Here is a 56,713-nt window from a genome sequence, read left to right as displayed (position 1 = left end):
AGCCATCGACTTTTTTTTTGTTTTGTTTGTTTTTGAGCTATGACGTCATCGGCAATTTTTTTAAATGGCAACCCATATTTTTTTCCACGGATTTCGATAGAGCACATTTTTCTGAGTACGAATATGTCAAAAACGTATGACCTTCAAAATGGAAGTTTTCGAGATATTCGGTTCCAAAGTTTCAAGAATGCATTATACAAGCGATGACAAAGTACTAATCATTTATCAAGGAAGCTCTGAAAAAATTACAGTTTTGATAGTTGTCAGAATTTTGAAGTTTGTCCTCGCAAGTTTGTGTTTTATTTTAAGTTAATTAATCATTATTCTATCAGAATTCATTTTATTTGAAAATGGTTCGTCGTTTGAGTGAAAGGGAAAGAATCGAAATTTTGATGATGATCGGTTACGGGGACAGAGCTCGCACACAAGTAGAAGTTTGCCGTTTATTTAATAACAAATATCCAAACAGAGAACCAATTACACAGTCCACGGTTAGTAAAATAGAGCAAAAGTTTTTAGAAATGGGTCATGCGAGAGATCGCCCTAGAACGGGTCGTCCACCAGTACAAGAAGATGTTAAATTGAATGTTCTACTAGAGCTTCAAGAAAATCCCCATTTACCCACCCGCCAAGTGGCGGCAAACAACGGAATAGTTCAAAGCTCCGTCTTAAAATATTTGAAATTGTACAAATGGCATCCGTATAAAGTGGTTTTGGTCCAACAATTAAACGAAGATGATCCTGACCGTAGGTTACAGTTTTGTGAAACCATGTTGCAACGCCTGATTGATGACGACGGATTCTTATGCAATATTGTTTTTTCTGATGAGGCTACCTTTTATCTCGACAGCACAGTAAACCGGCAAAACTGTAGATATCGGTCTCCTGAAAATCCACACTGGAAAATGGAAACTCGTAGTCAGTTTCCACAAAAAATTAACGTTTGGGCTGGCCTTGTCGGTAACCGCATTTTGGGTCCATTTTTCATTGAAGGAGCATTAACAGGTGAAAAATATTTTGAATTTTTAAGAGACGATTTAGTCCCTGCACTTGCGGTGCTTTACCCAAATGACGTAAATCCCAATCTGCCCAATACCACGATATGGTACCAACAAGGCGGTGCACCTCCTCATTTTGCAGTGATCGTTCGCGACTATTTAAACCAAATATTTGCTAACCGTTGGATTGGTCGAAGAGGAACTATCGAATGGCCCCCTAGATCTCCGGATCTCACTCCCCTAGACTACTTTTATGGGGCTATTTAAAGAGCAAAGTCTACTTCAATAGACCAAATACCATTGAAGAATTAAAGGACAGAATTTGCAATGAAATTCGAGCCATTCAACCAGATATTCTTCATAAGGTTCTGCAGGAGTTTCAGTGGCGAATGGGATATTGCCAAGAAGTGAATGGAGGTCATTTTGAAAATTCCCTTTGATTTTCTTGTTTACTTTAATTATTTATCATTTATACAGAAACCTTTTTTCATTTGTTAAAATTGTTACTGATTATTACTTAAAAAATTAAACAAATTGCTACTAAAATCTCTTAAATGTTCGATAAGCTATTAAAAAACTTGACCCACTCGATACCTTGTATATGGTACATCCTTGAAACTTTGGAACCTAATAGACAGTTTAAGTTATGTATCCGACATAACGTATACGTAGAATTTGACCGTTGCGCATGCTCAAATTAGTATCAAGATCATCTACAATCAACTTAAACTGTCTATTATCTCGAAAACTTCCATCTTGAAGGTCATACGTTTTTGACATATTCGTAGTCAGAAAAATGTGATCTATCGAAATCCGTGGAAAAAAATATGGGTTGCCATTTAAAAAAATTTCCGATGACGTCATAGCTCAAAAACAAACAAAACAAAAAAAAAGTCGATGGCTGAAAAAAGTGACATTTTATAAACTAAAGTTGACGTATCCGAGGATTTCCTATCAAAACCCTTCAATAACGATTTATCGAATTTATTCCAAACTTTACGAGCTCAGTGTATTTTGCATGGTTTATACATAATACATTTTTGAACGCGTACACATCTCTACCAAAATTTGACCTATTCTTCGGGTTAAAGACACACATTGTCCGCTCTCTACTCATAACTAGGCTTAGTGCACGAGCAGAGTCTAACAGAGCTGGCGCGGGGGTCGGTGGCCTTCACAGTTGACTCGCGTTTTAAACTGTTCAGTTATTTATGGAACCTTGTAGTAGTGGGTGTCGAGTCGATACCTTTCTTTTTTACGTCTGTTGTAAATTGTATTAGTTGGGAAGAAAAGTGAAGTAAAATGCAAAACGAGAAAAAAATAGACCGGAATGTGGTTTGACAGTGATCCCGAAGGTTACAAGGACATATATATTAAAGGAAATGACCTGTTTTGTACTGTGTGTGAACGCATTATAAATTCTTTTTACAAAACTAAAGTGACAAGACATTTGAAGAGCCGTACATGCCTTGTCCAGCGCTGAAGACTGTATTTTTCTATGAACTTACAGACGTCTTTCTTTAAAGTAATACCCCATTAAACAAACTAGAGAATCGCAAGTTCTGTAATTCCGTAAATTGGAATCACATGGACTATCCCCAAATGAACAATTTGAGATAATGGATGATGTACAAAAAAACATATACGATGCCAATAATATACGCCCAGTCAGTAGTATGATAAAAGAAAAAATGTAAAGATTGTTGAAAAAAAAATCCAGGATAGACCATTTTGGAAAACATATGTAAAGTTTTATCTGATACATATCAGGAATTACCAGCAAATATAAAGGAGTTACCAGCAAATATATTAATATATAGTTCATGCCTCTCATACTGTCCGTTGTCAACAGTAGACTTTGAACAGTCATTTTCCCTACACAAGGTGATAAACATCGCCTAAAAAAAACTTAGAAAAGCACGGAGTAATATGTTTTAACTCCTTCCAATATGCCACGGAAGCCTTGTCTCAACACTAAGGTTTATCGGGAAGATGGTGCCATTTAAATTTATATAGGTATTTTATCCTCTACTTAGCCTTGCTCTTTGGTAATAGTACCTACTATGTTGCGGTCCTATTAAGTCTACTGGTGACAGATGAATAAATACAGGCACTTCAATAAAAATGTTTTACGCGTTATGAAATTTCACGAGACTCGAGTTTTGTCAGTGTAATAAATAATAAAGTGATTAGAATCAGAAATAAAAACTGGCTCTTGATAATAAAAATTAAATTATTGCCTTGTGGAGAAATTTGTAACAGAAAATTCCTTTAAGAAAATGATTGGAAATTAGCACCATTTTCAGTAGTATGTACATAAATATATAGCACTCATTTTAGAATTCTCCCATTTTGTAACTTTTGACTTTATCAAACTTTAATCGCATTGACTATTCTAATTTGAAAAGCGTTAATTTAAAAGAATTCAATGAGAAACTATAAGAAATACAAAAAATCAGAAGAGAAAAAACTTCAATGTAAAGTTAGGTAAGTAACTGATGTTGAAAGATCAGCCACAAGAAAAATAACCATATCAGCTTAGGGGTGTAGTTTATTTTTCTCATTTGGCAAGTTCCTGTTCTATTCAAACGTTTTCAAATTTCTATATACCTATAGCACTTAAGAATTGTATTAAAATGAGAAAAAAACAGAAGATTGCATAATAAATTTCTATACAAAATTCTTACTATTTCAAATTGCCAGCATATTAAAATAATAATTTTTAGTATGGTTCTTGTAGACTATTATTAAACTAATATTTTTATACACTACCTGTATTATTCGTACATCATTATTTACTTCCAAGTCGTCCATTAAATATCTTTCATCATCAACTACTCAATGGAAACATTATATACATATTTAATGTAATTACTAGCACGTTAGTCCTCTTATAATTGTGCAATCATTGACGCAATTGCTGTTCACTAGCTATAACAATCAGAACTGTAAGAAACACAGGGAGCTACCGCTGCACTAATAAACGCTTAATGCGATATTTGCAACATTAGGCAAATGACGTAGTAGAAATTCGAATCTATACAGGGTGTTGAGTTACTAACCGTCTAAAGGTGCCCAATAGATTCTATAATGCAATTTAATTTGATATGGAGAGTACTACCGCAAGTCTTCTTCATCATCATCAGATATATTTATACATTCGGTGTCTCCTTATAAAAAATAAATGTTACGCAATGTGTTAAACGGAAATAATATGTTTAAAACTTTCAATGAATTTTAATGGATTTCAATTATTGTCTACTGCAATTATCATTACAAACAATCCAGTAAAATTTAATTCCACATCGATTTGCTAAATTTCTTGGCATACCTATCAATAATATTTTAACCATTTAAGCCAATTTCTATTCGAAAGTAACAACACTGAGAGGTAAGTCGAAGAAAATCGTGGAAATATTTAATGAAACACATTTAATCCCAAATTTAGCAAGAAGGTGACTATAAGATTTCTAATGGACCTTTTTATTATAGTAGTGACATTACATACGCCAAATAATAGGCAATCCCATAGTACACATTGTCGTGAAGAATTTCCCAATATTTTTACTAGATAAGTGCCAAAAAAATGTCTTCTTTATCATGACCTTAAATATCGCCATAGTCTGGCAATATTTGAAATATTTCAGAAGTTTCAAACCCCAAGTGACAAACTAAAAGAATTATAGAATTTATATATTCAAATTTTTAGAACAATATTGACTTTTATAGTAATTAGTATATTAAAATTACATCAATGTTATTGAGCATGCGCATTCAAGATAATTTCATGTACCTAAGCGTAAGCGAAGTAGCCTCGCAACAGGATATCATTTAAGAAAAGTTTGGTATTGATTAAGAGATAATAAACCACTTGAAGAAAAAAACACTCTATAAACACACAGTACAACACCAAGAAAAACAATAACGATACTTAGTAGAACTAGAAAATGCCAAGATTAAACAAAAGAAGAGAAAATACGCTAATGATGACAGCGCGCGCCGCGCGCCGTTATTCCATGGCTAGAAATTGGCCTCAATGGTTTGGGATCGAGGGGGATTATCCCCCTTTATCCTGCCTCATCTCGTGTAGGCCTAGACAGCCTTCGTAGATGGGGCCCATCCGTCGTCTACCCCGACCGCAAATGTTGCCGGTGTAGGCGCTTTGTGGGACCTCCTTTTGTTCTGTCTGGGCCCCGCCGGTTAGGGCCCTTTCTTCTGACGCTCTTCTTGCTTCGCCGGCTCGCCTGTGAATGATGACAGCGATGACATATCATCAAGATCTCACCTGCGTATGAGGCTATTCTTTCCGAACATGCGCATTAGGAATAACACGGCTAATGTTAAATTTTTACTTTATTTAAATTTAGGAATATTCTTTTATATAATTTTTGTCACTTTTAAGCACATTAATGTATCTATTTTACGAAATACGTGTTGGTTGTTCTTAAATACTTCCAAATCCTTGTAAAAATAAATTAATTTGAAGTTGTTCAATTTTATAGTATTTATGTAAATAGTATACAAGGGTCAGATTTGGTCTGTACAATTTCAACTATGACAATTTGTTGCGGGTTGCCTAAATATGTGATGTCACACTAAAAGAGTCTATTGAACACTGAATAATAATACTATAATAGGGAAGAAATACTATCTACAAAATAAAAACAATAGATATTTTGAAATGCTAGTAAACTAGAATTCGACGTTTGCTTGCAAAGTTACTAACAAATTTAACAACACTGTTACATGTACAAATAAACTTTGTTACAAGTAACACGTAAACCTTAGTATATTATATAAATATATACTAAGGTTTAAAACTTCCCACCTGGAAAATATCGGAATTAAAAAAAAAACGATACGTTCATTTTCTCCAAGGAGAACAAGTCATGGCGTAAGTTTTGGAGTCTTGGAAGTTACCCTTCAGGCAGAGGCGTAAAATACCCTTAAACTTTAAATGGCACCCTATATTTGTTAAGTGACACCTCATTCTAAAGGTTTTTCAATTCTGCTCACGACGACATATGACTTTTAAATTTTGGTTTGGATATGACAATAAAATCATCACTTAAAGAATAAGACAAAATCAATGAATGAAAGAATGTTATTTTATTAAGTGTTCACAAATTGGTTTTCCTCCGCTTCCATACAATAACAAAATCTTTCCTTCACTTCGGAACGAACATTTCGAAGCATTTCTTTAACAATTTCGAGATAAAAAATCTGTTTTGATATTTCGTTATTTTCGTTTGTCAGTATTACAAAAACTTCATACTCTATCAGTTCAACTTTTTATCTGTTTTACTATAAACGAGACAATATTGTCTCGTTTTGTCTTGTCGAGACAATATCCCGTAAAATTCTTACAAAGTCGATTGAATTTCAATTTTTGAAAATGGTTTATATATTGCTGAAAAAGTGGAAATCATTAGTTTGTTCTACAAGAATAATGACTGCACGGCAAGCAGCACAGATTTTGAATGATAGTCATCTTGATAAAAACACTTCACATCGGTACGTCCTGGATTAATTGCATAAATTTTCGGGAACTGGATCGGTTTCAACAGAAAGCATCAACGTGAACAGGTCAGGTCGTACATATGTAATGAGAGTAATCAGGTTGCTGTCTTGGGCCACATTGCAATGGAACCAAACTTGAGTCTCAGGAAACTTGGAAGTACTTCAGAAATTTCTATACCTAGCTGCCACTGGTTTTTAAAAATTCATAAGTACCTATCACCCATACAAAATTAATTTGGTACAAGAAATTAATGGAGATGATTGTGATCGCCGCTTGCAGTTCTGTGAAGAAATGAGTGGTCGTGCTCGTAGGAATCCAATTTTTTTGAAGTTAATCTGTTTTTTCGATGAATGTACGTTCCAACTGGTTGGTCGAATCAACCGCCATAATTGCCGCCACTGGAGTGATGAAAATCTTCGCATTTTTTCATGAAACTTATACGCAACATCCGAGGAAATTGAATATTTGGGCGAGCGTACTGGTAGATCACCTCGTAGAGCCTTTCATCCTACCGCGAAATCTGGATGGAAACGTGTATCTGAATCTACTGGAAACGAATATCTGCCTGAAGATTGTGGAAGTATTGAAAAATGACAAACTTGACGCTTTGCCAAAAGAGGATGTGTGAATTCAGCAGGATGGTGCTCTACCACATTATGCCGTAGTGGTGCGTGATTTTCTTAATCAGAACTATCTTAATTACTGGATAGGACGCAGAGGTTCAATTGAGCGGCCTCCCAGATCGCGGGATCTAACGCCCTTAGACGCCCTTATGGGGACACTTAAAGTTGAAAATTTCGTCGGCGAATTGTTGAAGAATGTCGTCAGATAACGCCCGAAATGCTTGGAAATGTTCATTCATTGACATTTTGTCTTATTCTTTAACCACCCATAAAAAGCGGGTTATTTTATAATGCTTCGACAGTCGTTTGGTACCTACTGATTTAGGATTTTTGATTGTCGTATCGATACAATTTTCTTCAATTACTTTTGAAGAGAAATGCTTCCAGTTCTGAGAAGTCTCCTAAATGGTCCGTTCATTCGGACTCTCTGCTACACAAACATTTTAATTGCCACAGTTAGTAAACAAAAATAACTTTGTAATATAATTTTTTTTGTAATAATAATTTTAACTGTGTAATATACTCGTAACTTTTAGTAAACAAGCTGACAAGTGATGACGTCATCGATATTTTTCAACTATGGCTCATGCGATAGCTCTTTTAAAGGGTCTTGTAATTCTATTTTCAATCATCAATTAGTTTACGTAACAGAATTTTGTATAGTGCCAAAGAAAATAATTTTAATTCAAAAGAGATACCTATCACATGAGCCACATTTGAATTTAAAAAAACCTGGACGACGTCTTACAGATGTTGTTATCTCGCAGAACTCACTTTTAAAAATAAAAATTAACCTGTTTAAGAATTTCATCCAAAATCACATATTTACGAAATAATGAATTTGTTCGTTTCATTTGCATCATACTGTATAATGAAATATATTTGGGTAAGTACCTACATCTATACAGGGTGATTCATTAACAATGGGAAAGTCGAAAGCTGAAGATACTACACGTGAAATGGTGACCATTGACGCAAACATGCCTTATCCGAAAGTTGATAGTTTCGGAAATACAGGGTGTTGAAAGTTAAAATTTTAAATCGTTTTTTTTGCGATTATTCTGAAAATATGTAGGTTAGAAAATTTGTGGAACTATATTTTTTTATTCGACGAATAAGATGCGTGTTACGACCAATTTTTCCGAAAATTTAGTTAATAATTTTACCCTGTATATTTAACATGAAAGTTGATTCAAAACCTGAATGAGCTATCATTTTTCCATTAATTATGTACTCTTGTTTCATTTCGGTATCTCGATCCGTTTTCGAGAAAAATCGATTTAACGAACACTATGTTTTGATAATATGAGAAATTAAAAGCGAAACAAACCAAGTGTTTCTTCGTGTTATTACAACAATTAACAATAAAACAAATAAAATACGTAATTATGATTTAAAGTAATTGTTCGAAGAATCCACCGTTGACACTGATACACTTTACACGTTTTCTGAGAGATCTTCGAGTTTGAAACAACATATTGGGATTGCGTCTGACTTCGTTGGCAGCGATTTGTATTCTTTGCCACAACTCTTCACACGAGCCAATAGATTCTTTGTAAACTATATCTTTCATTCGAAACCAAATAGAAAAATCAAGAAGATTGAAGTCCGGACTTCTGGATGGCCAAGCAAAAATGCTTACATGGCCAATCCAGCGATTTGGAAAAACTGCATCTAAATATGCACGCACTGGCCAAGAAAAATGCGGTGGAGCTCCGTCGTGCATGAACCACATGTCTTTTCTTAAATAAAGTGGAACTTCTTCAAGCTGTGGAAGCATTTTTACTTGGGCACCCAGAAGTCCGGACTTGAATCCTCATCATTTTTCTATTTGGAAGAATCTATTGGTTCGTGTGAAGAGTTGTGGCAAAAATACAAATCGCTGCCAACGAAGTTAGATGCAATCCCAATATGTTATTTCAAACTCGAAGATCTCTCAGAAAACGTTGTATAAAGTGTGTAAATGTCAACGGTGGATTCTTCGAACACTGACTTTAAATCAATATTACGAATTTCATTTGTTTTGTTGTTAATTGTTGTAATACCACGAAGAAACACTTGGTTTGTTTCGTTTTTAATTTCTCGTATTATTAAAACAGAATGTTCGTTAAATCGATTTTTCTCGAAAACGGATCGAGATACCGAAATGAAACAAGAATAATCAATTAATGGAAAAATGATTGCTCTTTTAGGTTTTGAATCAAGTTTCATGTTAGACATACAGGGTAAAAAGTTATTAACTAAATTGTCGGTAAAATTGGTCGCAAGTGACGCCCTCTATGAGCAATGCTGAAATTACAACACGCATCTTATTCGTCGCCTAAAAAATATAGTTTTACAAATTTTCAAGTTCCTAACCTACATATTTTCAGAATAATCGCAAAAAAACGATTTAAAATTTTAACTTTCAACATCCTGTATTTCCGAAACTATCAACTTTCGGATAAGGCATGTTTGCGTCAATGGTCACCATTTCACGTGTAGTATTTTCAGCTTTCGATTTTCCCATTGTTAATGAATCACCCTGTATATAACATCTTATGTTACACTAAATTGATGCCCCATATCTCAATTATATTTGATCACAGAATAGATGTATCTTACTGGTCGTTTCTAACTTTCTAAGATTATCGCGAAAGTCAATTAATTTTACTTCATTAGATATCATACATTTAATGTAAGTAAGACGATGCAGTATATAGGTACTTGAAAACAATTTTATGTAGTACCACCAAGTCAGTGGTGTCATTTTCATTTTTTGGTCAAGGATTACAAGTAATTGAGATAAAAAAATACACTACAAACGCTGAATTGGATATGACGGTTTTGTACAACCAGGTTTTAATAAAAAGTACTTGTCCCACTCTTAACTTTAATGTTAAAATCATTACACAGGGTACTCTTTAATTGTCTCCCGATTTTTTTTTTTTTTGAAAATAATTTTTTAGAAATCAACCTCGATAGATTTCGAATAGAACGACGACGACAACGACGGCCCACGAAATACTCCTTAATCTAATTAATGCACAAAATTCGCTATTNAACTTCCTCGAAACAAAGCAATCTCATGTAAAGCGCAAGCACAGCAGCAGATTCTAAGAATGCTTGTACTTGCGTTAGCATAAGAAAACTTATAAATATAACTAAAAAACTTAGTCAGTTCAGTTCACAGTAAAATCCAGTCGTTTTAAGTCTTCAACGCTGTAACTCATAATCTATTGTTAAACACTGAAAGTTGTAATCATAATTTAAGTGAAAAATAAAATTTTTTAAAAAGTTAAAAGTGATGTGAGTGATCTAAAATATATATATAATTTTTTTACGATAGTCCTTTGAAATGTCATTATGTATATTTTAAACTTAGAACTAGGGCATCAGGAAATCTAGAAGTATCGTTTCAATCTCAATTTTTTATTTTTTCCTCATTTTTTAAGTTTTTGAAAAATGTTAGTTTTTAGGCCACAATAAAAACAAAAATTTTTAAATCGAACCTACATATTAAAAGTGAGTTTTTATTTTATAACATCGATGTGGTTTGAATATTGTGAACAATTTCTATATTATTATTACATTGCAACACATTTGAAAAATGTGCATAATATTTTTGTTTCTTTTCATATTTTTTGCGAAATTCTGCTAAAATATTTGGAACTAACAACATATTTTCTTTTGTAATTTCTGCGAGCAATACCACAACTAAATTATTTATTTTTTAGAAATTATTCGGAATTCTATAAACTCTCGTATACTTATAATCGAATTTTTCAAAAATAGTTCGTTATCTTTATTCTCTCATAATCTAATTTAGTGAATATTTTTAAAAAATTTAAAAAAGAAAAAAAAGACAGCGTGACAGCTGACAGTTCGAGGTTATTAAAAATGGAACGCTACATGAAAGAACAACTCGTTTTCATTGTCAGCTACAATTCGTAATTTTTGTACAAAATATGGTCGGAATAGTGATTTAACTTTATCAACTGTGAAGAGATTAATTGAAAAATTCAGGGAGACTGGATGAATTAGTGATCGTAAACACTCTGGCAGTCATTGTTCGCGAGAGTGTGTACCATGGTCAAGAATTGGACATTTCGAGAAGCTCTCTACAGCGTAATCTCATGAAAGATTTGCATCTTCACGCTTACAAAGCTCAATTGACTCTAGAACTGAAGCCTATTGACTACGCAGAGTGAAGAGACTTCGTTGAATGGATTATGGAACAACAAGTGGATACCTACTGAACAAAATCATCTACAGCGATGAGACCATATTGATGGTTCCGTTAATCGACAAAATTGTCGCGTTTGGGATCCAGAAAATTCACAAGTGATTGTTGAGAAACAAATGCATTCACAACGTGTCGCTATCGTGACGTGATAATCCAGTTGTTTGTGTCTAAACTGCAAGATTTGGATGTAGACGACAAGTGGTTACGACAAGACGATGCCACAAGCCATGCAGCCCAAGAAACATTTTATTACTACACTGCATTTCCTGGTCGTGTAATTTCCCCTTTTGGTGATCAGGATTGGCCTCCCAGATCATGTTATTTAACGCCGTAAATTTTTTTTCTTTGGGTTTTTTTTAAGTTTAAGCCAACAAGCCCACGATAGTCCACGCCTTGAAGGAGGAAATAGAGTATTTTAGTGTGACGTCACATATTTAGGCAACTCGCAAAAATGTGTCATAGTTGAAATTGTACAGACCGAATTTGACCCTTATGTACTATTTACATAGATACTATAAAAATGAACAACTTCAAATTAATTTATTTTTAAAAGGATTTAGGGGTATTTAAGAACAACCATTGTTAGTACACTAATGTGCTTAAAGCTTACAAAAAACCATATAAAAGAATATTCCTAAATTTATATAAAGTAGAAATTTAACATGCTCGGAAATAATAGCCTCATACGCAGGTGAGCTCTATTTGATATGTTATCACTGTCATCATTAGTGTTTTGTTTAATCTTGGCATTTTTTAGTTATACTAAGTATTGTTATTGTTTTTCTTGGTGTTGCACTGTGTTTATCGAATGTTTTTTTCTTCAAATGATTTATTAATGACGTACTGTTAACCATAACCAAACTTTCCTTGAGTGATATCCTGTTGGGAGGCTACTTCGCTTACATGAAATTATCTTTAATGCGTATGCTCAGTAATATGGAAATATAATTTTAATTTTTTAATTACTATAAAAGTCAATATTGTTCTAAAAAATTTAAATGTATAAAATCTATAATTCTTTTAGTTTGTCACTTGGGGTTTGAAACTTCTTAAATATTTCTAATATTGCCAGAATATCGCAATATTTAAGGTCGTGACAGAGAAGACATTTTTTGGCACTTATGTCCAAAGTACATAAGGTCGAAAATGGATCTAGTCAAAATATTGAGAAATTCTTCATGACACTGTACACTATGGGGTTGCCTATTATTTGGCGTATGTGACGTTACTACTAAAGAGGTCTATTGAGCGTTGTATCAACGAAATTCAGCCGCATTTATGTAAAACGGTCATGCTAAATTTCGACAAAAAAGTGCATATGTACCTGCAAACACATAACATAACTCTATACTGTATGCTTTATGAATCAATAAAAAATTTACAATTTTTAATTAAAAACTTGTGTTTTCTATCAAAATCAATTCTTGCGTCAATTTTGGACCACCCTTTATTACAGATTGGCATAAAGAGGTATTTTAACATTTACGCAATAGTTCCCCAAATAAATATAAGTACATCAAGGCAACACCACATCACATTACTAATTTGACAACATAATTGGCAAACAAATTAATTAAATTCCCTATTTATTTATTATTTCTTGTTATATGATTATTTTTAGTACGAAGCGTGTAGGTACCTACATCCAAGATTAGAATGAGTGAAAGTTTGCAAGCAGATTTCAACAAAGTTCATTTATTACAGAGGCATCAACTAGTTAACGTCTAAAATTTGCATCGGCGGTTAATATTACTGTGATACGGTCTTCAAGATGCAGCTTTTGTTAGGTGTAGTTTTATCGATTTTCATAAAGTTTTCCACAAGTGTCGATGTTCGTAAGTATTCTATAGATTCTACATAGGCATCAATAACTAATGATGTTTTAATTTGTATATATGGGGTATTCAATAAAACGTGTTTAATCAAAATATTTAAAGAATACAACAATATTCTGTGAATATGAAATATTTTCTGAAATAATAATAAATGAAATGTCTCAAGTAATACTTTTATTTATTAGGATATGTGAAACTGATTAATATTTTTTTGTTATTTGAAATATAATAGGCAAAGTAGAGAAGTAGAATAGGCAAAGGGTTTCTTTGGATGGAAATTTTATAAAGCTAAAAAGAAGGATATAATCTTATTTTTAAAAGTGGTACCTTCACTTGTTCTACTGTTTATTTTTTTCCTCTATGTCATTATATTTCCTTTCCCGTAAAACCTTGAACCAAGTTACTTATATTTATTATCTAACACTGTTATAATAAAAATAAGGCAACATGTATAAAAAATGTAATTCACTTTCAACAATGATTAGTTCGTAGTAAATGCCTCCTTTAATACACATAAATACAATTATATAGCTTTTAGACTTGAAATTAACGACAATTAGATCATAATTCATACATTCCCACATTTTAAAACACCGTTTTTTAGTATAGAGTTGTTCTTATTTAAACTAATTTTAAAAAACAGGCAAATAAATTTTGTCACATAATATTAATTATACATATTTTAAATAATATCTAATAGCATAACTCTTGTTGATCCTAAACTGTAACACTTTTGTATTCTACTTTATAACAAATACAGGGTGGTCCGAATTTTATGCAGGAAACTTCGAGGGCAGATAGATCTCTTTAAAATAATATGAATTTGCCTTATAAACATTGGTCTGGAACGGCACCGTTTTAGAGATGGTGTTGAAATTGTCAAAAAAAAAAATAATTTTTTGTTTATACCTCCGGAATCTATTAAACGATCTCAATCAAATTTGGTACATATAATGTATGATAGTAGGCCTTATATTCCTTGAAATATGAGCTTTAAAAGTTCAACCAGTGGTGTACAACTGGACCGGGGTCACCGCCTTTTTTACAAAAAAACTTACGCCACTGCATTTTTTACATGTCATTGTAACTGATTTATATTTTAATGCACAAAATACGTAAAAAAGGTGACTTTAATTTTTTCCCTAAGATTCGCCGTTCTCAAGTTATTCATACTAATACAATCCCCTTGTGGCAGACACTTCTAATGATAATATTACAAGAATATTTTGTTTGTTTAAAAGTAAGTGCAATTTGTAAGCACATCAACAAAATGATTTACAGCCCTTTCTGCACCACCTGTAAGGTAGTGTGCGATAGAAACAAAAAATCATTTTTTTTTTAAAACCTCAACACCCTGTATCTCTAAAACGGGGCCGTTCCAGACCTATGTTTATAAGGCAAACACATATTATATTAAAGAGATCTATCTACACTCGAAGTTTCCTGAATAACTACATACAGAGTGTTTCTATAATAGGGTTCCAAACTTCTGCTGCGTTTATAACTCATTAAAATAAGCCAAAAAGTTCCTATTAACATGTGCCCTAAAACGCACCCTTAGAAAGTTATATGCCCTTAAAAGGGCTCAAACAAAACTGTTTTTTTTTATACTTAAATTTTCAACTCACCAATTTTACTAATTAAACACTGCAAAGCTCAATTGACAGTTTATCAATAACTTAAATTGTTAAGCGTTGTGGCAACGTCAGTCTTTTATTTGCCATGGTAAACAGATTTTTGTAATTTTTGGCCTAATAACTTAAAGAGCAGAGTAATTTTCAAACTCAATTTACTCGAAAACCATTGGAAATATCGATTTGGACAAAGATAATATTTTTTACGTAAAATTGTTAAGATTTTATAAATCTGTAGAGAAAATTGTAAAAAAATTGAAATAAAAAAAATTACGGGCCGAAAACCCCCTTCACCAACCTAAATGGGACGCATATGATTTGCATGTCGAAAAACGGAGTAGCCCATGTTATTTAACGTAAAAAGTTATGTAAGACCCATAAATTTTTTTCTATTTATTTGCGACCGTTTTGTCACAACAGAAAAAAAACAGTTTTGTTTGAGCCCTTTTAAGGGCATATAACTTCCTAAGGGTGCGTTTTAGGGCACATGTTAATAGGAACTCTTTGGCTTATTTTAATGAGTTATAAACGCAGCAGAAGTTTGGAAACACCCTGTATACATTATAACGAAATGATCTTAAATAAATATTAATTTCAATAACGCAATTTAAATGGCAAACATTTTAAGCTAAATATGCGAATAATAGACAAGGCTTAAATAATGTGAATGCACCTAGAATATGAAAGTGAAATTTATTATATACTTCAGTTGTTTAAACTTTCTTTGCATTTAATTATCGATGAACACTCGGCGTAGTATGTTTATGAAAATAAACCAAGTGATTTTGTCAGCAAATAAAATAGTAAGCAAAATATTAATTATGATCTGCTCGGGGACCTATTTGAGAACTGATTTTATAAGATATAAAAAAAATAAATAAAGTAAACATATTTTAAAAGAATAAAATATCGTAATCATGCGATCTACTCCGTTTAAAACTTGGACAAAAGTCACGGCCAAAATTTAAAAAAACTGCATTTACATTCATTGTAAATGTAACGAACGACAGGTGTGTACGCCTGTAAAATATCGGGTTAATATATCGGTTGAAATACGTTACAAACGCTGAAATAGGACAAATATTTGTAATGATTTTAGTGGCTCATTATTATTATACCCGTCACCCTTATAAATATCATCATAAGTGGACTGTGAACCATCTCTTATTTTAAAGAAAATATATATTCTAAATATGTTCAGAAAAAACAGCAAACAGTCTATCATATACTGACTAAAAAAAAAACAAATTTACCGATAAGTGTAAATGAGGGGGGCAGGGGTGTGCACGGCCCAACCTACTCCAGAAAAAAAGATCTAACATACTCATCACTATAGAGCTTGCAGTCCTGAGTCCACCCCAAGTAAAAATTGTAGCTACGCCCATGATAAAGTTTTATATTTATTTATCTTTTGTTAATTTTTGCTTAAGCTAATTCTAGATTTGCTTAAGACATTCAGATTATAAAAGTTTTATCAAAATATGTTATCTTGTTATTCATTGAATTTTATTCCAGATAAATACATCTGGAAGTCTGGTCCGGCTGCATAGGTATTATCAATTTTCCTATTTTTAGCTTTAGAAAAAGGACTTTTTCCCACTATTTCCTAAATATATATTTTTCGAATTGTAACATCTGTAGCCTCTACATACTCTACACAAATTGATAATCAAACTAGTTTACATTTTATTTTATTTTATTTTTTATTTCATATACCGCGCAATTTTGTGCAGTATTAAATTTACTTGGTTGTCCAAACAAAAATCCGCCATGACATTTCAGATTTAGCGCATTGTGCCGTACGGTAATTTCCCATTTATTTACTTGATTTTTTCTTATTGTTGATCCTTTGTGCTAAAAATGGGAACAAAATATAGTATATCCATGCAAGGAGTTGAAAAGAAATAGAAATAGAAATGTAGTAGATATACAGAGTGTTCCAGATAGACATTCAATTAGACGTTTCTGGAAAACTACGCGTACTGGAATTCTGAAAATTTATGTACGAGGGTTTCTCCTAATGTTCTATCGATTGAAAATATTGGCGTCGCCGTGGAACTTCCGGTTCTACCGGAAGTAGACATCAACTCGCTTATTTCAAATGGAATGTACTATTTTTTATTTAATTTTTGGATTCTACATTGGATTTTAAGGTAAGTTTCATAACCTTACTTTATTCTTAAACTCAATAGTTTTTGAAATATTTTGACTTTTTCAAAATTTTTGAAAAAGACATACCTACAGTTAATCAGTTCAATCTCCTCCAATTTTTAAGATACGAAGCTAAAATTTTATATGGTCAATACCAAAACGTGTCCAAATGTCTGGAATATTCGAAAGTTGGTGCATGTTACACAGGGCGTCTAAAAAATACGGACCAATTGTGTCAAATTGAAAGTTTAATAACTCGCTTATTTTAAATAGAACACCCTGTGTTTTATAATGCCAGTAGATGCACCTGTTAATTCTCTTTCCATTGGTATAAGCATTCCCTATACCTAAATCCCACCGATTTTGAGATATTTGAACATAAGTACAGAGACGAATATAATCCGACAGTTAGCTGTAGGTTGGCTGTGGAAAAACATTTAAATGTCACCAAGTGTCATTACTTATTTAGCAGATTTGCTGTCATTGCTGTAAAGCGAGTTTGTCGATTTTCCAAGTGTTTTCAATAACAATGGCACACTCTGGGTACACAGACGACGACTTTTTAAATTTAATTATCATTTACGGGGAGTGTAATAGAATTGTTAGTAGAACATGTCGCGTGTTTGCAGAAAGATATCCAAATAAGCACAGACCAAGTCATGATATGGTCAGAAGACTATTAAAGAATTGTTCTGAGAATGGAAAGTTTCTCCCGAAACATGATAAAAGTAAGACATCAGTGGACAACGAAGAAAATGAAGTAAATGTATTGGCATTTTTCACCGCTTATCCACAGGCGTCAATTAGAGATGCATAATAAATTCACGTCTATCAATAGGAACTATTCACAGAATTCTGAAGAAGCATAAATGGAAGCCATTTTCATTTATGTTAATACACCATTTGCAACCTGACGATTTACCCCGACGTGTAGTCGTCGTGTGTGTACCCAGAGTGTGCCATTGTTATTGAAAACACTTGGAAAATCGACAAACTCGCTTTACAGCAATGACAGCAAATCTGCTAAATAAGTAATGACACTTGGTGACATTTAAATGTTTTTCCACAGCCAACCTACAGCTAACTGTCGGATTATATTCGTCTCTGTACTTATGTTCAAATATCTCAAAATCGGTGGGATTTAGGTATAGGGAATGCTTATACCAATGGAAAGAGAATTAACAGGTGCATCTACTGGCATTATAAAACACAGGGTGTTCTATTTAAAATAAGCGAGTTATTAAACTTTCAATTTGACACAATTGGTCCGTGTTTTTTAGACGCCCTGTGTAACATGCACCAACTTTCGAATATTCCAGATATTTGGACACGTTTTGGTATTGACCATCTAAAATTTCAGCTTCCTATCTTAAAAATTGGAGGAGATAGAACCGATTAAGTGTAGGTATGTTTTTTTCAAAAATTTTGAAAAAGTCAAAATATTTCAAAAACGATTGAGTTTAAGGATAAAGTAAGGTTATGAAACTTACCTTAAAATGCGATGTAGAATCCAAAAATTAAATAAAAAATAGTACATTCCATTTGAAATAAGCGAGTTGACGTCTACTTCCGGTAGAACCGGAAGTTCCACGACGACGCCAATATTTTCAATCGATAGAACATTAGGAGAAACCCTCGTACATAAATTTTCAGAATTCCAGTACGCGTAGTTTTCCAGAAAAGTCTAATTGAAGGTCTATCTGGAACACCCTGTATATATTTTTATTTAGAACACGATGCCATTGTGCCAATAATGCCAATTAAGATACGCATAAATAAAATCTTTTCCAACATTTTATATGCGTGGGATATCTTTAGTTGGTATTAATCCTAGATGTCAACAAAAAATATTTGAACTGAAATAAATAAATAAATAAATAAATAAATAAATAAAATAAAATAAAAATCGACAATTTAAGCTTTATTTTATTATTTTATTTATTATTTTATTCCAAAGAATAATAATTTACTATCTTGTAGATGTTCATTATTAACTTACCATTTTTAAATTCCGAGTTTTATATCTATCTGTAAATACAGTACCTGATTATTCCTTTTTTAATATTTTTTTTGAGAATTTTAAAGAAATATGAAAAGTAAATATGTAATTAGGCACGCTGTTTAGTAACTATTCTTTATATTTACATATTTAATATTGAATTTTACCTAAGGTGACCATTAGCACTGCTTTATGCTAAAATCTCGAATATTTCCGAATATTACCAAATTTCCATTCATGCGGTTTGTGGTAAAAACAAAATATGTTGTTCTTGATTTTCATTTCCATCGGTATCTAAAAAAGGGGACCTTCTCGGAATTCATCTAGAGCCCTAAACATTACGAGTCCGACATCGACTAAACCTTTTTTTAATTAAAATAAAACAAAACATCAGTAAGCAGAAAGAATATTTTTAACTGATATAGTCATAAATTGTTAGTTACAAAAAGGCTCTTAATGCAGATTTTAACTAGCTTTGCACCTCCATTTACCTTATTATCATGCGTAAACTTCTGATGTTGTAAAAGGTCTTTGAAAGGTTGAAACAAATGAGAATCTGAATGATGAGTGATTCCTTGGTTTGTAGAAACTATTTTGAAGAATAAAACACAAACATTTCTGTTTCCCTACGTATTAAGGAATAGGACTAATAGGAGTTCGAATAATCCCAAATTGGTTGATATAGGTACCTACTTATCTATCTAGAAAAATTCGAGGAAAAAAGAGAGACTACAACATGAAAACTATAGAAAAATCAGCCTTAGTAGGTTCTTATTTTGTTACACTAAGATTAGAATAGATATTCAATTTTTAAGAATGAGTCAAGCTAGGTATGTGGTATCAATGAATATATCGAAAAATTTCGAGAACGTTATGTTTCCAGTTCTCATACTTTCTCTTTCGCATAAGTTTATTTAGGTACATGGTCATCACGCGAAAATGTTTGACTGTATCTCCATAAAATATAATATATTTATTAATTTTTTATGAGGAATTTATTTTGTGTCACCAAAAATTTGAGCATCTAGAGATAAATGTCAACTCTAGTTTTTTTACGTAACACCTTTTGCGTGTACTTGATAAATCATTCTCTCAGAACTACGGTGGATAGGTATATGTGTTATAATAGAATATATGGCTCAGTAACAGGCCAGTGCTATATGCCAAATGTATTAAAAATATATTACTGCTAGATCCTATGCACGCAAATAAATCCTTGTCTAAAACATTGCGTCAATGACACCACATCAAACCTCTAATCACAGTAATCCTGCGAAAACTTTCTACAGAATATGTAAAAAAATATACAGGGTGTTCCATAAGAAAATACAGAGTTGAATGCGATGCAATAATTTTGGTAAATGAATTACTGGTAACAAAATATGAATAACGGATTTTTACTTTTTTCTGAAGTCTTTATCTCGATGCATGCATCTTGGTATGTTAAAAGAAATCTCACTTGTTAAATATTAGTTTTGAATGTTAACTCAGCCTAAATAAATTCCTAAATTCAGCATCTGACAGAAAATTTGTAGAAAGTGCTACTCATCAAAACCATCAATACACTACTTATAAACTTTCACTTAAAAAAACTAAACTTTTTTTTGTATGCACGTTTGAAAGGGTAAACCGCGGTTATAATTTAATACATTAAATTTCCTCCTGTTAAGGGAATTCCTCCGATTTTCTCATAAGTCCTTCCGAATTCTATGTGCTTCCCTCAAAATTTCCGTGATTTTAAATTTTCCCCGAATTCCCTTTTTTTTCAATGTAAAGCAAAAATGTACCTAAAAATCGAAGTAATGGTTGAGGAATAAGTAATATCCGTTTTTTTTCAAAATTAAATCTTAAATTTGAAAAAAACGGACATTACTTATTTCACAACTCAATAAAAATGTATTACTTTTGTTCTATTCAAATTTACAATTATTAGAAAAACTCTTTCTGCTACTAACAACGTGTTTGTTATTATTTTAATTAATAATAATTTAATTTCCAATAAATTTTACTAAATTGCTACATTCCTATTAATTTTTATGCACGAATAAACTATTAGAAATTGATTTTTATTCTAAAATGAAATAAAACTTAATCGATATTTTTTTTATTTTACTATTAGTGGGTAGAGAATAAACTGACAATTGATTCAAATCCCAATTCAAATCATAATAACAACAAAAAGTATATACAGGGATCGCCAGAAGTACGGAATAAAATTCATATCTTTTAAATCAGTTAATTTTTTTTAAAACGCCGAAACACGTTAACTGATCTTGATTTTTTCCCATCTTTCGGTTATATAATAATTAATTTTTCTTCAACCCCCTAACCCCCAGCTACCCCTACTTTTTTTTCAAATGGAAACATAAGGCATGAGGGGGCTCGTTGAAAAGCTTATAGAAAACCGAATCCAGCCATACCAAATAAACAAGTTTTATTTTTTCAATAACAAGTTTTTTTTCATTTAGAAATTGAAACAACTAGATAATTTACAAAAATAAACTCAATGTCGCAAATGCTGAAAATGTCCTCCATTCACTATTTGGCATTCTCCAAGACGATAGTAAAAGCTGTCCACAGCATTCTGAATGACTTCAGCTGGTAAATTATGCATCTCCGCCCTAATCTTGTTCTTTAAATTCTCAATATTATCCGGTCTGTCCTGGTAGACTCTTTCTTTCAAATATCCCCAAAGAAAATAATCCAGGGGTGTTAAGTCGGGGGATCTTGGCGGCCATTCAACTGTACCCCGTCTACCAATCCAGCGATTTGGAAACATTTCATCTAAGTATCTTCGAACATCAATACCAAAATGTGGGGGAGCGCCATCTTGTTGGAACCAAATTCTTTCATTCGGTATATCTGGATCAATTTCATGAGGGAAAATCACAGCTAGAGCAGGTATCAGGTCAAATGTTAGGAAATCCAGGTAGCGTGCGGCAGTAAGATTTTCTTCAAAAAAGAATGGGCCCAAGATTCTGTTGTTGATGATACCTGCCCATACATTAACTTTTTGTGGATGCTGCGTATGCGATTCGCATGTCCAGTGTGGATTTTCCTGGGACCAAAAGCGATAGTTGTGCCTGTTAACCACTCCATTTAAATAAAACGTAGCTTCATCCGAAAAAAGTACGTCTCGTTGAAAACCATTATTGTCGTCACACCGTCTCATCATTTCCTCACAAAATTGTAATCGCCTATCATAATCGTCTTCCAAAAGCTCTTGGACAAGACATACCTTATAGGGGTGGTATTTCTCTTGTTTCAGAAACATTCGAATTGCAGTTCGAGAAGCATCGTGATTGCGGGCCAATGAAACAGTTGAAGTATGAGGATTTTCAACAAGTTCTAATGCAATGTCTAATTTCTTTTCTTCATTAAAAGCACGTGCCCGTCCAGTTTTGGGCAAAGTCTGTACTGTACCGTGATCCTCAAATTTGTGAAATATTTTAATAACTGCCCCTTGCGAGATTTGGTGTTCGAGACATTTCGCATTAAATAAGTCGCGCACTTCAACCTGACTTCTTATTTTCTCTCCACATCCAAGCAATATCAAGATTTCGATGCGTTACCTTTCCGACAATACCACTGCGATTCAATAAATAACTTGATTTTGACACAATAGTAACGTGTCGATCTCCAATTTACAACTAAAGCGAAAAATTAACCAGAAAGCCTGGCAAGTAAGTGGTACCAAAAAAACGCAACATAAAAAAAATATATTTTTTGAGTTAGCAGTGATAGGTACAGTTTCAAATTCTTTATTTTATTCTGTGTAAATTCATGGAGGATAACACTGAAGATAATTCAATTTTATTTCACTTGTTAAGTAGGTGTTTTATACAACCCTAAAAAGCTTGCTATTGAAAAAATAAAACTTGTTTATTTGGTATGGCTGGATTCGGTTTTCTATAAGCTTTTCAACGAGCCCCCTCATGCCTTATGTTTCCATTTGAAAAAAAAAAAATAGGGGTAGCTGGGGGTTAGGGGTTGAAGAAAAATTAATTATTATATAACCGAAAGATGGGAAAAAATCTAAATCAGTTAACGTGTTTCGGCGTTTTAAAAAAAATTAACTCATTCAAAAGATATGAATTTTATTCCATACTTCTGGCCATCCCTGTATTTGTATAATACTGTAATTCTTAAATATGTAATATTAAGCAGTCAAATTAGTTTCAGTTCACATTTTCGTAGATGGTAGGTATACTTTTATTTTTATTATAAAATGCCGCGGATGTGTAATTAAAAAAAAGTACTTTCACTTGACTTTCGATAGCTCCCAAGAAAGCTTTCATTGGCCGTTGACATCCACACAGAATATCTACCTGTTCCTAATGTTTACTGACAAATAAAATAAATAAAGATAATGTAAGGAATACAGGTTGAAAGTAAATAAAAGAGAATTTAATTCATATATGTACTTTATTTAAATCAAACGCAATTTCTGTGTGTATAATATTGTTTGTCAAGAACATAAATGGACTGCCTAGTACTATACTTCCCTATTTAGTTCTTGGATGATTAATAATAATACATAGTTCTAGCACAGCTTAATTATTAAGCTGTGGTTCTAGTAAGTGACTTGGCAGCAGTCAAAGACTATGCATATTAATGCTAAAATCGAAGTTTTTTATTACTGTTAATCCCAAATACTACTTTGATCATCTGAGCCTAGCTTGTGTTCGTTTTAATATAAAAAAGTGTGCATATTTGTTTACTCATAATAAATATGGAAAATGTAGACTGAAGAGCTAATTTGAAAAAACAAGGGGAGAAAGAGTGAGATAGAACGTAAACAAATATATTACGTATCACATACTGCCAAGTCAATATAAATAACCACTCATATAATATAATATTTTGACCTAGGTAAGTGAAGAGAAATATTTTTTTGGGATCATTGTCACTGCATAATAAAACTAAATATTTCTTTCCATGGATTATGTTCTCAAATTTTTTGAAAATATAAAAACGAAACCAACCAACATAATATATTCTTTTTATAATCTTCATCCTACTTTAATACCTATCGCATATACAGGGTAATTTACAACTTATCCAACAAAATTTGGGAATAGATGCGTCACAAAAAATGGAGTTAAAAAAATGTTTGTAAAATTCTTGCACTTTCTCTTCACGTGGCCCCAGGTGATTCCGAATAGTGTTTATATTAGTTTTTCAAGTTTCAAAAATGGCTTACATGTATAACAACTCGGAGTTGATGTAGATGGTTTTAATTTATGGTGAAGCAAGCAACATTTGTGTTAATTCGTAGAAACTAGGGCCAAATGTGTTTATACGTGTAACATTATTAAAATTATTTTATTAATTAAAACCACAACTAAATTTTATTAATTAAGAATAACAATAGCGGCAGAAGCAGTTGAATTTGCTGATATAAAATAGGTGTTATAAAATTTTATTTTTTTCCTTGGGAAAGAAATTCTTTCAATTTTTGGTGCGTTCATGCTGCATGCTTTGCCTTGCGCAAGGTCAGGTTTTACAGTGGACCAGTTTCCAGTGGCGTGCAGAAGTGTACTTATTTTTAAATCATTTGTGAACTGCACTTTTCGATTTTTTTTTACAAAATTCTATTTGTAAGGATCCCCTGTACCCTGTAACATTAAAAATTTTTTTTTGGATAAGTTCTGAATCGTCCTGTATATATCTTACACATTGCATTCGATTGTTAAAGTGCTCAGATACCTTGCGCATACCTACCTAGAGTTTTATAAGCTCTTAATTATATTTAAAATAATTATTACCTTAGCTCATAGAGCAATACAAACTTTTTCCAATAGTTTGACGCATGCGCATTCCGATGTAATGCTTACATAGGTTCGAAATTCATTGTTTCGAATCAAATGCCATTGCATCTAACTGTCTTTCGAAAGCATTAAGAACATAGCTGTACCTAAATTATTTTTCATTTACTTTATAGCTATAGAAGTACACAGTTTTTGAATCTTATTCCCCAAATTACAGTCTCATTATCTATATACAGGGTGGTCCAGATTTTAATAGACAAACATTGGGAAGTACTAAACAGCAAAAATTAGCATCACTTTGCTGTATGAACATAGGCTCAGAAAGTCACCGTTTATGAGATACAGGGCGTTGAAATTATCAAAAATAAAACAATTTTTTTAAATATCTTTAAAACCACTTCATCAAATTTATCCAAATTTGGTACACATTCTTTTTCAAATATTTCTCATACTTCTGTATGCACACAGTCCAAATTCAAAAACCAGTGGCGGAGAAACAAAGATATCGTTTTCTTATTTAATGTAAAACTTCTACGCCACTGAATTAATTGGTAATATGAATACATTTTATAACGGCCTGAAACATTCCGGATCAAAAGAGTCTTTTATTTTTGTCGAAAAGTGAATGGTTTACAAGTTATGAGACATATTATCCATACACAACATAGGTACAAAAGCCACCGTTTATGAGATACAGAGCGTTGAAATGATCAAAAATAAAACAAAAAAACTGGAAAACCGCTTCATCAAATTTATCCAAATTGCATACACATTTTTCACTATCATAGCAAACATGTCGAGTTCAACTTTCAAGTAACGCGAACAACAAGTAAAGTTATATGAAAAACAAATAAATTAAATCAATTGCTCGAAGCGTCCATCTCCAAACTCAATGCAGATTTGGCATCTTTTGGTTATAGAATTCACAGCAGCTCTGATTGAAACCGGATTTTGTTTCAAATTAGTGCAGGCCTCATTTAGCCTTTGCACTAGCTAGTCTCTATTTGCTATAGGAACAATATAAACGTCATTTTTGTAGGTTACCCCAAATAAAATAATCTAAAATATTTAGATCAGGTGATCTAGGTGGCCAAGGTATGGGGCCATTCCGACCAATCCATCTGTTTTTGGTAGTTGTTTGTCAGCCATTCACGAACTACTTGGCCAGAATGTGCTGGCGGCCCATCCATTTGAAACCAGGTCCCGATTCGTTGGTCCAAAAGTATGTCCTCAATTAACTGGAAGAGGCTATTGTCCAAAAAATTTAAAATCAGATCGGAATTTAGTCTAGGTGTTTACTTGGATATGTTTCATAACTCGTAAACCATTCACTTTTCGACAAAAATAAAAGAATGTTTTTCCATCCGGAATATTTCAGACCGTTATAAAATGTATTCATATTACCAATGAATTCAGTGGCGTAGAAGTATTACATTAAATAGAGAAACAATATCCTTGTTTCTCCGCCACTGGTTTTTGAATTTGGACTGTATGAATACAGAACCAACAGAATTATTTAAAACAAATGTGTACCAAATTTGGATAAATTTGATGAAGTGGTTTTCCAGATATTTAAAAAAAATTGTTTTATTTTTGTTAATTTCAACGCCCTGTATCTCATAAAAGGTCGCTTTTTGCACCTATGTTCAAAGAGCAGTGATGTTAATTTTTACTGTTTAGTACTTTCTCGAAGTTTTTCTATTAAAATTTGGACCACCCTGTAGATAGATCTATCTATAGAGATAGATGATGGGACAAGAAGAAGAAACAATACCTATACAAGAAAATCATGGATACTAAGCATCCCAAAATCTTAATCTCGAAAAAGTTATTATGTAAAATATTCCTATTTTACAGTAAAATAAACGCCCTGCATAGCTTACTTAAAACACACCTAAAATTCAGTACTATACAAGGTGATTAATTAACAATGGGAAAATCGAAAGCTGAAGATACTACACGTGAAATGGTGACCATTGGCGCAAACATGCCTTATCCGAAAGTTGATAGTTTCGGAAATACAAGGTGTTGAAAGTTGAAATTTTAAATCGTTTTTTGCGATTATTCTGAAAATATGTAGGTTAGGAACTTGAAAATTTGTGAAACTACATTTTTTTAGGCGACGAATAAGATGCGTGTTGTAATTTCAGCATTGCTCGTAGAGGGCGCCACTTACGACCAATTTTACCGAAAATTTAGTTAATAACTTTTTACCCTGTATGTCTAACATGAAACTTGATTGAAAACCTGAAAGAGCAGTCATTTTTCCATTAATTGTGTATTCTTGTTTCATTTCGGTATCTCGATCCGTTTTCGAAAAAAATAGATTTAACGAACACTATGTTTTGATAATACGAGCAATTAAAAGCGAAAGAAACCAAGTGTTTCTTTGTGTTTTTACAACAATTAACAATAAAACAAATGAAATTCGTTATAATGATTTAAAGTCAGTGTTCGAAGAATCCACCGTTGACATTTACACACTTTACGCGACGTTTTCTGAGAGATCTTCGAGTTTGAAACAACATATTGGGATTGCGTTTGACTTCGTTGGCAGCGATTTGTATTCTTTACCACGACTCTTCACACGAACCAACAGATTCTTCCAAATAGAAAAATGAAGAGGATTGAAGTCCGGACTTCTGGGTGGCCAAGTAAAAATGCTTCCACGGCTTGAAGAAGTTCCACTTTGTTTAAGAAGATATGTGGTTCATGCACGACGGAGCTCCACCGCATTTTTCTTGGCCAGTGCGTGCATATTTAGATGCAGTTTTTCCAAATCGCTGGATTGTCCATGTAATCATTTTTGCTTGGCCATCCAGAAGTCCGAACTTGAATCCTCTTGATTTTTCTATTTGGTCTCGAATGAAAGATATAGTTTACAAAGTATCTATTGGCTCGTGTGAAGAGTTACTAAGAGTTATTAAGAGAAAAATACAAATCGCTGCCGACGAAGTCAGACGCAATCCCAATATGTTGTTTCAAATTCGAGGATCTCTCAAAAAACGTGTAAAGTGTATCATTGTCAACGGTGGATTCTTTGAACAATTACTTTAAATCATAATTTCGTATTTTATTTGTTTTATTGTTAATTGTTGTAATAACACGAAGAAACACTTGGTTTGTTTCGCTTTTAATTTCTCATATTATCAAAACATAGTGTTCGTTAAATCGATTTTTCTCGAAAACTGATCGAGATACCGAAATGAAACAAGAGTACATAATTAATGGAAAAATGATAGCTCTTTCAGGTTTTCAATCAAGTTCCATGTTAAATATACAGGGTAAAAAGTTATTAACTAAATTTTCGGTAAAATTGGTTGTAAGTGGCGTCCTCTATGAGCAATGCTGAAATTGCAACACGCATCTTATTCGTTGCCTAAAAAAATATAATTTCACAAATTTTCAACTTCCTAACCTACATATTTTCAGAATAATAAAAAAAAACGATTTAAAATTTTAACTTTCAACACCCTGTAGTTCCGAAACTATTAACTTTCGGATAAGGCATGTTTGCGCCAATGGTCAACATTTCATGTGTAGTATCTTCAGCTTTCGACTTTCCCATTGTTAATGAATCACCCTGTATAATAATATCCATTAATCATATGTAGGCAACTAACAATACCTCCAGTCAATACCAGAAAAAAAAGTAGAAGTACTACGCAAAGCACTTGTTCACTATAATAATAGTCAGTACAAAAATAAGTGGTTTCAAACTGTTTTACTGTAGAGGAGTTTTTATATAACATTCCACTCCATTTATTATTTTTGGCTTCCTATCTAGAAAACAATCAAAAAATATTTTAGCGCAATCTTGCTATATCGAAATATTATAAAACACGATTAAATATAGCTTTACGGAAATATAAAAACCACATAGGTGTTTATTTTAATAGAACACTGTGCATATTTGTCTTTTTGAAATTCCCTGTTTTACAACAATGTATACACGTCTTATATATATTTTTTTAATTTGCGCAATGTTTCATTTATTTACTGATACCTCACAAGGAATATCTTCAAGATTGCCATTGATCTTGTGTATGCCCTTCTTGCTGTTTTTGCTAAACAAATAAATTATTTATAAAAAACATTTTATTATGAAAAGTGTTCTATGGTACTTTCATTCTATTATGGACAGAGTGCATATTATATTTCAAGCAAGTTTTGTTTTATAATGCCTTGCCATCCATCTCATTGATAGTTGTTGGTTAGAAACTTTGATAGTGGAAAAGCATCAATATGCACTGATGACAATTTTTACTTTATCCATTGCGGACTGATATTGTGCAAAGCAAACACATGACGGATCAGAAAAAAGATTAAATCACATAAAAGACAATATACAGGGTGTTCTATATAAATAACGTAGGTTTGATTTATTAGTCAATATTATTTTTTTCTAGGTAGAGGAATAAAAAAATATATGGTGGTTAAACTGTTTTGGAATACAAAAAAAATTAATTGTTCGTAAAAGAATGAACAAACTTTTGGGAATTCATAATTTCATTTGTAATAAAATATAATAAAATCTACGATCTGTACCATCAATATCTTTTTTTTCTCATGTTGCTCTTCAATTTATGATATGTAATTTAGAAACACCCTGTACGACTTTAATTTGAGAACTTAAGTTGATCTATTAGATTAATATTTCTTAAAATACTTGCCATTGGTTGCACATTGCAAAAAAAAACATGAATTTCTTACATACCTACCTTACTTATTCTGTTTAATCGCAAAATGTAAATTTATTTATACTAATTCATGTAATCTTTTTGTACATTGTTCTTATAGAAAAGATTTCTATCAAAATTTTGAGCTAATTGCAAAATATTGTTCCAGCCCCCTATGTAAAGCAGTGCTACGAAGGCGACCCAGAGGTAATAAAATGTTTCATCAGCGCTTTGCATCACCTGAAACCATATTTAGCGAAAGGAATACCAGATATAGCATTACCGTCAGTGGAACCATTCATCATGGAGGAATTATCCTTATCGCTTACCACGGGACCCAACGGATACAAAGTCTCATTGAAAGACATTGATATATTTGGAGCAAGTAACTTTACAATGTCCAAATTAAAGTAAGTGCTCATCATCTCATTTTTTTCGATAATTTATTTACTTTTTGGGTAATTGGTACTTTTACATAAAATTGCATTCTTGTCTATTGTTGTACAATGTCGCGACATAACTTATTCTCAAACAGTGAAATGATTCATATAATATCAGTTTACATCTAAGATATTAAATCTTGTTGAAGACCCAACAAAAACTAGGTATCCGCCTTATGTCTGCCGCAATGTCAAGGTACTGTGTTTAACATTTTACACAAACGTACAATTACACCCGTGCCATTTTACTTCAGTCGACAACATAGTGCCAGGTGAAAACATGCAAGATCTACTCTTTGTAAATAAAATTATATTCAGTAATGAGGGTGAATTTCCAACAACACTAGGCATACTATACAGGGTGGTCCGAATTTTATGCAGGAAACTTCGAGGGTAGATAGATCTCTTTAAAATAATATGTGTTTGCCTTATAAACATAGGTCTGGAACGGCCCCGTTTTAGAGATACAGGGTGTTGAGGTTAAAAAAAAAATCGCACACTACCTCACAGGTGGTGTAGAAAGGAGTGTAAATAATTTTGTTGATGTGCTTACAAATTGCACTTACTTTTAAACATCAACAAATATTCTTGTAATATTATTATTAGAAGTGTCTGCCACAAGGAGATTGTATTGGTATGAATAACTTGAGAACGGCGAATCTTAGGGAAAAAATTAGTCACCTTTTTTACGTATTTTGTGCAGTAAAATATAAATCAGTTACAATGACATGTAAAAAATTCAGTGGCATAGGTTTTTTTCTAAAAAAGGGGGTGACCCCTGTTCAGTTGTACACCACTGGTTGAACCTTTAAAGCTCATATTTTAGGAAATACAAGGCCTACTATCATACATTATCTGTACTAAATTTTATTAAAATGGGTTAATAGATTCTGGAGATATAAGCAAAAAATCAATTTTATTTAACAACTTCAACACCCTGTATCTCTAAAACGAGGCCGTTCCAGACCTATGTTTTTAAGACAAACACATATTATTTTAAAGAGATCTATCTGCCTTCGAAGTTTCCTGCATAAAATTCGGACCACCCTGTATAAGGGCTGTTTGTTTAATTTCCTTTCACATATTTTCAACCATTAATTTGATTCCAAAATCACGCAACCTAAAGAATAGAAATGACACGAGAGGACCTATTTATTGTAAAACTATAATTTTTTATTAAACAGTGGGAAAAGTCTACACACAAATTAAACAACGCAGTTTCAAATAATTTTTTAACCATTACATTTAAAACTTAATAATATTCAGTTTTAAAATGTCATTGTTTTTTGGAAAAAAAAATCTAGTGCTCACTTTGAAAATAAGAAAAAAATCCATCAAACTTGTTTTCTTATGAGGATATGCTGGTAAAATATTGCAGGCGGAAACGTAAATAAAGTTGAATATTAACGACATATAAGAAAAATTAATAGGAAAATAAGACAAAATGCCATGCAATGTTTAGATTTTAAATATTATTAATCTTCTGAGCGTACGACGATTTCAGTGGTACTTTCTACTAACCTGACACTTATTTTAGATTAAGTGAAAATGGAAAACCATTTGAAGCAATAATCAACATCCCTTTTCTACAAATTCATTCGAGATATCAAAGCAGTGGAGTTCTAATTATTTTACCAGCTAGTGGGAACGGAACATTTCACGGAAAATTAGGTGTGTAGAATTACAAGTTCATCGTTCTGACTCAAAATTAATATTTTTTTCACTTCAGATATATTGGTCAAATAATATTTATTTTTTTGACATCAAAAATTATCTGTACCAATTTCAGGAAACCAAAAATGAGGGTAATATACATCATTTCTGCACAGCAAAAAATGTCATATTAGAATTTAAACTTTTAAAATTTAGACCTGTTTGATCAGAAAATAACTGGTGTTGGTGTTATAATTATATAGGTAGTACTTTTCGGATGCATTTTAGAGAATCAATTATATTTTAGATTAGTTAATTTTATTTGAGAAAGCAAATTTAAATTTCATACTAGTCGATTGTATTTTCAGAAACCGTTGACTGTCTTTCAGTTTAGTCGATTTTATTTCAGCCTGGTAATTTGTATTTCAAAATATGTACATATTTATTTCAGAAAAAAATCGTACAAAATTAAATACGATACTTTAAACCAGTATCAAAATAAATTTCATTATTTCATAACGGATACTAATATTAATAGGTGTCTAAAATTCGTTTATTTTTTTTCTGAATTACAAATGATATTTTCTGAAAAACAATTGAGGAGGTACCTAAATAAGTTATAACGCTTTGTTGATGAATTTTACGCCTTTGCAGATGATCTCAAAAAGCGTCAGTGGGGTGTTTGCCATCTTTTCATATATTTAACGAAAATGAAACAAACTTGCCCCGTTTTATTTTTGTATGAAAACGTTATAACTGTCAATCTAAAAAAAGATGCAAAGCTAAAACGAATTTAGCAGACAGTTGAGACATGCTAAACTATGCCTTAATTGCGCCATCTATTAATAGGAAGCCCAACTAAAATGTCAATGTCACCATGTCAATTTTTGTTTTAATGCGGATATATTTCCGTCCGTCATTTTACTCCCCTATAATTTTAAAGGGATATGCCATGCAACTTATTACATCTGCAAATGTGGTTTATTTTTCAATATCGCCCACTTTTCATTTCAAAAGTTTAAAAAATTGTGGGACCATGCCATTAAAAGGAAATTGGTGGGAGCAAAGTGATAAATAATAATGTGTTCCCCCAAAAACAAAAAATGAAGTATATGCGCATTTTTTATAATTTCGATTTACAAAGGCTTTTCAAGTAAAATTTATTAAGATCAAATTGAACCGACACCTTCGTAAATAAAATTGACGTTTTCTGAAATACATATGGAAAAGGTGTAAAAATAATCTAACATTGTTGATGAATTACAAAAATTACAAAATACAACCTCTATTTAAGTGTCGTTTCCATGAATATAGGCAGATACAAATAAGTTTGCGTTTATGACTGATGTAGAGCTGCTAGAAGGAATAAGACGTAAACGCGCGATTTGAGATAGTGGCTACCTGAAGCTTTATCCAGGTTGCACTTGTGGCTGGACCTACCTCAGACGCAAACTTATTTGCACGTTTTTTAATAAAAAAAAAATAGATTATGTATATTTCTTTCAGAGGAAATTAAAGCAACCATCAATGGAAAAGCTAGCATAAACGAGAAAGATAATTTAAAATATTTACATGTAGATACCCTGGATGTAAACATTCTTGTTAAAAATGTGCACTTGTCTGTGAGCAATATTTATAGAAATAATTTAATATTAAGTAAGTATTATTATTATTTTATAGTAGATACATAGTTCAATGTTAGCATATGGACCATCAGTGTGACAAATTATGTAACTAATTTTATCCTAGAAGTAGACAAAATTATACAAAATTTGAGGAGAAAAATATATTTTAAATTAATTTTCAAATATGTCAGGTAGTTTTTTGAATAAGAGTACCTTATCAATTTTTACATATTTTAAATGAGTCGTAATTCTGCGTATGTTGGTATAAATAGCTCTGCATGATAAAATACATAGGTAATACTGTAAAATATAACGGTTAGCCAACCATCTTAGATCTGTAACCCATTCACGTTTTATATACAGGGTGTAGAGTAGACTAACTTTACAAATTACAAATGTCGACTTTTGCTCTGATTTTTCAATGATTCATTTTTATTTTCTTATTTCTATAGTTATATTCCTTAATTCTGGAGATATTTCAAATTCTCAAAAAGAAAAGACAATGAAAAATTTTAAATGGGATACCCTATTCTTGGTGAAATTTAAGGGTCACTTTATTAAATATTCCCTATACCTAGGAGCTATAGATTTTGAGATATTAATTTTTAAAGAAAAAATTTGACAGATGCGAGGGTCCGCGGAGATGCTAGTAACTCTTTTCACGAGAGTGATGTCAAGTGAATTTTTGGTACCTGTAAAGGGCATAGGTAACAGTACGTTATGGTACCAACAAATTAAAACATTTAATAATACGTGTTTCATTTTTGCTGTTTGATAACGTCAAACAGCTATTACTTTGTTAACTTAAATGGAACACCCTATATTTTTTTTACTCTATTATATGTATATTGAAATTTCCTTTCAAGCCATATAATCATTGTTAGGGTTGCCGTTACTATTTTTAGAGATATTTGCAATTTTCTATTTTCTGGACAGTTATTCTCGTATCAGACCTGTTGTCAAATTGGCTATGACTAGCAACACTCCAAAAACAATTGAAATAACATGACATTTGTCAAGTTATTTGTCAAATTATTGTTGTGTCTGAATAGATTTTACCGAAAATTTAGATAAAAATGCCTGGGGATCGTTTAAAATATACTAATGAGGATTATTTTAATTTGTTTGTTATTTATGGAAAATGTGACAAAGTAATTTTAAGAACATGTAGAGAATCTGGTGCTTTTTTCAATGCTTATATGACTTGAAAGGAAATTTCAATCTGCATACGACAGTGTAAACAAATATAGGTTGTTTCATTTAAGTTAACAAATTATAGGTGTTTGTTTAGAGTTATCAAAATGTAACAACAAAAATGAAACACCTCGTATTAAATGTTTTAATTTGTTGGTATACCATAATTTAGCGATACCTATGTCCTTTACAGGTACCAAAAATCCGCTTGATATCACGCTCCTGAAAAGAGTTACTAGCATCTCCACGGACTCTAGAATCTGTCAATTTTTTTTCTTTAAAAATTAATATCTTAAAATCTATAACTCCTAAGTATAGGGAATATTTAATAAAGTGACCCTCAAATTTTATGTAGAATCCGAAAATGCAATAATATATAGGGTGTCCCATTTAAAATAACGAAGTTGATATCGACTTCCGGTATAACCTGAAGAATTCTAGATAGTCAGTTGTGTTCGCCCTAGGGACATTGCCATGTTGCCAAATTTTCAAATTTGTCAGGGCCGTACTTTCCTAGATATCGATCGACGCAGTTCCCGGAGAGACACCCTGTATTGCATATGCGCTTCTACCAACATCGTAACGTAATTATTATTAAATACATAAATTCCTCTCTATACATTTTACTTCACTTAAAAATATGTCGGATACGCTCGTCATCAGCGACGCGACGCGACAATTTAAAAATATTGCAGATAAATAAATCTTCTTTTTTCTTGTTATTTTTTATATACACAGTGAGCACAGCAAATCGTGCTAGCGTACCATTCTGTATAACATAATATTGACTGATTTTAACTTTGTATGATCACAGAATATTCTAATGTTCATAATTTTGAAAATCGCTTACAATTCTGAAAAACCAATGAGTGGATATTTTAAACAATGTGCTTAATGCTGTTGAAGTTACAATTATTTTTAGTTTCAAATTATTGTTTTTATTTATCCATATTTATAGGAAACAATGAAATAACTAAACAGGGCTAGGCTTTTAGACTATTACAGATTTGGCACATCATGTTTTTTGAAAAATTCTCCAAATAATTTGAAACTATCACGTCTGAATTATATTATATTATAACTATATTACCAGACGCACAGTTTGAACCATGTCTATTTGCTAATCTATTAAAAAAAAATCATAAGTCAACCTGTATATTCGATTAATTTAAAAAATGTATTTTTTATACTTTGCTAGATTTGAATTTTTTTATGTATAGGAGCTATTGTACATTGCTATACTAATGAACGACCCTTTGTGTAAATTTGCAAATTTCTTAATTTTCAATTTATTTTTCAGCTCAAGCTATAAATCTATTTCTTCGAGAAAATGGAATGGAAGTTTTTAAAGTGATGCTGCCTCAACTTAAGAAAAAACTTTCTGGACTCTTCATGGGCATATCCAATCAGTTACTAACTAACGTCCCTTTAGATACATTCTATGTACCTCTAGCTCAACAAACAACCTAATTCCATAAAAAATAGTGGCCCTTTGTAAATTATTGCCATACATATAAGTTTTCTATAAAAAAAGTAGACACCAAAATTGTTATATTACGCACCCAATTGTTTTAGAACTAATTAAAAATAAATTTACCTTTTTTATTTTCTATTGAAAATGTAGGAATATAATATATGTACTTTTTAAGAAATTATTTTTTGTATAATTCCAAATGAAAATTATATGACATTTCCGCAACTTCTTTGTACTACCTAACTCTCATTTAAAGATAATTTTTTAGCTTTTGCTCATCTAAAAAAATTACTATTATCTTACTGCATATGTACAGGGTAGGAAAGTACCGATGGTCTATCTGAAGTTACGTGAGAGTGATAAAGTAAGCCATAGAAATCCATGCGATAGAGAAGGATGGCTATAATGAAGGCTTCTCTTTGTCACCGCCCGTTTCGCCCTTCCACAAATAAGATCCACTTCTTATTTGTGGAAGGGCGAAATGGGCGTCGACGATTAGACGCCTTCATTATAGCCATCCTTGTCTATCACATGGATTTCTATGGCTTACTTTATCGCTCTCACGTAACTTCTGATAGACCATCGGTACTTTCCTACACTGTATGTAGTAAGTAGTACTACTTCAATAAGTAATACCGGATTAAAAAAGTTTTAAGACGCAAATGGTTTATACCTATTATTATTTATTTAAAACAATTGTGTTTTTGGGTAGGGCAGATGTTAATTGATCCAATCATTTTAATTGAAAATGGTCGACGAAAAAGGTCATATATAGAGCTTATTAATGTATGAGAAGACATTTTTTATACAGAAAATAACTGTATATGTGCTGTGTAAAAATATTTATATTATACCAGATACCCATTTTTATGACTGAAAATTGAAAATAGTTCTATAGTAATATACCTAATAATTTTGTTAATAATTATTGTAAAAATGTAAATTGTAAAATAAATAGTATTTTAATGATCGTTACTTTCTGCCTATGTTATCTCGTATATTATGTTCTTAAATACAATGCCTTCATAAATGTCTAAGTCCCACGTGACCGCGACTGTTAGGTTACCAAACTTACAATGGAGTCAGTGATTAACACAAAATACCCTAAAAACAGAAGATGAGTCCAGTGGAATATATATTACAATTCNGGAAGGCTAAATACGATGGGGTGCGCCAGGTTCCCCAAAGAGATCGTTTGCGATGCGACATTTTTACCTACCCCCGCACCATTCAGCCCTCGGCACGATGCGTTTCCACCTTGGCTTGGGTAGCTGAGCTGTTTCTTAGTTTTCACTACTCTCCCTCGACCTTTCCGGCTTGGGTGACCCTGCCAGGAGTATAAAACTCCCGCCGGTTTAGCTCTTGGGTTCACTGTAGCTACTTAAGCCCCTCCACCAGCGACAAGGTCATACAGCTCCCAGGAGGGGATAAATGTCTAAGTCCCACGTGACCGCGACTGTTAGGTTACCAAACTTACAATGGAGTCAGTGATTAACACAAAATACCCTAAAAACAGAAGATGAGTCCAGTGGAATATATATTACAATTCTTTAAAACATTGAACTTTAATTTGCAAAATGTGTTTCTTTTTTCAATAGGAAATTACATTTTACAAGCTTTTTTATACGACTGCCTTGCAAAAGGGGGTTTTGCGCACGGAAAACACGCTCTGAAAACGGTATTTTGAACACGCCGTGTGCTAAACATTTTGCACACGGTTATGTTATCTTTGCACACGCGTCTCCAGATTGTGATTTTTGTTTGATGTTGTCACCCAAATTATGCAATGTTTCAAGTTGGCTGAGTTTCATAGCAACCGTCACGGCTCCTTTATTTTGTTGATTAGATACTTCAAAAATTGTTGAATTCCCGAAGTTTGGGTGTGAAAATGTGTGATTCTGAAGAGATTTTACAGAAAGCAAGCGAAATATGTTCGGAACTGCTGCCCACAAAATCCAGAAGCAGGTATGAAGCTGAGTTAAGCCGATTTATGGACTGGCGACTAGCCAAAAATGTCCAAACTTTCTCAGAAAACGCAGTAATGGTGTATTTTGAAGAACTATCTAAGAAATATAAATCTTCGACGTTGTGGACGATTTTTTCGATGCTCAAGTCAACGTTAAGTGCCAATCACAACATAGATCTTGGAAGCTATAAAAAGTTGCAAGCGCTAATCAAACGAAAATCCGAAAACTACGTCCCAAAGAAGTCCCAAATCCTCACAGAAGATGATTTTTGCCGGTTTTTGACGAAAGCATCAGACGACAAATATTTACTTATCAAGGCGGTGGTGGCAGTTGGACTATCTGGGGCATGTCGAAGGGAGGAATTATGTTATCTCAAAATAGAAGACACCAAAGATTTCGGCAGTGCTATGCTGATTAAACTGAAGAATACAAAAACAAAGGTACCAAGGTGTTTTACAATTACAGGAAACCTTTACACTATCTTAAAAAAGTACTGTGCTCTTCGTCCTCCTAATCTGAAGACAGGCAGGTTTTTTTTAAACTATCAAAACGGAAAATGTTCAAGCCAAAACGTTGGCATCAACAAAATTGAAAACATGGCTAAGGAAATCGCCAAGTTTTTGATGCTAGAGAATCCAGAAAGTTACACGGGACATTGTTTTCGGCGTTCATCGGCCACAATTTTAGTCAATTCTGGTTCAAATCTGCTTGCCCTCAAGCGCCATGGAGGGTGGAAATCCAGTAAAGTTGCCAAAGGCTACGTTGATGACTGTTTGAGAAATAAAAAGGAAGTTTCGAAAAAGTGTCACAGAACCAGAACAACGATCGTCTACTGGAATACAACAAGAAAACAACGACCACACGCTGAAAAACTGCACTAAAAACACGACACCAAAAATATTCTCTATTACCGAAAACAAGGTGCACAATAATACTGCTTTTCCCAGCATAACCTTGAAGGAATGTTCAAATGTTGCCATAAATATTAAATATTAGTTTCGTTTGTTAATGCGTTATCAATTTTCTTAATAAAAACTAGTAAAATTAAAAGTAGTATTTAATTTATTTTGTTAATGCGTTGGCAATTTTAGTAATAAAAACGATTTGAATTAAAATTTGATTTTTGTGGTCTCTGTTTGCAGTCGTATAAAAAGTATCGTAAAAAACTCGTTTGAAAACCTCTTTGCACACTCGCCCGACTTGTGGACCTCGCCTTGGTCCACCAATATGTCTCGCTCGTGTGCAAAGAGTCGTTTTCAAACCTTGTTGTTGAATACAGGGTCGGAAAGTCCCCATCGTTCATCGACCGTTACATGAGAGCGATAAAGTAAGTCATAGCAATCCGTGCGATAGAGAAAGATGGCTATAATGAAGGCGTATAATAGTCACCGCCCATTTCGCCCTTCCACAAATAAGAAGTGGATCTTATCGATGAACGATGAACCATGGAGACTTTCCGACCGTGTATACTATTATTAAACTTGCAATGTATGTAATATGTTTGTTCGGGTGGAATCTTGCTATTTAATTTTGAAGCAGATATCCACAATCGATTGAGCTGAAATTTTGTATACATGTTCAGTTTGGATGACAATGCATGGTTAACTGTGTGACGTCATTCTAAATCCAACATGGCGGCACATGCAAGATGGCGGACTAATTATTTTTTTAATGCACTCCTACAATATGAGTATCAAATGAAAGGGCTTGCTAAGAATAACTCGAAAAATAAAGTGACGTCACTCTAAATCCAATATGGCAGACTTTTAAAGTTTAAAACTCAATTTTGCAGCAGATATCTTCAACCGATTGAGTTAAAATTTTGTATACACATTCGGTTTGGATGACAATACATGATTAGCTGTGTGACGTTATTCTAAATCCAACATGGTGGAACGCCCAAGATGGCGGACTAATTATTTCTAATGCTTGCCTACAATATGGGTATCAAATGAAAAGACTTACAGAGAATACTAATGCGAGTTTTAAAAAAATAAGATGTTGAACATAAACTCCGTTATTCAATCCTTCTGAAATGTTGGTGTATACTGAGGTTTTTGGAATCCTCGATTATGATATTGAGATCGAATTGTTCAAGTCTGTAGGAACGGTTAGTTAACTTTGACTTGTGTAATTTGGTGAGATAGGCGTCCATAGCATTGGTTTGCAACCTGTCTAGGAGAAGGATACCTCCAAAATCAAACCCGGAACTGTGTTTCGTAAGGCAAAAGTAAGCTTCAAGTTGAAACAAGTGGCGCATTCCTCCAAGCCCCCAAGTCAAGGTGAGGCCGTGCCGAGGACTGAATGGCATCAAGGTGTACGAGGTTTGTCCGGAAAATACGTATAAAAGTGGAATAATAACTTTATTTTACAATTATTCGGGTATTTCAATATGGTCTCCTTCAAAGTACTCCCCCTGAGACACTTCTGCCAACGCCGTTTCCACTGTTGATAAGATCGCGGAAAGTCTTCAGTTGTGAGGCTCTTCAGTTGCCGTGTCGTTGCTGCCTTGATGGCTTCCACATTCCCCAAGTGCCGCCCCCGAAGCACCGTTTTGCATTTTGGGAACAGGAGGAAGTCGCAAGGGGCTAAATCGGGTGAATAAGGTGGATGTTCTGTCACGGTGATTGAGCTTCGGGCCAAAAAGTCACGCACAACGAGAGACGTGTGAGCACACGAGCTCTGAGACGTCTCAAAGCTTCAACGTAGAAATTTCCGGTCACTGTCTGGCCAGGAGGGACAAATTCCTGATGAACAATGCCCCTAGAATCAAAGAAAACAATCAACACTGTTTTCACATTGGACCTTGATTTTCGCGACTTTTTTGTTCTTGGTTCCCCTGCTTGCTTCCACTCCTTGCTTTGAGATTTCAGCTCCACATCGAATTCATAGAACCAAGACTCGTCTCCAGTGATGACCCGGTTGAGAAAGTCCTGCCTTTCCTCTGCTTCCAACCAATCCTCACAGCAAGCAACCCTCCTTGCTTTCTGTTCTGGAGTCAACAGCTTCGGAACGATTTTCGCACACAATTTTTTCATTTTAAGTTTTTCAGTCAGAATTTCGTGGACGATTGTTTTGGGGATTGACAGATCCTCAGCTATCATTCTAATTGTCAATCGACGGTCTTTAAGAACATAAACCCGAATTCGTTACTTTCAACAGGCAGACGTAAACTCCTACTTACTCGCAGAACGCTCTGGCTCGAACTGAGCGTTGAGGGGATTGCATAACGAGGGGGGACCACCGGGCCACCCCTCCACAACGTCTTGACACGTCGCCCCGATTTTTTTATACGTATTTTCCGGACAAACCTCGTAATATGATTTCGTGAACGTACCGCCTCAGGGCACCGGGGTGAAATTATACCATCAGACATAAACAAGGACAGGAGGGCTACCTAAGGAGTTAGAAATATTCGTTGGGGCCAAGGTGATGTTGCGTTACAATGTACCTAGATGTGTCCAAAGGTCTGGTGAATGGTGCCATTGGCCATATCACAGAAATCATATGGCCCTGCTTCCGGAGAGCACAAATGTATGAAACTGACATACCATCCGGCCGAATAGACTTCGGTAAAGACGGTGTTCACCTTATTCAACCCAAGTCTGTGCAATTTCCAGCAAAATATAGTCACGGCACTGCAGAACGAAGAATGCTGCCAATTATATTATGTTGGGCTTGCACAGTACACCAAATGCAGGGTAGTCCGTCGACCATGCCGTTGCATACTTAGGCTCGAAGCTCTTCACTGCCGGTCAAGCATACGTGGCCTTAAGTAGGGTAAAATCATTAGAAGGTCTCCTTATTGAAGAGCTAGACTGTTCGAAATTAACCGGCAAACGACCTTGCAATAATGATGCGTTGATTGAGATGAACAGACTGAGGGACGTGTCCAGCGATAACTAAAAAGTAAAAAATAAATTAAAAGTAAAAAAACCTTTTTAAAAAACAAGCTTTTATTTAAATGCGCTAAAAAGAAAACAATAAACTTTAACTTTAAAACCTTTACTATCAACTTATAACGTCATTACACAGTTTATATGTTATAAAAGCTTGTCGCGAGATTTAAGTACTCGTATTTACATAGATTGTTTCTTTTTAGCGCATTTAAATAATTCAAACTAAGTAAATACGAGAACTTAAATCTCGCGACAAGCTTTTATAACATATAAATTGTGTAATGACGTTATAAGTTGATAGTAAAAGTTTTAAAGTTAAAGTTTATTTTTTTTCTTTCTAGCGCATTTAAATAAAAGCTTGTTTTTTAAAAAGGTTTTTTTACTTTTAATTTATTACATCCTTACTTACAAAATAATCATATTCCTTAAGATATTTTGAATTTTCATCTAATTCTATTTTAAAAAAGTTTTTTTTGATTGAAAGAGGTTGTCATTTTAAAAAATATAGGTTCTTTAGTAATCCACTTTCATTCAGAGATAATGAAAATGTTGTTAATAAAACACAAACATTTGTCCGTACTTTATTTTTTTCAGTATTTAAATATAAACTACAGACATATTAATTTACCTTACAAAGCTATCATAAACACAAAATTTTTTACTCAGCTAACAAAAATTTATTATATCAATCAAGTTTATAATAGATAATCCCAAACATAAATTTACTCTATGTTTCATGCACTTAAAAATGCGTTCAAATTGAATCGAACTTATAATGTTTCTTCACGTTCAATTGCTGCTTCTAGCTCTTCAAGTATGTGGATGTTTAAATCCTTAGTAACCAATCCAACACCATAAAATTCCTGAAGATATCTTCCGGAAGATAGTTTTTGCTGCAGTATGTGCTGTAACTCCATCTGGAAAGTACCCATGCCGCAGTTTATCGTCATGCATTAATTCCCGGGTTTGTTGTAAAATGTTAGGGTATCTTTTTCCATTTATTACTTCTCGGAAAAAAATGTGCCTATTACACGTCTTCTTGAAACTGCTACTAATACCTATCTTCTGAAGATAACATATTTTCAATAAAATTGTACGGATTTTCTAGAGCCCAAATTCTATAATTCTGACTGTTTACATAACCAGATAAAAATTTACCTATGACTCAGCGTATTAAAAGGTTTGATCTAAGAAATTATCGTCATTTAAATGTTCATTAAACCATCCACAATATCGCACTCGTTAGTTGTGATCAGGAGGACGTAACTCTTGCACAATAGAAACCTTATAGAGATGCATATGCAGCTGCTTCTTTAATGCTTTGTTTAATGCTGCCTCCCCTAGAAATTCGAAAAAAGTACAAAAACTTTCATAAGAAAATATTTTAAATTTTAATTGCTCTACCGTGCACAACATGTACTGTAGGGCAATCGTTTAGCAGCTTAAGAAGAATAATAACCTGGCTGAGAAATACTATGGTTACTGTGGTACAAATCAGTGGCGGCTCGTGACATTGAGAATAGGTGAAGCATATTCATTGATTGACTAAAATGAAAAAAAATTGCAACATTACCGAAAAACTGACGTTAGACTTTATAGAAAATAGAAATATTAGTTCGGCTTGTGGACTTCTGCGAACATTAACGCACACCGTACATGTATGTTCGAAAGAAGCTTTGTGGTTACGACAGCCTTGCGTGACGTTCCCAAAATTGTTAAATCCCTTCTTATTCCACGCGCCCGACTTTACACCGACAATTAAACAGAAAAGTTTTTTTAAATGAACACTTCCACACAACACACAACCACTAATACTCTGAATACCATTAATTCCCAGACTTTCGAGCGTAGGTACACGTTGTCTTCTGACTTCCCCTTTTTTCCATATCGAGAGAATAAGGCACAGGTCTCTCGCAATTTAAAAAATCCTTTTTGTCCTAATTTTCCATCTAGAAAATGGCATTTCCAATAAAATACATGCTGGATAAGAAACATTTCTACAATTATTATACAAAACATATATTAACTAAGAACCGTTATAATCGTGCACTGGGCGACGCGTATCATATGTAGATAGCGGACAATGTGTGTCTTTAACCCGAAGAATAGGTCAAATTTTGGTAGAGATGTGTACGCGTTCAAAAATGTATTGTGTATAAACCATGCAAAATATAATTATTATGTATAGCAAATATATCGTATTATCCTCGCGAAGATTTGTACCCTTTATTTAAAATCCATAAATCATGTGAACAGGTTAAATAACGAGAAAATAATTAAGTTAATTTAGTTCTAAAGAAATGAAATGACACTCGCGCCCATCTCTAGTCCATCCGTCGACATCGGTTGCGTTTATCGAATTCCTATTGGTCAGAATTCAAACTGCAGCCCTGTTATGAATGGAGCGTGAGTTGGACTATTCTATCATGTGCGTCGCCTGAGGCTATTCGTTACATTGACTCCTAATTTCCAATTAAAAGAACGACACTATTTTTAACCGAACTTTATTTAATAAATATGTAGTATACAATTTCTGATTTTCTAAATATTTTATAACTCCTAAAAATGTATGTACCGTGGAATTTTCGTGAATTATCACGTAAATTTCCGATGCATACCCGACACGCCACTGCGTCATGGATAATGTATCTAGGTTTATGAATGACATATCTGTGTTCAAGGTTAAAGACACAAATTGTCCGCTCTCTGCATATAAGCTGTTAAAGAAAGGCAGGTGGCAGGTGATGGGCGATGCTGTTTCAATTTCTGCGTCAGTCGTTCCCCCACGCCGTAGTTTAATCCCGAGTTGGCCGCCTCGTTGCCATGACAACCGCCGTAAACAACGCTACGAAGAGAAGCAGAATACATACTGATTTCAATCTGCGTCACTTGAGTATACTATACGTTATATGGTATGTACGAGGTTGATGTTCGTGCTCAACGAAGGCAATGTTTTTTTAGAAGGCGTTCACCGCGCAACTATTATGTTTACTTCTGCGTATTAAAAAAACAAACACAATACTTTTTCAATATAGAATTATACCTAAATTATAAAATTGATATAATATTAAAAATTTTAAATTGCACAACCAAACGAAAATTTTAGGTGAAGCGGTGCGTCACTTGCGTCACCTGACGAGCCGCCACTGAGTACAAATTGTTTCAATGGCCTAGCAATGATGAGTATACACAGAAAGCTTATTTTTGACAACCATGAAGATTTTATTAATGAAGTGGTCGACAAATTTTCAAAAAATCCGAAATTATGTTTTACCTAATTTTCGTTGATTTTTTTTATTTTTTAATTATTAATTTTTTAAGTTTTTCTTGTATTAACAAGGTTTTATTAAAAATATTTCTAAAAAATTTTATTCACTGTGCCTATTTCTACCTATAATTTATATTTCTCCCATCCTCTTTCTTATCTTGACTCCTGTGGGTCTGAGCATTTTTCTTTGTGCAAAAATACAGTCCAAATGTTCTTCCCACAAGGTTTTTTAACCTTCTTATACTTTTCAAAGAGGTTTTATACAGATCTCCTAGCTTAGACAATGTTATATAATATTCCTACATAACTGGTGTATGAAACCGTTGGCGTTGTTAGAATTTAATTTATAATGCGCGGTGTCAGCATCATGATAAAAAGATGAGAAGGGAAGCTGCCTGAAGTAAACAAGCAAAATATGAAAACAAAAAGATATCTTTGCATCTCCTGTTTTTTACGTGATTAGTCTTTGTCAATGGTGATAATAGGACTGTAAGAATATTTCCTTGAATCATTGCATTAATTAATAAATTCAGTACATAGTATAGTATAGTTATACCTGAAGTTATTAGGCATACCATTTTCAGTTTTTATTTTGGATAATACTGTTTACTATTGTCGTGGTGTAATTCAATACTAGTTGGAGCATATAGTCCATAGAGTAGTGGCTTCCCACAACATCAGCAGTAAGGAGTCTGTTGGGTTAGATATATTTTGCTTACCTAGATTATTGATGGTAGCGAAGAACATTGTATGACATCATTTGATAAGATTATTAAAAAATAATTGCATTTATTTGAATTAGCTTTAATACTTTTAAAATGCAATAAAAAAGCATGTGTAATGGTTTTATTTTTGCTGAAATAATACATTATTTACATTTATAGAGGTTATAAAAACAAAAATGCGTTATTCTAAATACTATTTTAATAATTTACCAAGGTGATATATTTAACTGAATTAAAGTAGAATAAGAAAACTGAAGAAGAGTATGTGTGCTATGATATATATTTATTTTTTGTATTGTTATTATTGTATTATCATTTGAAAGAAATTTTCTCGATTTTACAATTATAGAAATTAAAATTCTATTTTAGACTAAAAAATATTATATTCTAGACAGGACCATTTGTTCCACAATTTATGTCGTCGGCCCCATCTCACAATCGTTTTCTGAATCACATCTCCATTCTGACGGGTTCGGGATACATCCATAGAAAAAATAATATACAAGATAGAACGAAATCTCCCTAAATAATCCACTAAACCATTACCACAGCGCCTCTGGTGATTTGGAAGCCTAACAAATGCATAATGTAGGCAACCGTAGATATGTATATGTACATTTGGTTGCCTAATTTAAGTGCAGTATTTATTGTTGCCCATGGGTATTAATTATTATTAAATATTTTTCCTTTATATTTAAAAGTTTAAATATATATTAAAGTAAAGAAATCTACCTTGTTTAAATTGTCCATACTTTAATATATATATTTAAACTTTTAAATATAAAGGAAAAGCATAAACATACCAGAACCCCATTTGTTTAAAGGAATAAAAAAATATTTTATGAAATACAAAACAATTTATTATATAAACTAGAAATGGTTCATTACAACGGAAAGGACATATTTAATACTAAGACTTACTTATCTAAATTATTCTGAGTAAAAATATGTTATGTACTACCAATTTTCTTATATTTACATAACTTAACAAATTCATAAGATTGTTCCAACAGCTGCAGGCCATTTTCAAATTGTCGGAACTCAAAATGAAGTTATTTTATGGCCAGAGATTAATCATAAAGAATATAATTATGTCCAAGCCATGCAATCTTTATTTATTAATTAATATAATTAACTGATTGAAATAACAATTTTACGAGTACCAAGTAAAATGCAGAGAAACTACTGTTGTTTATCTACTAATATCTCTAGATATTAAATTGTATCAGCTTATATATTAACAAATCCGATAAAAAGTATTATTTCACTTCAAAATGTTAGTACTCATTATTATTAAGATAAAATGTATATTTTAAAAGATCACAACAATCAACTGCGGAAATTGACAATTCACAAACTACCTGCAACCGCAACCGTTGGAACAAACCTTATAAGTATTTTATTTATATGTGATCTTGCATACAAATCTTATAAAATAAAGATTCTATTTTAAGTGTGTACCCTCTTGCAATATAAAAAACATTTTTTATAAAGCTTTGGATATATTATCATTTCTTTTTAAATATTTTTTTCGTTTCATTAAAATATCTATTCCGGATGTGCCGGAAGTGCAACATTTTTATGATATCAGACTTTAGTACTTCTAAAATAAGTTAAAGATACCATATAACTTTGTCCCTTTCTTCGTTTGTTTTCTTTCAAAAGGATTTTATAAATGACAAATTAGCCATTTTAAAGCGCAATTTTCTCGGAAACTGACAAAGATAGGTATAGGACATAATACATATTTTAGTGTTAGTTTCTTCAGCAGAATTGAAAACAAAAATAATATACAAGGAGTTCCATATGAAATAACAAAGTTTATGGCATTTTCGGTCAAATAGGAAGTGGCGGTCAGTTGTTTTTATTAAATTTTGCATCAAATTCAATGATACGCATGCCAAAAATTTTAAATCGATATCTTTTTTCGTGCCTAAGCTAGAGCTTGGGTAGTAATCTAGTGGTCACCCGGTATATGACGTATTTATGGCTGCCTTACCTGAACATAATTTGCAATTTTTTCAAACTTTTCCCCGACAAAATCTTCAAGGCCATCAACCTCATCCAGAAATTGATTATAATGTAAATTAGGCTCAACTGACTTTTCATCAAACATTAGTACACAGAACTTATTGTTGGGTTTAATTTTTTTACTAGCTGAACTTAAAACTTTAAAAACAGCATCATGAATTCCCGAAGAAATGGGAATTCTTGACAACACTTTTTGTAAAGTTACTCTTGAAGGTAAAATAAACAAAGAGGATAGTAATTTGTATGCTGCGTTACTCTGCTTGTAAAGGGCAAGGGCAAGAAATTTATCTTCAATGTCAAATCTTCTACCTTTAGCCTTTTTGCCAAATGATTCAACCTGTCTTTTGAAAAAGTGAACTGCAGGATGGTTAAATTGTTTGGTCAAATTTTGAAAGCATTTTTCTTTTGACCATTTTTCGATAGTTTGGATTTTACGTTGTCAATCCATTTTCCGTTTGGAGAGTATGGAAGCTTTCTTCTCGTAATACAAAGCTTGCTTATACAGAATTCTGGAGATAGGAGACAGTTGTGAACTCTTATGTACACCAACATTTTTCAACAAACCATGTTCTGAAAAAACGGCAAATAAAAACTGATATTACATTAACTCATTAATATTACATACTGCGTGCTACAGGATCATTTAACCTTATTTGAGAATTTTCAGATGTCTGACGGTACTGAATTGCACCCAATTCATTATTTTCATCACCTAAAATAGAAATACAGCTAAATGTGATACTAAAATATGCTTTTTATGAAAATTAAAATACATGAATGTTGACTACTTAAACTCTGTATTCATGAAAATATACTTACCAAAATGTACAAAGGTAGAACTGGTTGATGGACCAGGATTATTTGGTGTTGACATAAATATACGGCCATCAGGTTTAATTTTGCTGTGGTTTAACTATATAACTTTTTATTTGGCAGACAATAATCAAACGTATTAACATATGACAAACGTCAAAAGTACATAAACAAGGGTCAAAATCAAAACAAAATGATACCTGCATTACCTGCGTTTGAAATCACAAAAACTAAATAGCACCATCTTACGATATGGAAGCCGAAGTTACAGTGGAATGTTAGGTATGCAAATGGTATAGGTTGTAGTATATCAGATTTCATTCTATGTTAATATTCCATTTTCTATGGATACATCTCATGTACACTGAAATTCACCAAGCTTACATTTATGATTTTGACAGTCGATTTCGTCGGAATCATCTTCACAGTCATGTTCCCCATCACATCTCCATTGAGGCGGGATACATTTCATGTTTTTACACTGAAATTGACCAAGCCCGCATTTACGACTTTGGCAGTCGATTTCGTCGGAACCATCTCCACAGTCACTAACCCCATCACATCTCAATTGAGGCGGGATACATTTCATGTTTTTACACTAAAATTTACTAATTCCGCATTTACGATCTTGACAACCGATTTCGTCAGAACCGTGGTCACAATCCTCGCGCAAATCGCACTTCCATATCTCAGGTATACATTTCTTATTATTACACTGGAATTGATTAAACTTATCTGCATAATGTTGCATCTGAAAATATAATTAATTAAATAATATTCTAGATGTCTCAGGTATACCAATTATTTTGTTTTTAATTAATACAAAAAAATAAAGAAAAAATTGTTTTAATAGTTCTAAAAGATACTCAAATTGTCTTTAATACTTACACCCAGTTGCTATGTCCAAAATAAAATAATTGATATCGCATTAATTTGATTCAACAATTTTCTTTTTTCTTTTCTTATGATTTGGATTAAGTCAGAAAATATAATAAAAAAACTATTACATTTTGTCTACGTTTCGTCATTTTTGTTACGACATCTTCAGGACGCCAGTTTTAGTCAAAAGCTGAAATGTATTTAATATTTAATAAAAGCAGTTACCCTTAAATTCATAATGACGGTTTATACTCGGACTGACATTATAGGGGTGGAATCCCAAAAATCTAGATTTAGACTACCAACGCAACGGTCCCCTCTCCCAATAATTAGAAAAAGAAAATTGTGATATTGAATTAATGCAATTTCAAATGTACATAGCGACTGGGCTATTAATTTTTAAACGTCACAACGAATCCATTGTCAGTTTCAATAAAGTGGGGTCACCACAGTTCTCTATTATTAAATAATAGTCCAACACAGAAAATATGTTTTTGTTTATTTCTCTGTCGTAAAAACAAATTATCGTATATCAAATCATTAATCAAAAATGTATTACATCCACATACACAGCATTTCAAATTAGAAAATATCTTGGTCAGTTTTTCGAAGAAAAAAACTAAATTTCGGATTTCAATTTTATCGTTTCCCGAATTTATTTGAAGAGTTCATAGAAAACACATTACGAAGGTTATTTTCTCTTTTCTATTCGAATTTAAAATCAGATTTTTCAATGCGATTTTTCATCTTTCGGCAACTATAATCTCTTCATTACCATGAAGCTGAAATATTTTCACACTATTGGAATCCAATTCCAGTCATACACCATTGGACTCTTATTCTATTGAAATATAGGGTGTCCGCAAATTTCACCGACAACGTTTGTCTGCATATTCAGGACGATAAATAAAAACAGTCTACGAAAAAAAAGTTAAATAAAAAATTTTTGGTTTTTGAGTTACAAGCTTTCAAAGTTGTTAAAAATAAAATAATTTAATTAATAACTTCATAACCCTTTTACAGATCGCGTTAAAATTTTGCACATATATTTGGACTATTATGGCGTATTATTTCTTAAAGCTTTAGTCAAATCGATATACTGGGCGATAGTTTTCTCCGGTTACATCTCCCTTTTAAAGGTCAAAACTTTTACAGTGGACGTATTTTTTTAAAATGGGCAGCAATATTGAAAAGGTCGTTTCATTTAAAAAAAATATTGTCCCTTGTAAAAAGCGCCTACAGAAAGCCATTCTTGAGAAAAGTGGCATTATTTGAAGGTCTGTACGTTTCGGATTGCTTAGAAGTGTCATGGATTTAAAACTTTGAGTTCAGTAAGCGATGAAAACAAGATGTTGATTGCTGTGGCTATCAGGTAATGTCATTATTGTCGTGTTTCTTTATGATTCTCATCACTACACAAGCAAATTATGACGTGTCCGCCGTATATCAATACAATTGAATGTATGTAAAATTAATGTTCACAAAACTTTAAAAAAGCAACTTCTTCGGACATTTCATTTAACTCCTGCTCAAGAACTTGGAAATGTAGATCCCAATGCAAGTTTACAATGTTTCCACTGGTTGGTGAATGGCTAAAAAAGGAAAGGTAACCGGAGAAAACCCAGTATATCGATTTGACTAAAGCCATAATAGTCCAAATAAATGTCCCAAATTTTATCGCTATCGATAAAAGGGTTATGAAGTTATTAATTAAATTAGTTTTATTTTTGACAACTTTGAAGGCCTGTAACTCAAAAACAAAAAAGTTTTTATTTAATTTTTTTTCGTAGATCATATTTATTTATCGTCGTGAGTATGCAGACAAATATTGTCGGTGAAATTTGTGGATACCCTGTATAATTGCTGAAAGACGAAGCGTTATATTAAAATTCCATATTCAATTAGAGGAGCCTTCATAATGTTTTTCTATTTTCGTGTAGGTCTTTAAATAAAGCTGGAAAGCGCCAAAATCGAAAGGTGCTTTTTTATTTCTTAAAGTTTTATATGGTAACTTGACAAAGTGACGTCATGTTTTCATAGGAACATAGGAAATAGTGCTTCCAATTCAAGAAATGGGTCTTAGGAAATTATCATGGTATAACTTTAAGTGGGGTTCAATTTTTTAAGGACAATAGTACATGTTCTCTGAATACCAATCTGAAATTCCCTTTTTTATCAAATAAATAGACGAATTATAATTAGTTTTTTAAATCGCATTTTAATTGTTGTGTATGCCGCCACTAAACGACGCAAACCAAGGCATACGGATTTACGTTTATGCTAAGTTATGAAAAATAATTTAGGAAAACAGATTGTCTTTGTATAATTTAGCGCCTTATTATTTTAAACTCACCACTTTTTTTGATATCACTGTGGTCGAAGCGCCGAACATTAAAAAAATTATTTAAAATAAAAATTTTTCATTTATTATTTTTTTTTAATCAACAGTTAGACAGTTTTTGCTTTTCTCCAGCCACGATGTGTTCTTTTAAGGTCGGCATATTTTATAGAACAAAATTGTTTTTAAAAAATTAAAAATTTTCACATGATTTATTAATATTGTATTAGTCAATATTGGCATTTAGATATGTTACTAATAGTTGTAAATAAAACTAATTTATGTTGAAAATAAATTATTTTTACCGTTTTAAAAAACCAACAAACCTAAAAAAGAATGAAAATGTTACTATAATTAAATTGAATACAAACAATAATTATTTGTTTCAAGCAGTGTGTGTATTTAATTTCTGAACATCGGTGTCAGTCATTGTCAGACATTGACCTAGTATACGAAGAAATACAGTATGTGAACAGCTTAAATTTAATCAAAATCGATCCTGTTCGGAGCTCTTACGAAGGGCGACAACAGAGGTTAGCCTCCACGTTTTGTTTACATACTATATCTTTCCTTTAAAAATTTACTACCGTCAATTGTCTTCACACGTAGTACATACGATATGATGGCAAACGCGTTAAAAATAAACTGCCACGTTAATTCGAAGAAACGGGAAGGACCGAATACATCGTCACTGTCTCGTCTGTTACTTTTTATTTTGTTTCAACTTTAATGGTGTATGAGGGGGTGTTCGTATAGTGTGCCAGTTTATTGAACAAAGGGTATAGTATGTGCTAAAATGGACAGAAACTGCGTCCTGTAATACTTTTTTACTTACAGCATGCAGCAAGACTTAGGGCTACGCCCATGAACTATACTAATCTTTAATTGAGCCTTTATCAATTACGAAACCAAACAAACTTTTTTATTAATCTAGAACTATCGGCATTTTGAAATAAAATTACAATAAAAATATATTTATTAAATATTAACTGTACAGGGTGATTCAGTCATAATGTCTTTAATTATAAGGAAAGATAGGTAAAAATTAGTACTTATTGCTTTTCAAAAAGTAGTACGGTAGCACTTTGTTAATAAAGTTCGGATTCGCAGTTTGATTTTGAAGCCAATTGCAGAATTTAATACAACTGGGGAAGTCAACTGTTTCTCTTCAATGTTCGAACGCTCTGTAGTCCGCTGGCGCGTTCCATGTCATAAAGTGTATTGCGAAGTAGGGCGCCGAATTAACGGGAGTTAAGGGGTAATTTGTTTATTTTTAAAAGGCTTAACTTTTTTCGATTTTCTGTCTTTGTTAAGCCTTCCGAATACGTGGTTAAAATTAATGACATTATGACTGAATCACCCTGTATACGGTTTTCACAGAAGTAATGCAGCATATTCCTGGGAAATAATTACATTCAAATATAAAGAAAATATATTCTTAAAATAAGTTACCTACATAATTATTTTATACAGGGTGATTCAGAACTTATCCAAAAAAAAAAATTCTGGATGTACAGGGGACCCTTACAAATACAATTTTGTAAAGAAAAAATCAAAAACTGCAGTTCAAAAATGATTTAAAAATACACTTCTGTACGGCACTGGAAACTGGTCCACTGTAAAACCTGACCTAGCACAATGCGACCGGCATGGCGGTGTGATAAAAACGGACAAAAACTTTTGCAAGGAAAGAAATATGTAAATAGAATTTTATCGCACCTATTTTATATCGGCAAATTCAACTGCTTTTGGCTTTATTAATTAATACAATTAATTTGTGTTTTTAAATAATAAAATCATTTGACATACCCAATGTTACAACAATTGTTCAAAATTTTATCCACCAACGTGTAAACACATTTGGGTCCGTCTTACTCAGTTTCTACGAACTAACACAAATGTTGTCTTGCTTCACCATATCACAAATGCTTCACCATAAATTAAAACGATATCCATGAACTCCGAGTTGCTATACACGCAAATCATTTTTGACACTAACTACCCATTTTTGACAGTAACTACTAAAAAAACTATTGAAGAGATAACAGGTAAATATTATTTCAACGACGATTGCAAAATCCGCTGAGGCCACGTGCCTCTCCATGCGCATTGCGAATAACGTTAGAGATTACAGTTGTCCAGCTATGTAGTCGTTGAATGTACTATAACTTCAATAATTTTTTCTCGGAAACTATAAGGATTATACAAATTTTTTTTACGATATTCACTCCATTTCTCATGCCGCATCTATTCCCAAATTTTTTTGGATAAGTTCTGAATCACCCTGTATAGATAGATAGATAACTATTAGATAGATAGATAGATGGTTTATGATCAATATTACAAAAGCATGTATTTCTGTTACAACATGTTAAAAGCTGAAGTCAATAAAATCAAAAGGAATTAAAAAGTAATTTGAAATGATAAAAGATATACCTATAACAATGTCTTTTGTCCTTAATTATCAGTTTTACTACACTATAAAACAATTAGTCATAAAGAAATTTAGTGTATAAAATTCCCTATATCCAATCGATCTTACATTCATATTCCTATGGTACTTCCTCGTGACTTTCAATCTTGAGTAGGAAAGTCTGAGATCCCCCCAAACTTCGTGTTATTATTAGGTATGAGAATCACCGTAGGTGAATATGTTATTCACGTTTCTGTGTATGAGTAACAAAGTTTCAATTAAATTTATATTAAACTACAAATACAATACAAAATCTATTAAATCTATGTTGTAAGATCATAATTCATTTTACCATAAGTATATCATAATATTGATTATAAGTGATGCTTATTTTTAAAATAAAATATTATATTTGTGGGTAGAAATTAAAATAAATAAGTATATAATTTTCTAGAAATAGGAAAATATTTTCTTGCGTACCTATACACGGCTGGAAAATCCACATGGTCCATCTGCCGTTACATGAGAGTGATAAAGTAAAGTAAAGAGGTCCGTGCGTTAGACAAGGATGGCTATATTGAATATGTTGCATAATCTGAATAGTCACTCCCACTTTTAACCCGGACTATTCAAATTATGAAACGTCTTCACTATAGCCATCCTTGTCCATCGCACCGATTTTTTTACTTTACTTTGTCACTCCATGTACAGGCAGATGGACCACGTGGATTTCTCAGCCGTGTATATGAACGTGCCATGCATTAAAATCAAATGTTTTACCCTTCAACCAAGAAAATATTTTTTTGAATGGCCAAGTCACAGTTGTATCAAATGCATTGATATTGATTTTAATATTCTGAACATAGTCATATACATAGACCATTGTCACTTACTCTTAATATCTTCACCATCTAAGGAACTTTGGTCCCGTACAACAACAAGAGTATCAACTTGAACTGAACCCTTGATATTATTCGCTCTACACGTGTACGTTCCTTGATCTCTGAATTGCATATTTTCACAAATCAACTTTCCAGTACCATTCACACTTGAGATTGCACATTTTGGAGGGATAAAAATATAACTCCCGTTAACTATCCATTCTATAACGGGTGTAGGAACTCCCCCGGCTGCACAGGTTAAATTAAGAGTATCGTTTTGTGGAAGGTGCACCAATGGTGGTGGAAGTTTCGAAATTGCTGGTTTCGCTGCAAACATTAAAATATATTTAAATACAAGAAGACTTCCTATTTAAAGAATTAAAACTTACAGCATCCAACCTCGTCGCTGCCATCGCCACAATCATCACTTGAATCACATCTCCATATCAGCGGTACACATTTCTTATTATCACATTGAAACTCGTCAAGTTCACATACTATTTCATCTGTAAGAAATATAAACACATAATATATGTACACATATATTATAATAACAATATTTAATTATTTAAAGAGGTGTGCAGATAGTATCGTATAATTTTCATCTATGTAGATAAGATACACAGAAACGAAAATTTATTATCTACTCAGATGCAAATAAATCAAAAATTATACTTATGCTTAGTAGCAACAACAAAAATTGGAAGGACTAGAGTGTATATAATTCCAAAGAAAGTATTACCCTGTAGATGATTACGAACAGTATTACCTCTCGGTCCTCAAAAAATATTGAATGTAAAGAATTTCAAACGCAAACGGGTATTTTACCTAAATATAGAGTAAATAAATGAGAATAAAACGAAAAAGCAATAAAACTCTTTCATCTTGTATCTCAAAACACCATTTGATTACGGATATAAGTTAATATGAACCTATTTTCTTATTTTTAGTCAGAAAATCGTCTGTTTTGTCGGTTGAATATTGCAATACCCTGTACTGTTTAAAGAATTATATTTTCAGTTTAAGATAACTTTTAGTATAATACACTATTTCTTATAAATTTAATAATGTATTCAAATCTAAATATAAGTACATACATAGTTAAATGATAAAATATTGTGTCTAGTTGGAATATATGATACACTGTCATTCTTTTATAATGAAAAAACATGTCTAAATGTAGGAATAAAATGTATACTTACTAGTAGAGATGGAAAANAAATAGTTTATTATTTTTAAATTTCAACGCCCTGTATCTCGAAAATGAGCCGCTTTAGGACATATGTTTATTAGGTAAACTGCACTTATTTTTGGATTTTTTACATACCATATCCGTTTGTAACACCTATTCATTAACACCCTGTATATATATATGTATATATCGCACCCCCGCAAGAAAAGTGACAACTGAAAAACTATAAACTTTCCAGGACAAGGAAAAGAAAGATGAAGTTTGTTTGAAATTAAATTATTATTTCACTACTATGCCGAACATATGTTAATAGCAGTATATTACAAACGTTGTCTGCGAAGTTAATAAACAAAAAGATATGAATATTTGTATCTTGCTGTTACATTTACAGCACAAAAACAGAAATTCAAAAAATTTGGACTTGTGTCACTTTTCTTGCGGGGTTGCGATATATATATATATGTATATCAAAAATAAAGCGAAAA

At 32.5% G+C, this 56,713-nt stretch overlaps 2 protein-coding genes across 2 annotated transcripts; one reads left to right on the top strand and one right to left on the bottom strand.

Annotated features, from left to right (window-relative positions):
• Nucleotides 1-13,034: 13,034 nt before the first annotated feature.
• Nucleotides 13,035-35,939, top strand: LOC108913665. Its single transcript, XM_018719251.1, has 5 exons — nucleotides 13,035-13,202; nucleotides 29,606-29,846; nucleotides 31,414-31,547; nucleotides 33,036-33,185; nucleotides 35,649-35,939. Exons 1-5 carry the CDS (start codon nucleotides 13,139-13,141, stop codon nucleotides 35,816-35,818), a joined length of 759 nt encoding a protein of 252 aa, XP_018574767.1. The 5' UTR covers nucleotides 13,035-13,138; the 3' UTR covers nucleotides 35,819-35,939.
• A 19,101-nt stretch (nucleotides 35,940-55,040) lies between these two features.
• On the bottom strand, nucleotides 55,041-55,542 carry LOC111692313 (basement membrane proteoglycan-like; the record flags this gene model as incomplete). Its single annotated transcript, XM_023456244.1, has 2 exons — nucleotides 55,041-55,363; nucleotides 55,426-55,542. Coding segments are annotated over 2 exons (440 nt in total), but the record flags the coding sequence as incomplete, so codon positions are not given.
• Nucleotides 55,543-56,713: the final 1,171 nt, after the last annotated feature.

This window comes from Anoplophora glabripennis, unplaced genomic scaffold (genome assembly GCF_000390285.2).
Source record: "Anoplophora glabripennis isolate ALB-LARVAE unplaced genomic scaffold, Agla_2.0 scaffold1017, whole genome shotgun sequence".
NCBI classification, from domain to species: domain Eukaryota; kingdom Metazoa; phylum Arthropoda; class Insecta; order Coleoptera; family Cerambycidae; genus Anoplophora; species Anoplophora glabripennis.
This window is presented reverse-complemented; position numbering and strand designations above follow the sequence as displayed.

Bases quoted from the DNA above. Each gene is read 5' to 3' on its own strand.
- LOC108913665 (XM_018719251.1), top strand. From the start codon at position 13,139: ATGCAGCTTTTGTTAGGTGTAGTTTTATCGATTTTCATAAAGTTTTCC. The intron at 29,847-31,413 runs GTAAGTGCTCAT...CACTTATTTTAG, and splicing joins TTTACAATGTCCAAATTAAA to ATTAAGTGAAAATGGAAAAC. The intron at 33,186-35,648 runs GTAAGTATTATT...TTTATTTTTCAG, and splicing joins TAGAAATAATTTAATATTAA to CTCAAGCTATAAATCTATTT.